This window comes from Henckelia pumila, chromosome 2 (genome assembly GCF_033568475.1).
Source record: "Henckelia pumila isolate YLH828 chromosome 2, ASM3356847v2, whole genome shotgun sequence".
In the NCBI taxonomy this organism is placed as follows: Eukaryota; Viridiplantae; Streptophyta; class Magnoliopsida; order Lamiales; family Gesneriaceae; genus Henckelia; species Henckelia pumila.
In genome coordinates this window covers 180,441,554-180,508,571 of record NC_133121.1, presented here as the reverse complement: position 1 = coordinate 180,508,571, position 67,018 = coordinate 180,441,554, and the positions used below count along the sequence as shown (strand labels likewise).

Sequence of the window (67,018 nt, the reverse complement as noted above, 5' to 3'; positions counted from 1 at the left end):
ATCGAAACTATTTTTTCTTCAAATTCCCACAGACGGCGCCAATTGATGATGTCGGAATTTTACCTCGGGTTCGGTCTTCATTTCCTGGCACCATGCTCGAACTTTGGATCCACGGAACTGTCTCCCATTATCTGATGCCAACCTGCGAGGGATTCCGAAGCGGCACACTATATTTTTCCATAGAAAATTGAGCACTTCGTTTTCTGTAATTTTAGTTAGGGGGCTCGGCCTCCACCCATTTATAAAAATAGTCGACCGCGACCAACAAGAATTTTCTCTGCCCTGTGCTAACAGGGAATGGTCCTACAATGTCCATTCCCCACCAATCAAAAGGACAAGCGGCCACCACTGCCTTCATGTATTCTGCAGGTCTCCGCTGTAGGTTAGCATGTCTCTGGCAATTATAGCACGAATGAACCAGATCTGAGGAGTCTTTCCGCATAGTAGGCCAAAAGAAACCAGCAAGAAGGGCTTTCCAAGATAGGGCAAGACTGCCTAGATGACTTTCGCAAGATCCTTCATGAATTTCCCGTAATACGTAATTTGATTCATCGGGGCCCAAACACTTTAATAAAGGTTGAGAAAAAGATCTTTTGAACAGGATTTGATCTATTATGACGAAACGAAGTGCTCTTCGTTTTGTCTCCTTAGCTTTATTATTATCACTTGGCAGTTCTTTTCAAAGTCCAAGCAGGTTTGGCACTCAAATTCCACTGCTTTTGAACAGGATTTGATCTATTATGACGAAACGAAGTGCTCTTCGTTTTGTCTCCTTAGCTTTCTTATTATCACTTGGCAGTTCTTTTCAAAGTCCAAGCAGGTTTGGCACTCAAATTCCACCTCAGTGGCCCAGATCAGTGGAATTCAAAGCCCAGGCAGGTCTGGCACTCAAAGTCCACCTCAGTGGCCCACATGTAGTGACCCTTACCCGGATCACCTACTAAACAGAACTTAGGCATGCAATTAACTTAATAAACATATATCAGAATAAATTGCGGAAAACATTACTAAAATTACAATCCCAAGGCAAGAAATTTGTAAATACCCAAATATAATACAACCAAATCGAATAGTTGTATCAATCCAATGACAACAGAAATAAAACCTAGGCGAAGCTCCAGCTGACCAACCACTGTCTAGCCCCTCTTGGATCCACCCGCCTCATCCAATCGCAAACCTGCCCCATGGAATAGGGTGTCCAGAAACACAGAGTATGAGACGTAAGCATAAAACGCTCAGTACGAGAGTATGAGTATACATGCATGCTAAGTGAACTCCCTATAAACTCGAGGTCAAGGATCAGATAACAGAGACAGACCGGGCCCTAGTATGTAGCACGTTGTGCCGTCGCTTCAGGAGGTGGCTCCCATACCATAATACCAGTGGATATGCCGGACCCAAATCGATGGAAGTCCAACCACTAACAGGATAGGAAAAAACCCTACTAACAGACATTTCGAAGGAGATAGCTCAGTATGCAAATGAATGCAGCATAAATCAATTACATATAAACAACGCAGTCACATAATACATGCATACTCAGTCAGGATATCTCGAACAGTACTTTCGTACCTCAAATCAGTGCAAGCTCTACCAACTCTAGGTCCACGCCTATAGTCTGCTCTACGCTGTCAGATAATACTACTATCATTATAGTGCTCTAAAAGCCTTAACTAAGCTATTGCATACTCCTAAATATTTATAGGAAGCAAAAGATATATCTTCGTCCGTCGTTAGCCCTTTGATGTCGATGCCACCAGAACTTGGGTACAACTCTGCTATGACTTCCGAACGCCTCGACGACTCCCGGGTCAAGCCTAGGAAGACTAGAACAACTCGAATACGATTAGAGTAGAGAGGAAATCCGAAATTGGCAATTGAAAGTGAATTCTCGGCCTTCTATTTATAGACAACGATCGGAGTCTCCGATCCTCGATCGGAACTTCCGAACCTCGATCGGATCTTCCGAAGATCCTGATCCGCCACGTGTCAAAATATCACTTGTTGTCTTCGGATAGGGGTGATTGGAGCTTTCGATCCAACCACACGTCATGGATGACGTAATATCATCGGTGCCTCCAATCGCTCATCGGAGCTTCCGATCCTGATCGGAGCTTCCGATCGTGCCTTCGGAGCTTTCGATCCGTCCGATACCCAATTTATTTAATTAGAATTAACCCTTTAATTACTCAATTAGGGTACGGGCTACTACATTCTCCCCCACTTAAGATATTTCATCCTCGAAATCAGATCTTAAGTACTGAATGTAATACAGAAATCAGAAACATTCTTTATTCAAATCAAACGTTTACAGAGTTTGCCACTGAATACAACTTAAGAATGAAATCAAAACAACTCAGGATGGTCTTCACGCATCCTATCCTCAAGCTCCCAAGCAGCTTACTCAGTGCCTCGGCACTGCCACTGAACTAAAATCAAAGGAATGAATTTGTTCCGCAAAACCTTATCCTTATAATCCAGGATACGAATAGGTTTCTCAACATAGGTCAAATCCTTGCTCACCTGAACCTCAGACCGCTGTAAAATATGAGACTCATCCGCCACATATCGTCGCAACAGAGATACGTACGTCGTGAATACTGGAAAGATGCGGTGGCAAAGCTAGTCGATAAGCCAAATCGTCAATGCTCTCCAAGATCTCAAACGGACCGATAAATCTGGGAGACAACTTGCCCTTAAGGCCAAATCTGAGAATTTTGCGAAAAGGTGACACTCTCAAAAACACTTTCTCCCCGACATCGAACTGCAAAGGCCTACGCTTGGTGTTAGCATAGCTGGCCTGACGATCCTGTGCAGTCTTAATCCGTTTCTTGATCTGATCAACAATGTCTACCGCCTGCTGGATAAACTCTGGTCCCTCAGCCTGTCTCTCCCCCACTTCTTCCCAGAAGAGTGGAGTACGACAACGTCGCCCGTACAATGCCTCAAAAGGTGTCATCCCAATACTAGTATGATAGCTGTTGTTGTACGCGAACTCGATCAATGGCAAATGATCCTGCCAGGCTGAACCAAAATCCATGACGCACGCTCTAAGCATATCCTCCAAAGTACGGATAGTGCGCTCTGACTGACCATCAGTCTCCGGATGATAGGCAGTACTCAAACTGAGAGTAGTACCCATCGCACGCTGAACACTCCCCCAGAATCTAGAAGTAAACCTGGGGTCCCGATCGCTGACAATGCTCACAGGCACTCCATGAAGTCGAACGATCTCCTGAATGTACAACCAAGCCATACGATCCACATTGTACTCCCGGCTATAGGCAATGAAATGCGTTGACTTGGTGAGTCGGTCCACCACAACCCAGATAGCATCACAGTTCCTCGGGGATACCGGCAAATGGGTCATAAAGTCCATTGTGATAAACTCCAATTTCCATTCAGGAATAGGCAGACTGTGAAGCAATCCTCCAGGTCGTCGGTGCTCTGCCTTGACCTGTTGACACACCAAACATCTCGAAACAAACTGATAAACACTGCGTTTCATTCTTTTTCACCAGAAATGAGTACGTAGATCCTTGTACATCTTGTTGCTCCCAGGATGAATACTCAACTTAGTGCGATGCGCCTGAGACAAAATCTCCTCTCGCAACTCTACATCCTGCGGAATCACAAGCCTACCAGACAAACACAGAAAGCCATCTGACTGATAGTAAAATCCAGACGAGCTACCCTCGTTATCTAGACGAGATAAACGCTGGGTCTTCGAATCAGACATCTGAGCATCTCGAATCCGCGAATACAATGCTGGCTTAGATAATATCGCAAACATCTGGATACCCTGCATACCTTTCTTATGCTTGAAAGTATATCCTGAAGTACAACAGTCACTGATCGCACTAGACATCGAACAAGTCTGAAGTGCGGATAGTCGCACCTTGCGACTCAAAGCATCAGCGGTGAGATTAGCAGCTCCCAGATGGTACTTAATCTTGCAATCATAGTCCTTAAGCAAGTCCATCCAACGTCTCTGCCTCATGTTCAATTCCGCCTGAGTGAACAAATATTTGAGACTCTTGTGGTCGGTGAAGATCTCAAATTTCTCTCCATACAGATAATGACGCCAGATCTTCAAAGCGAACACAATGGCTGCCAATTCCAAATCATGGACTGGGTAGTTGTCCTCGTGAAGCTTCAGTTGTCTAGAAGCGTATGCGATCACATGCCCATTCTAAGTCAGGACACAACCTAACCCCTGCAGAGAAGTATCAGTGTACACCACATACCCTCCAGATCCTGACGGTAATGCCAACACGGCGCAGAAGTCAACCGCCGTCGAAGCTCACAGAAGTTCTCCTCACACTCGGAGGACCACTTGAAATCAACACCCTTGCGGATAAGTTGCGTCAAAGGTCGAGATAACTGAGAGAAGTTCAGAATGAAGCGACGATAATACCCTGCTAGACCCAGAAAACTACGGATCTCAGCAACTGTCGTCGAACGCGACCAATTAAGCACCGCCTCAATCTTGCTTGAATCAACAGAAATCCCCTCCCTGGATATGATATGGCCAATAAAGACCACTCGATCCATCCAGAACTCACACTTGCTCAGCTTGGCGTATAACTGCTCATCCCGAAGAGTCTGCAGTACCAATCGCAAGTGAGAAACGTGCTCTTCCATATTACGCGAATACACCAAGATGTCGTCAATGAAGACCACGACAAACTTGTCCAAATACTCCCTAAAGACACGGTTCATCAGATCCATGAATAAAGCCGGCGCATTAGTCAAGCCAAATGGCATCACTAGAAACTCGTAATGCCCATAGCGAGTACGGAATGCAGTCTTGGCTACGTCCTGATCTCGGACTCTCAACTGATGATACCTAGATCTCAAGTCAATCTTGGAGTAAACTGAAGTGCCCTGCAGCTGATCAAACAAGTCATCAATACGAGGCAAAGGATACTTGTTCTTCACAGTAACTCGATTCAGCTGCCGATAGTCAATGCACAACCGCATAGACCCATCCTTCTTCTTTACAAAAAGAACAGGAGCTCCCCAAGGAGATACACTAGGACGAATGTACCCCTTGTCCAAAAGATCATGTAGCTGATTCTTCAACTCACGCATCTCTGATGGAGCCAGACGATACGGTGCTCGAGAAATAGGTGAAGTACCCGGCATCAACTCTATGCCAAACTCGACTTCCCTAACAGGAGGAAAACCCGGAATCTCATCGGGAAATACATCGGAAAATTCATCCACAACAGGAATACTCTCTATCCCAATACTCTCAGCGAACAAATCAACTGCATAGATAAGGTAGCCTTCCCCGCCAAACTCTAGAGCTTGACAGGCTCGCAAAGCTGATACCAAAGGCATCGGGGGTCGCGCTCCCTCTCCATAGAAAAACTAGCTCTCACTCCCTTCCGGATGAAAGCGTATTAATCTCTGATAGCAGTCCACTGAAGCTCGATAGGTAGTCAACATATCTATTCCCAGAATGCAATCAAAGTCATCCATCGCAAGAACCATGAGATTCGCTAACAGAATGTTCCACTCGAACTCTAAAGAGCAACCCATCACTAGATGCTTAGCCAAAGCAGATTGGCCCGTCGGAGTAGAAACAGACATCACTACATCTAGTGCAATGCATGGTAACTTATGCCTCTTAACAAAACGTGCAAAAATGAAGGAATGAGATGCACCAGTGTCAATAAGTACAAGAGCAGGTATACCATAAAGCAGAAATGTACATGCGATGACTTTCTCATTCTCCTCCACTGCCTGATCATGCCTCAAGGCAAACACCTGGCCAGAAGCTCATGGCCTCAAATGAGAACTCCCAGCAGGCTGTCCCTGCGACCTCTGCTGAACAGTGGCCTGAGAACCAGATCCTGAACCAGAACCAAAACCGCCTCCCCCAGATAGTGGACAATCCCTCCGGATATGACCCACCTCGCCGCTATGAAAACAAGCTCCAGAAGCTCTACGGCACTTGTCGGATGGATGGATCTTCCCACAGTGATCACACTTGTCCTTCTTTCCGAAACGGACAACACCTCCAGAACCAGAGGAAGAAGTAGATCCAGACTTCTTAAAAGATTGGGCACGGGGACCCAAAGAACTAGTAGGTCTCGACTGAGAGAAAGACCTGTTCCGTCGAATGCTGTCCTCCGCCTGGTGACAACGGCTCACCAAACCCTCGTAGGACATGTCGTCACCAACCGCCACACGGTCATGGATCTCAGGGTTAAGGCCCTGAAGGAACAGATTATACTTCATCTCGGAGCTGTCGGCAATCTCGGGGCAATAGGATAGCAGATCAAAGAACTTCTGCTGATACTCATCAATAGACATGGCTCCCTGTCGCAGACTCAGTAGCTTGCCCGCCTTCGACTGACGGAGTGCAGGAGGAAAATACAGTTTCTGAAAAGCTGTGCGGAACTCAGCCCAGGTGGCCACTCCTCTCGCCGCAACAAAAGGTGCAGAAGTAAACCTCAACCACCTGCGCGCACGTCCATCCAGAAGATAACCCAGTGTCTCCATCTTCTGCTCCTCGGTGCATTGGAAAGTCTGAAAAGTCGTCTCCATGCGGTCTAACCAGTTCTCCGCATCCTCCGGAGACTCACCTCCAACCAAGGGCTTAGGTGCCATCTGTAAGAATCGACGAACACTGAAACGGTCATCATCTCGATGATGATGGCGGCGTTCCCGACGAGGCTCCCGGTCGGCATCACCCCAACGCCCACCAATACTGCCATGAGAACTCTGGTCGTCACGATCTGCCATCTACAAAATTAACCTAACGGTTATCTTTATGTAGAATCTAAATCCTAAGAATACTTTGCATGCTCTGATACCATAAATGTAGTGACCCTTACCCGGATCACCTACTAAACAGAACTTAGACATGCAATTAACTTAATAAACAGATATCAGAATAAATTGCGAAAAACATTACTAAAATTACAATCCCAAGGCAAGGAATCTGTAAATACCCAAATATAATACAACCAAATCGAATAGCTGTATCAATCCAATGACAACATAAATAAAACCTAGGCGAAGCTCCAGCTGACCAACCACTGCCTAGCCCCTCTTGGATCCACCCGCCTCATCCAATCGCAAACCTGCCCCATGGAATAGGGTGTCCAGAAACACAGAGTATGAGACGTGAGCATAAAACGCTCAGTACGAGAGTATGAGTATACATGCATGCTAAGTGAACTCCTTATAAACTCGAGGTCAAGGATCAGATAACAGAGATAGACCGGGCCCTGGTATGTAGCACGTTGTGTCGTCGCTTCAGGAGGTGGCTCCCATACTATAATACCAGTGGATATGCCGGACCCAAATCGATGGAAGTCCAACCACTAACAGGATAGGGAAAAATCCTACTAACAGACATCTCAAAGGAGATGGCTCAGTATGCAAATGAATGCAGCATAAATCAATGACATATAAACCACGTAGTCACATAATACATGCATACTCAGTCAGGATATCTCGAACAGTATCAATGCAAGCTCTACCAACTCTAGGTCCACGCTTATAGTCTGCTCTACACTGTCAGATGATACTATTATCATTATAGTGCTCTAAAAGCCTTAACTAAGCTATTGCATACTCCTAAATATTTATAGGAAGCAAAAACTATACCTTCGTCCGTCGTTAGCCCTTTGATGTCGATGCCACCAAAACTTGGGCACAACTCTGCTATGACTTCCGAACGCCTCGACGACTCCCGGGTCAAGCCTAGGAAGGCTAGAACAACTCGAATACGACTAGAGTAGAGAGAAAATCCGGAATTGGCAATTGAAAGTGAATTCTCGGCCTTCTATTTATAGACAACGATCGGAGCCTCCGATCCTCGATCGAAACTTCCAAACCTCGATCGGAATGTCCGATCCTGCCATCGGAGCTTTCGAAGATCCTGATCTGCCACATGTCAAAATATCACTTGTTGTCTTCGGATAGGGGTGATCGGAGCTTCCGATCCTGATCGGACCTTCCGATCCAACCACACGTCATGGATGACGTAATATCATCGGTGCCTCCGATCGCTCATCGGAGCTTCCGATCCTGATCGGAGCTTCCGATCCGTTCGATACCCAATTTATTTAATTAGCATTAACCCTTTAATTACTCAATTAGGGTACGGGCTACTACACCACATCAGTGGAATTCAAAGTCCAGACAGGTCTGGCACTCAAAGTCCAACTCTGTGGCCCATATCAGTGGAATTCAAAGTCCAGGCAGGTCTGACACTCAAAGTCCACATCAGTGGCCCACATCAGTGGAATTCAAAAACCAAGCAGGTCTGTCATATCAAATTCATCAGTTTTATTAAATGATCAGGCAGGACTGGTTAAACAACCCACGGATGGTAAAAAATCCAAAGGGGGTTCGATCTCCAGGACTGCACCCGGACCCTTACAAATTTACAACAATTTTGTGGCCTTTTGTTATTTGGCCAGTCCGGGTGTATCTAGGTCGGGACCTTACAAATTTACAATGAATTTTATGGCCTTTTGTTATTTGACCAATCCGGGTGTATCTAGGTCGGGACCTTACAAATTTACAATGAATTTTATGGCCTTTTGTTATTCGGCCAGTCCGGGTGTATATAGGTCGGGCCTTTAATGAGTGGCACTTAATGAATTCCTGTCTAAGCTGGTCCGGGCACAGGTAGGTCAGGTCTTCAAATAATTAAACTTGATAAGTTATGGTGACTCACCTGGCCATTCTGGGCACATATAAAAAACCCGAGCTGGGCAAAAACATTCACAAAACAACAAAGCAATGTATCAGCCCGACCTGGGCAACAAAAAAAATTAAATGACCTCGCAGGGTCTCATACGGATCATGTTTTTTAAACACTATTCATAACATAAACAGAGAATAACTAAGGGGCATAGGCATCTTGGGGCCTGGAGTTCGGGTCGGCATCAGATGTTTTCTCTGGCTCGGCCTCCTCCGAATCTTCATCAGGCATGTCATCAAGAGCCTTGGTACAGTCCAGGAAAGTGGCGGGGTACTCGGCCTCGGAGTATCCATTAGCCCGGAACTGGGCTAAACACCCTTTAAAGCCCTTATCAAAGAAGGTAGCCGCCTTCTCCGCCACCGAGTTAGCAAAGTCCGCGGAATTCAGGAACTCTTGCTTCCCGACCTCCTTGGCAGCCTCAAGCTCTGTGGTCAGGGCCCGCACTTTGCTCTCCAACTCGATCTTCTCCACCTCTAGCTCAGCAATTTTGGTGTTGGCAGTCTCTAGAGCAGTACGGCTTGACTCAACTTTTGCCTTCATCCCGACCCGCTCTTCCTCATAATCTTTCTTCATTTCACAAGATTTCCGTGTGAGTTCAGAAATCCGAGCTACGAAGGCCTCCTGGTTCATGGTGTGTTCCTCCTGGGCTTTAAAAGCTCGGCTGGTGATCTCCCCTCCCCAAGCTAGAGCCTACAAAAATATACAAGGGTAAATGCTAGCTCGGTATGCAAGAAAAAATTGAAAAATAGCAACATTCCTGCAGGGATGCCAGAGCAAAGTTCTGTCCAGCTTCCAAGTTTGGCACCGCTTGTAGGATTTTCAAGTCAGATCGGGAAATCAAGTTCTGCATTATGCCCAGGCACCCTTGGGGGTCGGGCTGTGAGAAAAAAGACATATCTGGTGTCCCGGACTGGAAGGCCATACCACGAGGCACGCGTCCGATAGAGACTCAAACTTCTCTATCGGGCCTTTTCCATGAGCTCGGGGGGGGGGGGGGGGGGGGGGCAAAGTTGATGGCTGGGGCGACAGCTCGGGAGGTACAAGAGGTCCTTGTTCTTTGGACTTAGAAGATTTTTTCTTGGATTGCGCAGTGGTTTCGGGCTCGGGTTTCGAGCTAGCCTCCGCATCCTCGGGTTTCTTCCTCTTCAAATTCTTCAAAGCAGCTCTGAAGTTTGCAGGCATAGCGGCAGATATGATCCTGTCGTCTAAACAAATAAAAAATACAGTAAATAAAAGGCACAGGTTAAATCAGTCTAATATAAGGATAGCACGGGTACATGGGTACTACCTACATCCCCTTGGATCTCTACTCCCTTCCCACTGAAGCCGTAATGACGGAGCAGATCATCCTCAATCAGGCTTTCAATATTAAAGGTTTTGCGCGGACATGGTGTTGACAAAGTTGGTGAAGTCATGAGAGGGTAGAGCTGGGGGTTCAGGAGTTGTGAAATTCATAGCCCAATTGGACCGGCATTCCCAGGACTGGTTAGGTTTAACAAAAAAAAATACATGTTTGTCCAACCCTTGTGTGAGGTAGGCTTACCATTCAAAAAGGGGTATTCGGGTCGCATGGAAATATATAAACGTCCCAGGGCGGTTTCTTAATTTGTAGGAAATAGATGAAATTTCCCAAGTCTAAAGGAATTCTAAAAAAACAGAATAGGACAGCTAATGATAAGATCGAACTAAAGGAGTTCGGGGACAACTGACTCGGACAGATGCAAAAATATTGACAGAGTTGTGACACACAGCTCGGGAGAGGAAATCTCAAGCCCATTTTTACCTGATCTAGGCTAAAACTTAGAAAGTCAAGGGGAGGCTTGTGAGCCAGTCCTTTCGACCTGGGATTAAAAGCTCATAACCCGCTGGCATACCCGATCTCTCTCTAATACTAGGACCCGAGTCAGGACTTAGGTGGGAGGCTAATATTTCAAACCATTGTTTACCCTTAGCAGTTAATCGGGCCTCATCCGACCTAAGTCTATGTAATCGCTTCAATTTTTCCTCTCGGGTTTCAGATAAATCCAATTCTGAGCTTGGGTTATCAGAGTCAGATGGATCGGGGTTGTTTTGAGGGGAACTGGGTGCTTCCATAAAATCTACTATTTACCTAAGGGAAGTTTCATCTGGGGAAGACATTAAGCTAACCTACACGAAAGAGATAAAACTTACAGATGGAAGGGCTGCAGTGGTGTAGCTCGGTACGAAAGCACACAGGTCGGGAGCAAGTAGTTCGGGTCGGGCGAGCTCTCAAAATCTTGGCAGCGTAACAGTACAAGAGTAAAAGGTAAAAAACAAAATTTTTTACTGACCTATTTATAGGAGTAATGAATTGATCTCGGCCGTTGATTTGTTATCTCGATCTACGGCTCGGGACGGGACAAGTCAGGGCCTTCTCAGCTTTGGAAGGTGAACCATCCTAAGACATCTGGGCCGTTCGTAGAAAGCACATCACGCGGATCCTGATCTGAACCGTTCAAAATAAACACAACGTGGATTCCATTCTGGGTTTTCCAAATGAAACATGTGTAGTTCGGGATCAGGACTGCATTATTGGTCTAAACTCATTCTTCTTTTAAACCAGTTAGGGAGGTACTATTGATATTCCGTGAAATTATTTTAACCCGAACTCGTTCATTATGGGTTTATGAGGGTTGGCCCAATTATTAAATTATTATTATTAGGAAAGATCCAGCCCAGTTTTATACCTGTTAGGGCTTGACCTGACCTGGGCTCTTATTTAATGGGCTGACCTGAGCTGGGCCCAATGGGCTGGACAGGCTTTTCTAAGTCTGGGAGTTATATGCATTGAGGATAAGTTTGACCATCTCCAGATATTAACGAGGTAGGGATAAACTTGAAGGTGGTCCAATGAGTGAAGAGTCCTACTCCAGGACATGTTATAATTCGACTAGGTAACTTACTCTACTTTTTCCTATAAATACAGGTACTGTTATGGTTGTGTTCATTCATTACTAACTATTCACTATTCATCACACATTCACTCTCATTATTCACGCACCCATACTCTCGTTTTCGCATTAATCATACCCTCTGCCTTCAAGACACTGACTTAGTCATCGGAGGGGTCACGCCAAAAACACTTTCGGCGCCCCTTGACCTAGTTGTTGCTTGCGCAGAACTTGGTGGTACCCGACCCGACCTGCTTCATAAAGGAGTTGGAGGATCCATTCTACCAGACCGAACCCGAGGTAAAATTCCGACATCATCAAAAACGAATGTCAAAAACAAAAGGTGTAAAGAATGTGCATGTGAATGTAAATTACCAAATGTCAAACACTACGTAAAATTGATATTATATATATATAATCTTTTTTTACCGTATACACGAGCTGTCGCCCAACTTTATTATTTTTTTAAATATTTGTTTGATATGTTCACACGAACATCTCGTGCAATATTACATCATCATTAAATATTTTTCAAATATTCTACGAATATCTTTTGAAATGCCACATTAACATTAAATACATTTCAAGACTTTCGTGCGAACATCTCAAAAAAACTTTTTAAAAAATAAATTTGGCTAGCGCCCATGTATCATCTGTATACCAGTGTACGACGAATAATTTGTTTGTGTGTGTGTATTTGATGAATCACACTTTGGTGAGAGAATTACTAGTAGGACTGATGACCTTGTAGGCATGTTTAAAGGTTCCTCATGAACTGGTCCAATATCGGCTTCCAAATTAATGATTCCAGTTCCAAGGTTTTACCACGGTCCAATTGAATCGGATTCTTCAGAATTACCGGCCCGGTTCTAGGGTGGTGAATTGGACCGATTTCTGTTCCGGATTGGATGCTTGTTGACCTTTTTAAAAATAATTATTTGTTTTCAGCATAATTGAGTTTACATGCACGTCATATATTTATTTTTGAAAAGCCCTCATCTAGTCCGGAGAAAAAAAAATTAATAATTTTATTGTCTTCAGAGTTGATATTCAAAATTTTAGATTCGATTCAAATCTTGAAGATTCCAATTACAACATCACAGTTGTAGCTTAGAATGAGACTTTGCAATCAAAAGTATAAGGAAATAAAGTTGTATTTGCTTATAATTACTGAAGTTTTTTTTGGTGATAATAGTTTGATCATAACATTTATATATGATGTTATATATCCTACTCCATATTATATTACATATATATGTTCTATTTTCTATGAAAATTTTATCAAATAAGTGGAGTATATGTGTTATCGGATGGGGTACAAATAGTATATATATGTGTAGTAGAAAAAGAAAACTTTACTCCGAACATCTTAAATTGATAAAAGAAAAAATATTTTTAGTAACTATTTTAGCAAAAATGATTGAATGATACTTTAAATAATTAATAAAATTATACACGACATAAAATTTGCAACCTAAAATTTAATTAATATGGTCCCGTTAGAGTTTATAAAGTAAACCAATGATATTTTAATGATAATTAAAATGCTACATTCTTAGATACACTCGTTTTTACAGAAATACTTAAAACTTTAATTTAAATAGTCGATATAAAACATCAACCAAAATTTCTGACATTGAGAATAATGAAAGCATGCATTCTTCAGTACACTATCATACATAAAAGTTTTATAAATTTTATCTATTAAGGAAACATTACAGTTGTATTGTATTTATATGTAAAATCTAAAGACCAAATGTTTGTTATATATTTATATCATTATATAATAGAGTTATTTTATGGTGCCCAACACTATATGCCCACTTCATGCCCACCATTAGAGCTGTCAAACAGGCCAACCCATGGCGGGGCGGGCCGGCCCACCAAAAACCCACCTTTTGGCGGGTCAATGGCGGGCCGAAAATCCTCAACCCAACCCAACCCAAGATGGGTTGTGGGTTAGGCAGGCCGGCCCGTGGGTTGGCTCACGACAAATAAAAATAAATAATAAAATTATAATTAATTATAAATATCATTTCATAAATAAATATTAATAGAAATATATTAATAAAAATTTAAATTATTGATTTTATGTGTGTAAATTTTATATAAAGTAATTAATACAAAAAAAAATTCATAATTTTTATTAAAAAAATACATATATCATAATAAAAATAAAAATAAATTATTAATCCTCAAGGCCCGCGACGGGCCTTGGCGGGTTGGCCCATCTAGGCCCACCTTTTGTTGGGTTGAAAAAATGTCAACCCAACCCACTTAAATTGTGTGGCGGGCCGGGCCGATCCGGCGGGCCTAACCCAAATTGACGGCTTTACCCACCATGTACAATAGATGAGTTGACTTGTACATGATGGACATTAAGTGGGCATATAGTGTTGGGCACCATAAAAAAACTCTTATATATATATATATATATATATATATATATATATATATATATATATATATATATATAGAGTTTCTTTCAAGTACCCACATATCATGCCCACTACCATGCCCACCAATGATGTGACACTATTCTATTGGATGTGATAAAGATGTGATAAATTGTAGGTCCAATAGAATAGTGTCACATCATTGATGGGCATGGTAGTGGGCATGATAGGTAGGCACTTGAAAGAAACTATATATATATATATATATATATATATATATATATATATAGTTTTGATATTATGGGCAACCATCATGGGCACCTACATGGGCAACAGCTGACGGTGGCAATCACTGATTGGATGTACAAGGTGCCACGTCAGCTGTTGCCCATGTAGATGCCCATGATGGTTGCCCATAATATCAAAACTATATATATATATATTGGATTCGAACTTACGTTTCTCTTAAATCACTCTATTAATTTGACATTAACAGGGCATTGAAACATGCCTAACTAGATTGTATCATTATAATAAATAACTCAAATAAGAATATCAAGATTTATGTTAACGACAAATAACACTAACTACAATTTGTGATTGTTTACATGTTAATTAACTACAATTTGTGACTGTACATAACATGTAAATGCCATAGTTTTTTCTACAAGTCTCTTAGTGGCATCCGGTTCAATCCTAGATATTTGGCTTCTTAGTTTGGTTCAAAATATTTCGATTTTCCTGATTTAACTCTAAAAGTTTACAAATTTTGACCGATATGATCTTTACAAAACCACAAATTAGTCCTTACTCATAGTAGAGTGTAAGGCAGGTTTGGGTATAGCAGGACGCATCCTACCATAGGTCCACTACAGCTGACAAAAGCTTCAATCTTTTAACAAAAATTTTACTGTGAAAATGACGTTTAATAGTTACAATTAACAGTAAAAATAATATGTGTTAGTCATGTTCCTAAAATTGGTCAATATTTGTAAATTGTTTAGGACTAAATGGAGAACACCGAAACATTTGAAATCAAATCGAAAAATTAATGTGTCAAACATTCGAAACTAAACATGTTCTCTCCCTTATTAAATTTTAACAATGAAATTGACGAAATGATCAACTCGAACAAATTTGGAAACGTTTAGATATAATCGAAAACCTCAAAATATTTGAGGAGATAAAAAAATATCAAATATACGGATCTGAATTGGGCCTTCCCCAACGACAAGGAGCATGAATCGGGAAATAGTTTCCTCAACAAAGTACTAAATCGCTGGATTTTTCATTAACCACCATTGGTCCTGTGCCCCCACGAAATCCGACATCCATTCACGAGATACGAGGAAACAGTGTCCAAATGTTCCACAGGAATCACAGCATGTGGGCATGATGGTTGTTGCACAAATGGAAAAACTTGATACCATAAATTATATCCCTCTTATCTAAAATAAATAAATTATATCTCTATTCATCTTATACGGTAGGTATCGTTTGTTCAATAGATGAAAATAGGATTAGTCACGAATTTGTATTCATTTCAAGTTGATCTCATTTTTTCATTAATTTAATTTCATCTCATGACTCGTGATGACAATGTATATGGATTGAATGAGGCGTCACACTTAGCTCATGTGATAAAGGTATGATTTACTTGATGTGAATGAAATTTTACAAATATAGTCATTTTTCTTACAATTGTTTGCAATTAATTAACTATCTCGTATAAGATTTATAAAATTTGAGTTACGCACTCACAGATAGTTGTGATATTTAGTAAAATATCAAACATTTGAATTTTGATCTTATACTATCCATGTTATTGTATTAGGTCTCACAAAACCGCAACAAATATTTAAAAGATCATCTCCAAATACATAATTCTCATGTTTTAAGTGGAAACGATCCATACATTTGATGATGGTATCTTTTGTGATGGATTGAAAACTACTTAAGTGATTTATATACGATTATGGTCCTCGAAGCACGACGAATAATACATAAAATACCATAAACATATTTTAGATTTCTCTCTTGTACACGTTTCAAGCAAGAATAAGGTGGTCGATTTTTCAGAAGATCCATAGCTTTTCAATTTGATTACTGTTATATATGTGTATGTATATATACTTTAAAAAAATAAATGATAAGGAATCTGCATGCTTTATTTTTATTTTTTTAATAAAAAATTATAAAGTACCGCCAATCCCTACAAAATATTTTCGGCCCTAAACAATTTTATAACATTCATTTCCATCATAATTTTTTAAGTGGGGTCGGACCATTATGGCCCCTAGTCTTATTCCAATTTTAAAAGTTATTTTCTGTAAAATTTATGGAATATTATGTCAACATCACGTTCAAATTTTTACAACTTTAATTTAAAAATAATACAACAAAAATCCATTCATGTCCTCCTTATTTTGAAATTACCTTGATGTTATAATAAACATGTGAGATCTAAAATCCATCGTTTTCCAAAAATTATAACTTATGATAATAATATAACTCAAATATTTTAAATTACAGAAAAAACCACATACTACATGTTGATGACTCTTAATTTGCACTACAAATTTAAAGTAGATAATAGATTCTATCTATATATATTATTATATAAAATAAATTAAAATTTCATTGTTTATGGTCGTTTTCCGCGTTGTTTGGTAGATGATAAAACTCAGCAAAACGACAAATCAACAAATAGAATGGGGTCCTTTCCAAACATAGGCCCAATTTCATTTGGGCCCTGAGGAAAGTAGAGCTTCATCACTCAATTCCGCTAAAAATTGTTCTTATCTCTGACAAAGTAAGCGACGGGTGGGCCCGGCCCATTGTATTCTAACTCCGTAGGATGCCAGACACGTCGAAGGCCCAGTCGGTGTCGATGGGCCCTGAGTGGGCCCAAGACGAGCGGTGTAAGCTTCTGCCGAGTTGCGTGCGATAATTTGGCGAAGGCCGAATCTTAGGCCGACACGTGTACGGTGGATCCCGAGCCATATGCAGGTCCGACACGTGGCGCAGATCGAACTCATCACATCTTTAACTTTTTATGTCGTTTTAACATTTTATGGAATTTGATTTGGTGTCACTGATTCGATGGAGGACGGAAAGCAATTCCATTGCCCCAATTTTTTTTGTTTTTATTATTTAATTTGTTGAAGCACCATTTTGTTTTCACGTGCCTTATATTTAGATTATAATATTTTTAAATATGTATAGGCATAAGATGGATTCGACCGTCGACACACGTGATACATGTCGTTCGTATAAAAAAATATAAAATATTTTGATTACAGAGTAATTTTTGAATTTGAAAAGAAAAACTTTGTCGACATACCAAAAGTTGGTTATTCGGATGTAATCAAAAAAATTTCCTTAACGATTTCGCGTGCTCGGGTATCTTCCAACGTGGTGTCAGTTTACATTACAACCATCATCACTAAACAAGACAAGAGTTCCATCTACTACATTCAATAAGTCGGATATGTACCCACGGTAGATAATCAATTATACATTGGTTATTATTGTATGTATTAGTTTTTCTATTAATGATATTTATGCCACAGAATATCTTCTATTTTGTTCGTTGACTCTGCAGCTGATCGTGACTTTCGGGATATATTTATAGCCTAGCTTTCACCTTCTAGTCCAGATCAGGATGTTGAAAGCGCTACATTCGCGTCTCAGTGTCTGTTTGGATTTTTCCTAGCTAGAGTCGTGAATTTTGCTGTCCTTTTGCTGCGCAGGATGACTTCTGCTTATGATTTGTTAGTTGTCACTGATATTTTGTTTATTTTCACTCAGTTCCTAGGGTTGTCTTGGTTTGATACCCTAGTTGTTTGGATGTGACTTTTATATTGTGTGACCTTTTAAGAAGGTCTTGGCCTAATCCCCTCATCCTTTATGATTTCCTTGTATTGCTTATTTATGTTTATATACAGGTAGGGGTCTGCATAACCCCAGCTTTCAACGGTGTTTTCTTTTTTTTAAAAAAAACATTTGATCTTTTGAGATATCTCGAATAATGATAACATAAATCGATTTATTAGTCATACCAAACCGTCAATATATCTAGGTACGTGCTTCAGATGAGGTCGAAGAGACTATCTCCTCAAGTCCCATCTCAAATGGCCACATGGATCCCTATACTTGGCTCATGTACTTGCATTGCTTCCATCTCCTTTAATTTTCAACGTAAATGATATTCTTATCAATTTTTTTTATTAAATATTAAATGATGAGAACCTTAAAATGTACCATAAATTAAGTTTATCTACTCGTGTCTTGAGATATAATTAATTAACCATTTAAAATCTATTTTAAATACTAAAATATTTTGCATGTGTCCCTACTTAATTGGAAATATTTTCATGTTAGAAAATGACTCCTTTGAAAATATTAAAAATCAATAAAGCATAACATAAATTTGACTATAGTATTAATTTTAAAATATAATATACAAGCCGACAATTTATCAAAAGGGCTTATTAAGACAAGAAGAAAATAACAGATTGTAATTATCATCACAGTGAAATATTCATGAAATAAAAACCATGTGCTAAATTAAAGAGTTGCATGTTTTTACCAAAACCCTGTGAATATTGAAAATGTGTGTGTTCACTTTTATGAAAATTAAATAGGATTTAAGTTCTCGATATTTTATAAGAATTGCACTATTTACTCAGGTTAACGTGATTTTTTGAATATATGTTCGTGTTGCGGCTAAAAAATCAACGTTAAACACAATGGCGAACAATGAGTTGAGAATTCCCAAGCAAGAAATTGTAGAATCTTACTCGAAGTTCCATACTTTCTTACTCAACCTTGTTGTTTGAATTTGGAAAATGATATTTCAATGGTGTATGAATTTAGAAAAGATGATCGAGAATAGAAAAAATTGCTTTTTTGGTCCGGTATGTTTGTCACTTTGCGATTTCAGTCCTTTATATTTTCAAATTTCAATTTTAGTCCGCTATATTTTTTTTTTTGCAATTTTAGTCCTTTTTCCGACGTGGCGCTGACGTGGCACCGATTCAGTGCTAATGTGGAGCTGACATCTACAGTGTCACGTAAGCATTTTCGAATAAAAATAACCAAAATTGCTAAAAATCAGAACATGTAGGACTAAAACTGAAATATGAAAACATAGAGGACCAAAATCGCAAAGTGACAAACATACATGACCAAATTTGCAGTTTTCCCTCGAGAATAAAATATTATTTCTATACATTCAGCTTAATATTATTTGAGTTTCTAGCCGCAACATGTGCGTATGTCCAAAAAATTCGTAATAATAAGGGAAAGTCGTGAATTTTTTTATAAAATTAAAATTTGACACTATTTAAGTTTCATATGATGAAGTGTGTTTTTCAATATTTTACGACGACTTTGAATACAAATAAATCCTTAAATTAAAGGTAATTTACAATGCTATATTTTTTTAAAATCCATTTGTACATTTGACACTGATTTTACGCTGGATTATTTTAAAATATAAAGTTCTAAAAGATCGTTAATTTCATACAAAACGTTATATATCTTTTCGGTTTTTCACACGAGTCTCAAAACAAATAATTTATTGAAAAATACTGTATCCTTCTCAATTATATGAGTTTTTTTCTCAAATATATATTTTAATTTTTTACATTTAATTGGTAATTTTTTTAACTAATATATCATTCTTAATCTTAAAAAACTGTAATAAATTTTTAAATGAATTACATAAGGATAAATAACACATTTGTACAATAAATTTTTAAATGAATTACATAAGGATAAATAACACATTTGTTTGTTAAATTTGTTTTTTAACAATTGTTTTAATTTATGTGAGAAATTTATAAATTTGAGATGGAAGGAGTGGTTTAATCGCTGAGAAGCAAAAGTCATCATCTGATTGAGCCAAAAAGTCTTTGAATATGGCACAAAGTTGAAGTAACCCCATGAATAAAAAATTAATTTGGCGAATAACCTCCACCCTCCCCCTATTTTTATTATATTATTTGTAGGATTTTGAATTGTACCACGTCATTGTATTATTTTTTAATTAATTTATTATTTATTTATTATAGCTGTTGTATATTATCCACCACATCTTTTTCAATCTTCTAGAAGCCATCAAAGAAGCATGATTTGAATATAACCATTTATAATCCTAAAAAATAAAGAATTTAAGTAAATTCTTGACATATAAATGATTATCCCCCAAAAAATCCTTGATATTTGATATTTGATATTTCCAGATTTTATAAGCTTATATATATATATATATATATATATATATATATATTTAAAATTGGGAAATATGAAATATCAATATTTTTGGGGGGATAATCATTTATATATCAACAATTTACTTAATTACTAAATTTTATATATACACACACTAAGAATATCATTAAAACATCAATCATACAAATAAATTATTAAAAGTGTTAATGTATTTCGATTTAGTCTGATCAGTGTAGAATTTGAGTTTTGAAAGGCTAGCCGATGGAGGCGAGCACAATGAATTGATGCACTTAAAGCTTAATATTGATATATTTATTTATTGATACTAGCGATAGAAGTACACACAATTATAATGTGTGTACAATATAATATATGATATTTTATGATTTTTTATTTATGAAATAATATATTATTTAATAGTTAAAAATTATTTATTGGGAATATAATATATTCAAAAAGGTAGAAGGAAAAAATGGAGAAAATTGTGGATTAAAAAAATAAAATTGTAAGATATTTTTGGTATGTCAAAAAACAGTTATTTAAAGGTTCTCAACCTTTATATAATAGTATAGTATAGATAAATGATAGATTAACACGGATTCTAAAAATAAGAGAGAGACATAATATATAATCTAAAATAATGTCATAAACAAATATTAATAAATCTAAGGCTATCCAAATAAAATATAAAATTCATGTTTTGAATCAATACATAATCAATTGAATATTTCTCAACTCGCAGTTTTGGAAGCGAAAATATTGATTGCAAAATCAGTGTTCTCAACCAATTTTTTCTTAATCAATATCATAGCCAAATTATTTAATCTTTTTTATAACATATTGACCGGATATAAATTTCGAGCAACTTCAACTTGAAAAAACTATTTTCGGCAATTACAACTTTTGATGGATCACAAAAATTATTCAGCTAACTATCGAAAAATATCCTGGAACAGACAATAGATATAAATCGAGTGATAGCGAGTTTGATTTTCTTAGAATAGTGGAGGTTTTTTTTTTTTTTTTTTTTGCAAAAACTTTTGATCTCTCTTCGAAATTGATTATTTTGTTGAATGTATATGATTGTTATAAAAGATAATGGATAGTGAGACTTCAAATTTTTATCTTTGGCTGCTGCTTATTAATTATTATTTATGGAATAAGTTCATGAATAATTAACTATTAGCAATTGAGGCACATCCAATGTGTGTGCGACGTAATACATGAATATAATTGAAAAGGGGTGAAAAATAAAAAAAAAGTGTAAATTGAAAATAATATAAATAACATGGGTGAGTGAAGTGGTATTTTTGAATTAAAAAAATCCAAACCAAGACACCAAAATAGTTTTTTTAAAGCTCTCAGTCTTAATAAGATAGTAAAACTATATGCAATATAGTTTGGACATAAAACTATAATATGTTTTTCCACTCAACTCAACATGTTACACAATATTTTTGCATAAAATACTACAAAAACGGATACTTTTGAAGTAAATAAAAATAGTTTTGATATAAAAAAAATATTTTTTTATTTATCAAATCGAATCGAAGATCTATCATACGAAATTATACAAACTGTTTCATATGAATTTTTGTGACGTAATCAATGACAGAAATATAGTACTAAAGTATATATATACTACTTGATTGTATACCCTCTGGATGAATGAAAAACAAATATAATCTATATACCAGAGACAAAGGATATATACTTGAATAATAACGCGGGGTCGTAAAGCTTTTGTTTACATTCTCCGAGGCGAGGGAGCTAAAATGGGAACCATCATAGAAATAATTTCGATTTTTTAAAGTAATTTAATATTTAATTCTTGCGGAAGTTTTTTCTTTCACTATAATAATTTTATTTTATCACTACAAAAAAAAAAATGTATTCAATTTCGACTTTCGTGCACCACTGACACTACCGTATTTTGATCCTATTTTACGCAAATCAATTCTATTTGGTTCAACATTATCATCTATATTAATCACATGCAATTATAAAAAAACACAAAGATGAATTGAATTTTCCAAGAAAAACGATATTAAGTATATAAAAACTCTGGCAAAACAGTCTAACAATTTAATTCGGTGAAAATATCCTATCTAATATATCCATAAAAAAATTATTTTTTATTATAAAAATAAATAAAATTGATCCGTCTTACGGATAAAAATTCATGAGACCGACTTACAAAAACATCCTCTGTTAAGCATAGGGAAATTGTGGAGATTAAGTTTCACGAACAAGTTCTTTAAAATGATGTTGGTTTTTTTAAGTAATTTTTTTTTTCTAAATAGAGGTGTTTTTTTTATGTTTTAGAAATTAAAACTTCATAGAAACACATTTTTGTTCTTGAAACACACTTTAAAATCTTTTATATAAATAAAAAAAGACTTTTACCAAAATATTTTATAAAGTACTAATCTAAATAAAACTAATATTTTTTTGTTAAATATACATATTATAATCTATACATATTGATTTATACCTCGTCATACATCTTTTACCGTCAAATCCACGTCCAAAACCACAAAACCGTACCCCACAAATATATATTGATCGCGAATTGAATGGATATTTTTTTTTACTTTTTTTTGGCTATGCATAACATTCTACCAGAGAAAACATTGATTTCTTCCATCAAAAGTGGGCAAAAGACATAAGCTCTATAGGCTCCAAATACCCCATATGGTCTTGGAGAGTACCTAAAATATTTATTATTGATTCTACACATATTTTACAAAAACATCCACAGAACACACTAACATATGGTTTTTGCCTAAATCCCATTCAAAATGTACCAAATTTGAGCTCAATATGACCAGAACCAAGTCCCTTGATCTTGAATAGGGAACCCCAAATTGCAAGAATTTGGCTGCAAATCATCACACCATTCGGTTTCAAGTTTTGGGAAGCATGAAGCAGACGGCATCCCTCTGCCCAGGCTGTCATCTTCGTCTTGAGAGAAATCGGAATGTTCCGTCTCGAAAAAGACGTGGGAAGAATCCGCTGGCTCCAACATTGCCGCCGAATGGTTTCCATCGGGGCTGTCCGAATCGAAAACGTCGCTCTTCGCGGAGCTAGCGGCTTCCGGGGTTACGTTTGATGCAGCAGCATTTGTAGTGAGGATCAGCGGCTTCTTTGGTTCGGCATTTGATGGAACAGTGGGATGATCATATGGTTCTTTCTTGGGCTTCTTCCTAGACTTCTCACTCAGCAATCGAACCTGTGGTAACCAAAAGGAAATCTTGTGAGAAACAATTGAGTCATAACAATCGAGTCACCATTTAGTTCGATAAACGAGGTAACGATTATACATAATGATGCATAGCCAATATGAATCAAGAACGTGCTTGAATGTTATTACGATACCTCGTTTCTTAAGTTCTCGTTTTCTTGGTAAAGGGAGTCACAATCTGCCTTCAATCTGTCATAGCTTGCTTTCAAAATGTCGAATTCCTTCTCGAGATGCTTGGTTTTGCACCGGGCTCGTCGATTTTGGTACCATATAGCGACTTGTCTTGGCTGCAGACCAAGATCTTTAGCCAGCTGAACCTTCCTCTCTGGTTCAAGCTTGTTTTCAACCTCGAAACTCTGCTCAAGAAGCCGGACTTGTTCCGGCGAAAGCCGCCTCTTTTTCTCCGGTTGGCGGAAGCATTCGTCAGAATCTTGATTCTCATCCTCGGTAACAATGTTTTCAGCTCTTATATCTTCGAAGTTCATCATTGAAGTAGATCCTAAAACAAGCAAAACCGAAATCTTATCACAATAGTTTTTACTTGGAATTTAGAAGATGGGTCGGTCAATCTCCTAAATTCATTGGATTCTACATACGCAGAGTTGAGGGGAAATTTTCAAATCAAAAGTCACTTTACCACAACACCAACACAAGAAATCAAAGGGTTAAAGGCATCAAATAAAGCAAGAGACTGACTGGTTTCCAAAAAGTCCCCTTTTTCCACTGCAAGGGACACCACCAAAAGCATCCAAGATTTTGAAATTTGGGACACTCAACACGGCAGAGAAAAAAAAAAGATTCACGAATAGAGTGAACAAAAACAAATCCAAATCCAAATCACGAAAAATGGGATCTCTTTAGATCGTTAATCAAAGAAAATCAGGTCCAATAAACAAACATTTACACACCATTTTAGCCAAGCATTGGGGCGAACACCAGCAAATTACAGAGTATACATAAGAGGGAAAAAAATCCGTACGAACATAGCAAAAGATCAAAGCAAGAAACCAAGAAAACCCCATGAAGAACGAACACAAAAAAAAATCCAAAGTTGTCTCTTTTTTCACTTGAAAATCAAATTACCATGAAAAGGGTGGGAAGAATTCGGAACCCAGAGAGAATCAAGAACATCAGAAGTGCAAGGGATCATTTCATTCCTCAGCAAAACATTAGCCACGCGGGAATCATCATAAACCCCGCCACTCTCCATGTTTTTTTCTTACTAAAAAGATGGGATTTTTTAGCTGTAAAATTCAAAGAAACACTGAATTTCTTGCTCGGAGAAAGAAGTGCGAATTCCGAAAAACAAATTTAAGACTTGTGACGAAAGTAAGTGGTGTTGAGGATAATGGTGATGTGGGAAGAGTAAGAGTAACGAGGGCTCAAACCCATTACTGTGCCGAATCAGAGCTGAAATTTACAGAAAACTATGCGCAAGAAAAAGAGAGAGGAGAGAGAGAGAGATCAGAGATGTATGGGAAGAAGAGCTTCGAGGGGGAATATAACAAGTCGATTCTTTCCAATTATGTATGTGAAGTTACTAATTTACCCTTTCTTTTCTTTTTTTTGAATTTTTTTTTTTATAGATTTTCGTTTATTATCGATAATGTATACAATCCTTTTTTATCCAAAAACTTGAAAAAAAAATAATAATACAAAATTGGTCCGCAAATAGGTCTGATTTTTTTTTTGGAAATAAAACTAAGAACTTTTCATTAAACTGATTCGGAAACAATAACTTCATAAATGACATAAGGCAAAGAAGAAACTCGGTATTTTAAACCAGACATAGAACCAACTGTTCGAGCGAGCGCATGAGTAGTATGATTAGTTGATTGACTAGCAAAAACAAAAGAACATGACAAAATATCAAAAGCGTGTTTTTACAATCATCTATAATCAATTTTAAACAAGAATAGTCTTTAACATGATTGTTTAAAAGCAATTATGACCAAACGCGCATCGGATTCAATAATGATATATGAGACATAAAACTCTTTGATCCAATTGAGAGCATCTCGAATGCATAAAACCTTTGTTGTAGTTGTAGAGGGATAAAATTCATCTGGAAAGCTGCCAGGAGAAGCTGCTACAACAGAGCCAAAGAGAATCTCTAATAATGCATCCAAAGCCGGTGTGAAAAAGGATTATTAAAAATTGCAGCATCAACGTTGCATTTCTGAAAATTATCAAGGGGTGCACTCCATCTTGGGGTGGCTTGTTGTTGATGACTTAAAATAGGATTGATAGAAACAATATGAACATCTTGCCATGGCTGTCGAAGATCCATGTCCGATTGAATTATGAAAGCTGCCGCATCCAAATTTCTAATATTTTTTTCAGAAAATTTTTTATGAGATTGTCTCATGAATCAATCTTGTGAAATATATATCATATCTGATCCGATTCATAAAAATTATTATTTTTTATATTAAAAATATTACTTTTTAATCCAAAGTATGAGCCGAATAAAAGTTAATGACGGATAATAAAAAAAATCCCTCGAACTTCTCGATGGGCTTATCAAACATATTGGTAGTTTGTTAATGACATATTTGCAATTTATAGAACGAACGATCAATTGAAAGATCTAAAGTTGTGACGAATGAATTATGATTAATTCTACTTGTCAAAATGTTAATGAATGAAATAAAATAAATATAGTATAGAATACTATGAACGGTGCAATCAACGATTTCAACTAGGACACGAATTTAATAATGTTTTTTGTCGACACAATGAAATTAATTTGCTATATTTTACCCCCGAAAATTTAATTTAATCTTAAGAAGTAAGTACATAGAAGTTGACTTTGGCCTATGATTTTAATTATCTCCCTGTGTTTACATAAATTAAAACGCACGTTTTTAGCCCTAGGATTATTATATTATTATATATCAACTTTAGACATTGACCATAAATACCATACATTATAACAAATTCAAGTGAGAAAATTTCATCAATATTCGGTCTATAGCTCATGTGATATCAAATTTATGATGACACATTAAGTTTGAATTTCAATTGTAATAAATCCCCCTCTAAACTTAAAAAAAAAAAAAAAAACCGAGGATGATGAAAAAATAGACATCAATAATTAAATTTGAAGGATCAAATGTTCGCAAGCTTTATCAGAAGATATAGTCTGTGTAACTCAAATCTTTTAAATTATAAAAGAATTTTAACAACACGTTTTCATCGCTATTAGCTAGCAAGTGCAATTATTGTATCTCAACTATTTATATATATAATTTTTATAATTCCTAAAATTTAAATTTTATAAGAAAATTCAAAAATCTTGAGTTCGACCCTATATTTCATTATTTCTCACCTATCCAAAATGTCGTACAATATTAAATGGTTATTTAATTCTAACTAAAAATAATGAATTTGAGGGGTGCAATAAGTAAATTCATAGGTAGGAGGAATTAAAAATGAGAAGGATGATGTGCGAAAACTACAAACACAACGTTCCAATCAATCACTATCCTTAGGTGTCTCTCCAATTTTAAATAGCATCAAAATTCAATGGATGTATAGAGATATATTGTGCTATCAACCGTACACCAAAAATAAATATATAATAATATACTCAAAAAATAAAATAAAATAAACATATCATTATTTTTTAAATGTTTTTTGCCTTTAAATTTTGTATTATATACTGAAAATTTATCTTTCTGAATATATCCTACAAATTTTATGGACCCACGTCCCACTACTAAATTAATAGATCCAAAATATATATAGTAGTAGTCTATTAAAAAAAATAATATCGTAGCATGATAGGAAATGTCGACATCTTTTTATTAAACTCAAAAAAATTAAATGTGTATTTTTGATGAAATGCTCTCATATATATTTATTATTGTTGACGAGTTGATTCTATCTATATAAAATAAAAATTAATTTTTTTGACATAAAAGATAATAGTTTTTCGTGGGTCGGGTTGATAAAAGACTATTTCATAAAATTTATATGTTAAACTATTTAGTTTGTGTGAAAAATTGATTGCATGATTTGTTTTCTTGAAATTATAGTTAATTTGCATCCAAAGACAACTCTCACTAGTTTTAAATTAATTATTTGGCACACACGTTAAACATATATTTTTTTTTACTTTACATATACGTTTTTATTATGAAATTACACATTTAATAATGAGCAACGTAATCAAATCGAGAGGCGTACATGTCAAGATAATATGTGATTCAAATATTTAATGTAATATGAATGCTACGAAAGGGTGAGAGTAAGAGGGGACTTGTGAATAGATGTTGTGGAATCTATTAGTAAATAAATAAATTTTATTTATTTATATCATATACTTTTTTTGAAAAAAAAAAAACTCATTTGTTGTTTTAAGAGCAAGAGAGTAGCTTTTTCGTACAAGTATGTTGTACAGTGTTTTTCCAGTATGATTAATTGTCTAACATAATTTATAAATTATTGTCATAATATAGAATTTATTTGGTTTACACAGTATATCAAATGATAATGACCACAAATTTTCATGTTATCCAAAAAAATTTCTACAATAAAAGTGTAAAACATTCATAAAATATGGGTAAAATTATAATCTTCTTTTAAAACTTACTGAGTTACTATTACAATAACTTCTTTGATACGTACGAAAAACACACATAAAATTAAATACATGAAATGTAAGGAGTATTAAATATGAAAATTAAATTACATATATGAGATGAAAAAGTGATATATACACATATTTGAGGGGTAAAAAAGCACTGACCACGGAAATAGTATTTTTTTTTCAAATCGTGTAAGCTCCCAATATTTTTGACAAAATCAAAGTTGTGCTTTCTAAAATTGGGTACACTTTATATTCATGTTTCCCAATGCGAGGGGAGACTCGGAATAAAAATAAAATAAAATAAAATGGAATCCCTGTCTTATTTTCAGTGAAGACGTGTTTTCATTGGCCAATATTTATTTTATTTTGCTTCTCAAAAATAAATATTAGGAACTGACTGCAAAATTGATTCTCTGATGTTTGCAGATTTTTTAGGTAAAAACAACAGCACGCATGTCTCCTAGGTAATTGAAATGCCTTCCCCCAACAAATAAATAAAATTAAATAAAAAATACCAAAAATTGGTCGTCTCAATCCCCAGGGCTGAAATAGCCTTTTCGTGGAATAAAAATTATTTATATTAACATAAAAAATAGTATTTTACATTAATAATTGAATTTGTTTAGAAATCCGTGCAATAAAATCGATATTTAAGATAGTCTTAACATTGTTTTGTGCTATGTTATAAAGATGAATTTTTTCGACCCTCCAAATTTAGAAACCCTTGACTTGTATCCTTTACAGGGGTTTTATCATTTTTATGAATAAAAAGTTGTATGAAATTGTTAATTTAATGTACGAGGTCAAGTACTTTTTCAACCTTGTTAGAGTAATTAATTTTATTTTTAATAGATTCACATAATATTTTAATAATTTTTTATTATTATATATTACTTATAATTATCATATAATGTAAAAAATAAATATCTCATTCTTTTCGAAAAATGGTGCTATAATCACATGCGATTATATGACTATGGATGACAATACGTTGGATCTAAATCCGACACCACATTAAAACTGACCCGACGGGACGGGTCTAAACTCGATCAAACGGATCCACATGCGGGTCCGAGGTGGGTCTGGGATTTGGCCGGATCCGCCCCACAAAAAATATGTATATTAATATATAAATATAAAATATATATGTATATATATTAATAATATATAATTAAATTTTTTTATATTAATAATCAATACTTTATTCATAATTTGAATTTATAATATTTTTGGATTGAAATGATTTTAATATATCATGATATTTTAATATAGAAATATATTATTATAATTTTTTTGTTATTAATTATTAATTAAATAAAAAATGATACATTTTAACTTATGAGAATATTTTTTGTCATAAATATTATTAATATAAATTTTAAAAATAAATTTAATGATGATTTGTTAATTTTTTAACTTATTTAATAAAATTTAAATTATACAAAATTTGACGGATCCAACGGATCCAACCCGAATTAGACCCGCTGAGTTCACGGAACGGGGCAGGACGTGTCCAAGGAAAGGCGGAGCAGGTCCCGGGTTTATCCAAACCCGCCCTGAACCCACCCAGTTGCCATCTTATATATGACAACCTCTAGTCTCTGTCGTGTAGGTAGCTAGAGTTCCTCATGGTTGTGTTCTTAGGGCATTTACAATGTCATTCTTTATTTTAGAGTATTCTATTATCCAAAATAAAGTATTAAATTTTTTATTTCAAAAATCTTCTCCAACTCATATTTTCTATTTTTAATAAAATTTTCTATTTTATTATTTTTAATTCTAAATTATTTAACATAAGAAAAATAATAATTATATAAATAAAATAAAATTAAAGATGACTCGATTATTTTTAAAAACAATACATGTGATTGCATATTTATTTCAAGTTAATTAATTCGATTTCAATTCGTGATCAAATATGTAATGTATTTTTTAGTCACGATCTTATTTAATTATTATTTATATTTTTTGACTTCAATATAATTTAATTATAATAAATAAATAAGAATAAAAAATTGAATACATTTAAAAAACACCAAAAAATTTAAATTAAATAAAAGGATTGAAATGAACAAAAATATATATATATATATATATATATATATATATATATATATATATGATTGAATCAAAAAATAATTCAAAAAATACAAAAGGATAAAATTGCAATATTTGAGAATGACATTTTCGTAATAAAAATCATTCTCCAAATTAACACTCCAAATCTACAGTTGGAGAATCACTGTAGCCATCTCTATTTTGGATCTCCAAAATAAAATGGGTTGGAGTGAATTGGGTTCTCCATTTTGGAGATGTTCTCCAAAATGGAGAACGGATGGAGATGCCCTTAGCGGTTTACTTCGTTTACATTTCATATTTATTTTTTCAATTTAAAAATAATTTATTTTTGTCATAACTTAAATTATCTATGCAAACGAATTTTCACTTGAGTATATTACTTATTAATTATTATATAGTAAGTGTTAATATTCTCTAACAAATTAAAATACTATCTGTTTACATAAATGAAATTATAACATACGAAATTTCAAAAAATATAATACGTAGATAGTAAATTACAAATAATGTATGACGGTTATTTCTTACTCTAAGCATAGTAAAACTCGAGCTTATAAATTCTGATGAAATAATAATACGAAGTCTTCTCATTTGTTGATTCGCAACCAGTGTCTTATTGATGAATACCTTTTAACAAAATACAACATTGAATACTTTTTAAATAAACATGGCATTGAAAAATATGATCCTCTTGTTTTTCGATTAGACCTTTTGTGAGACGATCTTTATCTATAATTAAGATATATTAATTCTATCCATATTTAAAATAACAAGTCCTATCTATATTTAAAATAACAAGTGATATTTTTGAAATAAAAAATAGTACATTTTCTTGGATGACCCAAATAAGATATTCGTCTCACAATATTGATCTGTGAAACAATCTTACAGGAATTTTTGTGTTACCCTTCCTGCTTTCAAGAGTCGATTACTTTATCTAGTAGATTCTAACTTGAAAGTGGTCAGACTCATTTACCATCGCGGGTGTTCGGAATGAAAGCCTTGTTAGCAAGTTTTTCTTATACATTAAGTTGTTGTCATTTTGGATATTCCATTGAATCGACAGAGTGTGTGATTCTAGATATTCGCATGAAAGTCCGAATGACGTATACTCAGTTAAATATAGATACCTTTTGGAGACAAATAACTTAATTCCTTTGCCTTTTCAATCATCTCATACTTTGGGATCGTGGTGAAAGCTCACATGGCACCTTCAAGTTCCTCCCAAAATTTGGATCTTCATGCGGAGAGCCTCTAGATATATTATTTATATTATCGCAAATTTGTTCATGCACCACGTTTCGATTAATGATATTTCATCTTTATGCAAGTTTAATTTTGCTATTACCAGTCATTGTATCTTATTTTGTTCCTTTTGTAAAGAATATTTGGAAGCATTCTATATTTTGGAAATATCTGTTTCGTCTTCGTAAGGCACCGTTTGTTGATGTGGATCTGTGTTTTGGAGGCAATGAAACAAGATGAGTTAGATTGTTCACGATAATGGCTTGAGCAGTGTGGTATGAAATTTAAAAGAGAATGCACGAACCAACCCGAAAAATGGTAGAGATCAAAGTTGATTGGGCCATTGTCTTTCTGAAAGTTTTCGAAATGTAAAAACTATGTCTTTTGTCTCTTGTGAGACTGTTTCACGGATTCACTACAACAAATATGCTAATTAACAACACTAAAAAGACAACGGTTTTATACACAAACTGTTGTCTTTTGGCCTTCAACAACGGTTTTTACAAAAACCGTTGTCGTTGACCGTATTTTTAATAAAAACGACAACGGTGTTTAAAAATCCGTTGTCTTATATTTGTCAAAGACAACGGTAACCGTTGTCAATGAGCGCATTTTTTATGATCTACGACAATGGTTTTAATTAACCGTTGTCAATGAGATTTTTTTGAAGGTATAAGACAACAGATTGTAATCTGTTGTCGTTTTTATTTATTTATTTATTTATTTTTTTTAATATTTTAAAAAATATAATACTATTTTTAAAAATATAATATTAACCCATATAGTACTACACTACACGTCTGCCTTAAGAAGATCGAACCAGAGAAACCCAATCCCTAGCCAAACCCTTCGCCCCCTTCAACCCAGCTCACCTCCGGCGCCGATGGATCGCCGAAAAATGATCGTCCGACCTCTTTGCATCTAGCCCAAGCCTTGGCAACGCCAATCGTGACTTCAATCGTGAGTTTAAAGCTTGGATCGGAGCTTCAGTGTCGCGACTTTCACTGTGTACATTTCGTTGCTTTCTTCTCTTGCTTCGGGCTCATGTTTCTTGGTATTTTTAGTAGATGTTGAGGGTCTAGATTTATTGTTGTTTGGGTTTTCGGTGAATGTCGAGAAAAGGGTGAAAAACGAGACTCTATTTTGTGTTTTTTTTTTCGGGTTCTTTCATTAGCTCATCTGTTTGGGTTTTTTTTTTTTTTTTTGGGTTCCTTCTTGTTTGGGCACCTCCGAATGTCGAAATGTTCATAGCATAGACGAAGCACATAATATTTGTGCTTTACTCTCATTCAAATTAAGCCAAAAAACTCAGATAAAGAAGCGACACTGAGAAGCAGATGTAGTTGTCGTTTATGATTCTCTAGGGTTTCCGAATATTTCCCCGAGGCAGTCACGATTTCAATCTACCATGAGCATTTTCTGAATTTTGTGTGATGAAATGAAATAATTTTAATACGGATTTCTTGCATAACTATTTTTGATTTGTTTTGTTTGCAGGAATTTACAGCGAATTGAGCTACCCCGTTGAGTATATCTACGATAAAGCTGAATCTTTATGTAAGTATGAATAATCAGCTTTGGCATTCTGCTTATCATGTTTTTTTTTATATTAGTTTAGCGATGGTATTATCTTATTCCTCTTTTGTGCATCTGAAATTCGGCGATGGTTTTACTGCCTAAAATTATGGCTGTTTGTTTATTAGTTTAATCTGCATATGGATTTGCAATGTATTCGACAGAGGCTTTTGCATGGACCTTTTTTTCCTTGTATAGTTGATTGGATACTGTACGAAATAAAGGTGGCTTATTGGTTTTTATTTTGGTATATTAAATTTAGAAAGTTTTTGCTGTCAAATTTAATTTATACTTGAGAAACGACTTTGTAAGTACGTCGCCTTTGAGCTATCAATCTCCGTTGGTCTGTCTCGAATGGGGTCGTTGAGGCATGAATGGTTAAGATGAAATATCTGTAAATAGGTATACCTTGTGAAGTGAATGAATATAAGATGTGTATTAGTGAAAGAAGATGAAATGTTAGGCTGCTGACATTAGAAATTGTTGGCTATATGAAAAACCATGAAGGGGTTATTATAACGAAGACATTAGAAGCTAGTATTTTGAAAGTAATCTCATGTTCAAATTATATATATAAATTATAATTATGAGACATTAGTATTTGGTCATGGCATTCGTAGGGTTATCCTCTGTTTTGATGTTTTTCCAGTTTCACTTCTCGTTGGATATTATATGGATCTCTCACAAAGTAAGATTTGACGCATTCATTTTACTGCATTCAATCTAAAAACAAATGTGTGTGTCACATTGAATGCAAAAATAGTTGCTAGAGAACTTAAATAGAAGAAAGGTAATGTAAAAGGATTTTAGTGTAAACAAATGCTTGGAAAACAAATGCTAAGAATCATATAAACAAATGTTTGGAAAAGATAATAATACTTGTGTGTATATCTATATCTTTACTATTTATTAAATTTAAGTACTATATAAAAACCGTGGTGTCTTGGATTGTTTTTTCCAAAATTGTCCACTAACCTACCTGCTTTTTGCTAGTATATATATAATTATCTATATTGATCCTTAAAGAAAAATATTATCCATAAGCTTATCTATAAATAGAAGAAAACTTAATGTGAGAGAATTTTAGTGCAAGAACCCCCCATAAACAAATGCTTAGAAAAGTTTACGTTTTTGTCTACACATATATATATATACATATAATTATATCTATATTGATCCTTTCGAAAAAAAAATTATATATAACTTTTTTTATTTATTATTATATTTATTCAAGCCATAAAATTATGTAGTAATATGTTTCCACATATCCACACTGTAGACTGCCGTCTCTGTGTTTCCAAATTGGGTGCAGTCGTATCCAATCAATTATACAAAGTCTAGACTGCTTAATTTATACTTGAGAAATAAAGGTGGCTTATTGGTTTTTATTTTGATTCCTGCCAAAGTCTAGAAAGAATCCAGACTGCTTAATGGAGAACCTGTTTGGAAAATTTCCTTTTCTTCTTTTGGTATTACCCTGAAATTTATACGTGTTTAGGTTATGGTCATGGACATAGACATTTTCTGCTGTTTTTATTGATGACTATCGGGTTTCAACTGATCTGGTTTGACCCTATTTATTTTCCTTTATCTTGTTTGGATACTTTTTTTTTTTAACATAATATCGAGAATTTGTAAATTAGCTGACACTGTTTAGGGGGTATCTTATGACATTGCCATTCCTTTATGGAGGAGACAGTTTGGTCTAGATTTATCAGTGCCTAGATTTTAATACTGTTGTGACTTCTTTGGCCTGAGCCTGATATCATTGCACATGGTTCAAGTGTCAAACAGGTTAGCTTTTACGATGATGATGTTCGCTATTGGCAACATTCGCGTAATCGTTCTGCTGCTGCTGAAGCTCCATCAGCTGTCAATAATCTAACTTCAGCTTTCAATTCCCTTGCACCATCCACAAAAGGACGTCATTTTCTTGTCATATGCTGTGAGAACAAAGCTATTTTTCTAGATTTGGTGACAATGCGTGGCCGTGATGTGCCAAAGCAAGATTTAGATAACAGATCTCTTATATGGTATGTGTTGAATCTTTATGTTTCTAAGATATGTTCTGATTTTTACATTTGATGGTTTGCTAGCTGTCATTAACAAATCATTTATATTTCGAATGCAACAGTACTCAAGGTATCCATGAAAGAAAAAGGTGGAAATATTTGCATAAAATAGCGATTATTTCCAGTTGTGTTAGATAACTTCTCTGTGTGTTTTCTTGGCCATAATGGTGCGTGTTCTAAATTGATACAGGATTATTTCCAGCTGTGTTAGATAACTTCAGTGCCAATGTCTCTGTGGATGGGAACTGATCTGTGAATCTTGCCTGTGGTATACTGCTGGTAAGACAATCCTCTTCTTCATTTCTTATTTTTGATTTTTGAAATATGACCATCAAAAAGTGGTTCTTACTTGGTAAATTCATTTTGTTTGTCGAAAAATATAAATATTTAATTTTTTGTTCTTACTTTGCCATTGAATTTTTTTCACAATTTTTCATTATGTTTCTGGTTGAATATCAAATCATAAAATTTATTTTTCTGAGAAATTCGCTCCTTTTCACTCAAATATTGCAGCTTAGTAGAATCAGTTCTTTCCTTATTTTTCCAGAGTCCGTTGATTGGTGGATTAGATCAATATTTAAGGATTTTATTATAAAGATTAGAAAATTAGTGTTAACTGGGATATTTCTTCAACAAACTAGAATGATAAAACATTGATTAATTTTTTTTAAGTTTTGAAGGATTAGACTCAGTGCTGGTTGCTTATTTGTATGAGTAATGGACAAAGCTTGGATGTCAAAGAACAGATTATCACATGAATATGAGGTTGGGGTAGAATCTTTTCTACAATTTGCAATGCAAAATGCCAACGATCCAAATGAAATATCTTGCCCCTGTACAAGATGTGGTAATCTACAGATGAAAGATGTTCGCACTATAAGGGCACATTTGTGTTGTAATGGCATGGATTTAACATATCATACATGGATTTGGCACGGGGAAAGATCTACGGTCAAGAACCCAATGAATGATAGTGATCAAGTAGGACCAGATGAACACAAATATTTTGCAGAGGAAACTATAGATATGGTACATGATGCATATGATAGCTATGCTGAGAATCCAAGCCAATTTCATAAGATACTTGAAGATGCCGAGAAACCTTTATACTCTGGATGCACAAAATTTACAAAGTTAACAGCACTTGTGAAATTATTTAATTTGAAAGCAAAATATAGTTGGAGCGATAAAAGTTTCACTGACTTGCTTAGTTTGTTAGGAGAAATGCTTCCTGATCACAATGAATTGCATTTATCCTACTATGATGCAAAGAAAAGCTTCAGTGCATTAGGAATGAATTATGTGAAAATACATGCTTGCCCTAATGATTATATCTTGTACCGGAAAGAGTTTGAGGACTTGTCCAATTGTCCTATTTGCGGTATGTCTAGGTGGAATTTGGGTAATAATTCTGAGGTAAATGAAGGTATTCCTGCAAAGGTTCTTTGGTACTTCCCACCTATTCCAAGATTTCAAAGATTATTTCGAAACAAAGAGGTGTCTAAAGAGTTAACTTGGCATGCTGATAAAAAAATTTGTGATGGATACTTGCGTCATCCAGCTGATTCGCCGGCTTGAAAAGTAGTGGATCACAAATGGCCGGATTTTGCATCGGAGTCAAGAAATCTTAGATTGGCCATATCAGCAGATGGGATCAATCCCCATAGTTTGATGAGTTCTGCATATAGCTGTTGGCCAGTTGTGATGATCACTTACAACCTTCCTCCATGGTTGTGTATGAAGAGAAAATTTATGATGCTGACTTTATTGATTTCTGGACCCAAACAACCTGGAAATGATATTGACGTTTATTTAGCACCTCTAGTTGATGACTTAAAATGCTTATGGGAGATAGGTGTTGATGCGTATGATGCATATCGGAAAGAATATTTCTCGCTCAGAGCTGTCTTACTATGGACAATCAATGATTTTCCTGCTTATGGGAACATGTCAGGTTGTGTTGTGAAAGGATATCAAGCATGCCCTATCTGTGGGGAAGAAACATATTCGACCAGGTTGAAGCATAGTAGAAAAATATCATATACAGGTCATCGAAGGTTTCTTCCTAGAAATCATCCTTATCGAAGGCAAAAAAAAGCTTTTAATGGGAAACAAGAGTTTAACCCCGCACCAAAACCATTAACTGGGCTTGAAGTGTTGGAAAGAGTTGATAAGATTAACTATCGTTCGGGAAAAATGAGTGGGAAGCTTAAGCGCAAGGAGTTGGAAACAAAATCATGTTGGAAAAAAAATCTATATTCTTTGAACTAGAGTATTGGAAACATCTACATGTTCGACATGTGCTTGATGTGATGCACATTGAAAAAAATGTTTGTGAAAGTCTTATTGGTACGCTACTTAATGTTCCAGGAAAAACAAAGGATGGGGTAGCCGCTAGACTAGACCTTGTGGAGATGAATGTGAGAACTGATTTGGCACCAAAGATGGAGGAGAATAGAACTTTTTTGCCAGCAGCTTGTTATACACTAAGTAGGGCTGAGAAAAGAAAACTTTGCAATTCTTTGTTTGGAATGAAAGTCCCGACAGGTTACTCCTCTAATGTTAAAAATCTGGTGTCAATGAACGACTTGAAACTTGTTGGCCTCAAGTCACATGACTACCACACTTTGATGCAACAATTGTTTTCAATCGCCATCCGCGATGTCTTGCCGAAACATGTTAGAGATACTATCATCCTGTTGTGTGGCTTCTTCAATGTTTTATGCAATAAAGTGATAGATGTCTCAAAGTTGGATGGTCTGCAAAGAGAGATTGTTACCCTATTGTGTATGCTTGAAAAATATTTTCCACCATCGTTTTTCGATATAATGGTTCATTTAACTGTCCATCTTGTGCGGGAGGTAAAATTGTGTGGACCTGTTTGGTATAGGCAGATGTACCCATTTGAAAGATTCATGAAGATCTTGAAAGGCTATGTGCGAAATCGCAATCGGCCTGAAGGGTGTATAGCCGAATGTTACGTTGCTGAAGAGGCTGTGGAATTTTGCTCCGACTACATGTCTAATGTTCATACAATTGGGATCCCAACAAGGCATCGCCAATTACAATTTACTAGGCCTTTATCAGGTGCCGTAGTGCACTCCACTAGCCTTGATGAGTTGCATCAAGCGCATCGCTATGTGTTGGAAAATGATGTTGACGTTGATCCATATATCGAGTAATTTCTCTAACTTATTAGTAATTTCTTTCAACTTTTTTGATCTATTGGTTAACATAAACACATTTATTTTTTTTATTAGGGAACACATGACATTTCTGAATGAAAAATTTCCCAATAAAGCTAAGTCCAAAAAGTGGTTATAAGATGAGCACAACCGCGCATTTTCTAACTGGTTACGTGACCGTGTAAGTGTCATAAGCATTGAAATATAAGTTTTGAAGTTCGTGATAAAATTTATCACATTGTGAAATGTAGGTTGGAAGTGTTGTTGGTCATTCCACCTGTCAAATATCATAAAGATTGAAGTGGATAGCCCGTGGACCTAGCAATCAAGTGTTAAAGTACTCTAGCTATCTGATTGATGGGGTAACTAATCATACAAAAGAGTGTGATGATACACGAGTTGTTCAAAACTCTGGAGTAAGCTTAATTGCAAAAACAATGCAAGTTGCCAGTGCAAAGGACAAACATCCAGTTGTGTCAGACATGATTTTTTTTGGAGTCATTCAAGAGATATGGATACTCGATTACCACAAATATCAAGTTCCAATGTTTAAATGTAATTGGGTTGAGAATAATAACGACATTAAAGTTGATGATCTTGGTTTTACATTGGTGAACTTGAAAAGAGTTGGATTCAAATCTGACTCTTTTATCTTAGCCAGTCAAGCAAAGCAGGTGTTTTATATTGAAGATCCTCAAGATCCTACATGGCATGTTGTACTTACTACTCCTACCAAGGAGTACATTGAATTCATATCTGAGGATGTGTTGGAAAACTCTGTAATTCATTATCAATCTTTTACTAGAGGATTTCTACCAATGGAACCATTGGATGTTGATGAAAAAGATGAAAATGAACCACCATGCATTCGTGAAGATTGTGATGGAACTTGGGTTGACAATGCATAATGTAACCCACTGAAATCCTTTTTTTACTGTTTAGTATATAAATCTCGTTAATCTATTTTCTTTGTATTTTATCTTGAAATTTATAGTTCATTTTCATTATCACTCTTTTTTTCGTTTGCAGGAACTGTCATTGGGGAAACTTGAGGTCTGATTTGGCATTGAATAATCTTCTAATTTCTGGCACTATGGAAGCTCGTGAACAGTTTCGTAAGGGTTATCACAATGGTAAAGCTGCTGAAAACAATGAGGCAGAACCGGTGGAATCTACTGAGACCGAGATGACAAGAAGTTCTAGAGGACGTACACGTTTGGATAAGGTCATTAGGCAAAGGGTTCAGGGAGTTAGAAAGGATGTAATGTTCAATAAAATTGGACAGCCAATAGGAGAGTTTGCGGCTGAAATGCAGAGTTATATAGGAGTTCTCGCTCGAGAAAAGATTAAGATCAGTTACAAGACTTGGAAGCAAGTTCCAAGTGATGTTAAAGAATTAATATGGGAATCAGTTAATGTAAGTAAGAAGTATTTCACAGTTTAAATAAATTAAATGTTATGTATGGGTTGATATATATTTTTCTTTACAACTGACATACAATATTAGCCCAAGCTGGAGGAAGGGCTGTTTGCATTCAGCGAATAGTAAGTGGCGACAATACAAGGTGCATCTAACTGAGAAGTTCATTTTCTCGAAGCTTGATAAACCAGAGGAGTTGAAAGAACCGCCAAGTGGCTACGGTATTCCACGGGATGATTGGAGTTCCTTTGTAATCACTCGCATGTCCGTTGACTTCATTGTAAGATCGATTATTAATTAGTTCTTAAATACAATTTAACATGTCATTATTATATATACCGATACATTAACACATGTGGAGAATTATCTAGAACTTAAGTGCTGAGCAAAAGAAGAGAAGAATGCAGAACATATACCCACATCGGCTATCCCGTAAAGGTTATGCACAATTTGCTGATGAAATAGTAAGTATTTTTTTCATAACCTATCTTCTATAACAATGGCAATCATTTGATATTTTTTATCTTGTTTGAAGGCAAGTGAATTATGTGATGATGATGATGTCAATCGGGCTCTTATTTGGAAGAAAGGACGGGTGAATAAGGAGGGTGAAGTTGAAGGAGATGATCTGAAAATGAAAATAGAAAAGATTGTATGTAATAAGTACATGATTCCAATAGTATCTATTCAACTAAACTGGTTTTTGGTAAAAAAAAATTTCTTGTGCTTGACAGGATGAATATGTGCAAAAAAAAACGGGATGGTAAGTTGCACTTTGAAGGGTCAAAAAAGGATATCCTTTCAAATGTACTTGATTCAGAATACATGGTGGACGTGTCAGGGGTGTTGGAGGTCATATAACTCCAACTGTCTACTTTAATGTTGGTACATTATGGAAGAGTCCTACTGGTGATGGCCACTTATTGATGCAGCATAAAAAGGAGTTGTCAGAGGCAAAACTATTGATTTCAGAACAATCTACTCGCCTTGCAGATCAAGACGAACGCATAAAAAAGTTGGAAGAAATATTCAAAAATGGTGCATGCGCCTCTGACATTGAAGAGAAAGGTAGTTGCTTCGTAAAGTTACATCTCAGGAATGAAGACAAAATCAAAACAGAAAAGAGTGCCCCATATTATGAAACTTTCATTGATGATGACATGCAAATTCTGAGCAAAGACGATTTCTTGCAGGTATTGCCTACGCTACTGTTATTATGTAATTGAATGAATGTCACCCGGGAGTTGAATCAATTTATAACATGATGAAACTTTGTTTTATAGGGCAAGTTGGTTACGTTGACACTGGAATCTAATATTATAGTTGCATACGGTACAATTGTTCATGTCAATGGAGGTGGTAACTTACTTCATGGAGTTCCATTGCCCGTAAATTGTATGTGCATTGCCATTGATGAGGCTGTGAAGAAATCAGCACAGCTGCCATTTCGAATTCCAAATGAATGTGATACTATTGGTGATGCTGTAGGTTCTCACGTGGCTTGGCCTGTGCACTTGGTATTGATGCGGGATGAGGTAAATATGATATTATAGTTGGATTTAACTTGTCCAAAAAAATTTAGTGCACTGTACCTAACATATACATCTACATTTGCAATTTTTAGAAGCATGGAAAGAAGAAAAATGTGAAGAAAACAAGTAGTTCTGTTTTGGCATCGCATATACCGAAGTCCTTGAATATGTTGCATTTTTTCTGCAAACATGCTCTTGATGAGGAAAAGAATATATCAATCAATTTAGATCATGATTTGTTTGACGAAGAATACGAACTACTTGTGCACCTTGAAGACATCATTCCCTTTTATGAGTTGGAGCCAGTATCTGCCAATTGTATGGTTGTTTACATTTGGTAGGTGTTCAATTAACATGAACTTTTATACCTTAATTTTTTTAGCATATAAGTTGTACATACTTTAATTAATTCAGCATAATAACATTTTTCTGTTGATAATGGCAGGCATCTTTACAGAAAGATGAAAAGTGATAATAAGGTTGAGAAATATAGGTTCATGAATCCACACACCATCCAATTCATTCCATTTGTGACCAACCTTGACAGAAATGGTAAAATTGAACACTTTAATGAAAGAGCGACTGTTTTGGCAGATAGGTTGAATGGTTCATCGAGAAATCAACTAGTTTTGGTGCCAGTTAATGTTGGGTAAGCAAATGTTATAATATCATATGAAATTGATTTTTGGAAACTGTTTAGGGAAATGTATGCACTAATAATATATTGTTACGCATAGGTTTCATTGGATTCTCACTGTTATTGATCCTTACATAGAGATGGTTTATTTTTTGGATCCACTGAGTCATCGTAATCGTTATGAATACTGGAAATATGTAGTGAATATGTGAGTACATATTTTTGTCTTTATCGAGGAGTTAATTATGTGATTCAACATTGATGTGTTAATATTATGTGTAGTAGCCCGTACCCTAATTGAGTAATTAAAGGATTAATGCTAATTAATTGAATTAGGTATCGGACGGATCGGAAGCTCCGAAGGCACGATCGGAAGCTCCGAACAGGATCGGAAGCTCCGATGAGCGATCGGAGGCACCGATCGATATTACGTCAGGCATGACGTGTGGTTGGATCGGAAGCTCCGATCAGGACCGGAAGCTCCGATCACCCCTATCCGGAGTCAACAAGTGATATTTTGACACGTGGCAGATCAGGATCTTCGGAAGCTCCGATGGCAGGATCGGACGTTCCGATCGAGGTTCGGACGTTCCGATCAAGGATCGGAAGTTCCGATCGTTGTCTATAAATAGAAGGCCGAGACTTCACTTTCATTTGCCAATTCCAAGTTCTCCTTTCCTTTCTAGTCCTTTTGGAGCTGTTCTGGTCTTCTTAGGCTTGGTCCGGAGGTCGGAGAGGCGTTCGGTAGTCGTAGCGGAGTTGTGCCCAAGTTCTGGAGGCATCGACATCAAAGGGCTAACGGACGAAGGTATAGCTTTTGCTCCCTATAAATATTTAGGAGTATGCAATAGCTTAGTTAAGGCTTTTAGAGCACTTTAATGATAGTAGTATCATTTGGCAGTGTAGAGCAGACTATAGGCGTGGACCTAGAGTTGGTAGAGCTTTCACTATTTTGAGGTACGAAAGTACTGTTCGAGATATCCTGACTGAGTATGCATGTATTATATGACTGCATGATTTATATGCCATGATATTATGCTGCATTCATTTGCATCTTGCTGTATCTCCTTCGAGATGTCTGTAGTAGGGTTGTACCCTATCCTGTTAGTGGATGGACTTCCATCGATTTGGGTCCGGCGTATTCACGATTATCTCGGTATGGGAGCCACCTCCTGAAGCGACGGCACAGCGTGCTACATACCAGGGCCCGGTCTGTCTCTGTTATCTGATCCTTGATCTCGAGTCTATAGGGAGTTCACTTTGCATGCATGTATACTCATACTCTCGTACTGAGCGTTGTATGCTCACGTCTCGTACTCTGTATTTTCTGGACACCCTATTCCATGGGGCAGGTTTGCGATTGGACGAGGAGGGTGGATCCAGGAGGGGCTAGTCAGTGGTTGGCCAGCTGGAGCTTCGTCTAGGTTTTATTACTGTTGTTTGGGTTTATACAGCTATTCGATTTGGTTGTATATTATTGGATAATTACAGATTCCTTTACTTGGGATTGTATAATGTTAATGGTTTCCGCAGTTTTATTCTGATATCTGTTTTATTAAGTTAATTGCATGCCTAAGTTCTGTTTAGTAGGTGATCCGGGTAATGGTCACTACATTTATGGTATCAGAGCATGCAAAAGATTTCTTGGGATTTAGTCTCATCTTGAGGTATTTTTGTAGATGTCAAATCGTGACGACCAGAGTTCTCATGGCAGTGTTGGTGGGCGTTGGGGTGATGCCGACCGGGAGCCTCGTCGAGAACGGCGTCATCGTCACCATGACGACGAGCGTTTCACTGTGCGTCGATTCTTAGCTATGGGTCCCAAGCCCTTAGTTGGAGGTGAGTCTCTGGAGGATGCGGAGAACTGGTTAGACCGCATGGAGACGACTTTTCAGACTTTCCAATGCACCGATGAACAGAAGGTGGAGACCCTTGGCTATCTTCTGGATGGGCGTGCGCGCAGGTGGTGGAGGTTTACTTCTACACCTTTTGTTGCGGCAAGAGGAGTGGCCACCTGGGCCGAGTTCCGCACAGCTTTCCAAAAGCGGTATTTTCCTCCTGCACTCCGACAGTCGAAGGCAGGCGAGCTACTGAGTCTGCGACAGGGAGCCATGTCTATCGATGAGTATCAGCAGAGGTTCTTTGATCTGTTATCCTATTGCCCCGAGATTGCTGATAGCTCAGAGATGAAGTATAATCTGTTTCTTCAGGGCCTTAACCCTGAGATCCATGACCGTGTGGCGGTTGGTGACGACATGTCCTACGAGGGTTTGGTGAGCCGTTGTCATCAGGCAGAGGACAGCATTCGGCGGAACTGGTCTTTCCCTCAGTCGAGGCCTGCTAGTTCTTTGGGTCCCCGTGCCCAAACTTTCAAGAAGTCTGGATCTTCTTCTTCCTCTGGTTCTGGAGGTGTTGTCCGTTTCGGTAAGAAGGACAAGTGTGATCACTGTGGGAAGAACCATCCATCCGACAAGTGCCGTAGAGCTTCTGGAGCTTGTTTCCGTTGTGGAGAGACTGGTCATATCCGGAGAGATTGTCCACTATCTGGGGGAGGCGGTTCTGGATCTGGTTCAGGATCTGGTTCTCAGGCCACCGTACAGCAAAGGTCGCAGGGACAGTCTGCTGGGAGTTCTCATTTGAGGCCACGAGCTTCTGGCCAGGTGTTTGCCCTGAGACATGATCAGGCTGTGGAGGAAAATGAGAAAGTCATCGCAGGTACATTTCTGCTTTATGGTATACCTGCTCTTGTACTTATTGACACTGGTGCATCTCATTCCTTCATTTCTGCACGTTTTGTTAAGAGGCATAAGTTACCATGCATTGCACTAGACGTAGTGATATCTGTTTCTACTCCGACGGGCCAATCTGCTTTGGCTAAGCGTCTAGTGATGGGTTGCCCTTTAGAGTTCGAAGGGAACGTTCTGTTGATGAATCTCATGGTCCTGGCGATGGACGACTTTGATTGCATTCTGGGGATAGATATGTTGACTACCTATCGAGCTTCAGTGGACTGCTATCAGAGATTAGTGCGCTTTCATCCGGAAGGGAGTGAGAGTTGGTTTTTCTATGGTGAGGGAGCGCGACCCCCGATGCCTTTGGTATCCGCTTTGAGAGCCTGTCGAGCTCTAGAGTCTGGCGGGGAAGGCTTCCTTATCTATGCAGTTGATTTGTCCGCTGAGAGTATTGGGATAGAGAGCATTCCTATTGTGGATGAATTTCCAGATGTGTTTCCTGATGAGATTCCGGGTTTTCCTCCTGCTAGGGAAGTCGAGTTTGGCATAGAGTTGATGCCGGGTACTTCGCCTATTTCTAGAGCACCGTATCGTCTGGCTCCGTCAGAGATGCGTGAGTTAAAGAATCAGCTACAGGATCTTTTGGACAAGGGGTACATTCGTCCTAGTGTATCTCCTTGGGGAGCTCCTGTTCTCTTCGTGAAGAAGAAGGATGGGTCGATGCGGCTGTGCATTGACTATCGGCAGCTGAATCGAGTGACTGTGAAGAACAAGTATCCGTTGCCTCGTGTTGATGACTTGTTTGACCAGCTGCAGGGCACATCAATTTACTCCAAGATTGACTTGAGATCTGGGTATCATCAGTTGAGAGTCCGTGATCAGGACGTAGCCAAGACTGCATTCCGTACTCGCTATGGGCATTACGAGTTCCTAGTGATGCCATTTGGTTTGACTAATGCGCCTGCTATATTCATGGATCTGATGAACCGTGTCTTCAGGGAGTATTTGGACAAGTTTGTCGTGGTCTTCATTGACGACATCCTGGTTTATTCGCGTAATACGGAAGAGCATGTTTCTCACTTGCGGTTGGTACTGCAGACTCTTCGAGATGAGCAATTGTACGCCAAGCTGAGCAAGTGTGAGTTCTGGATGGATAGAGTGGTCTTTCTTGGCCATATCATATCCAGGGAGGGGATTTCCGTTGATCCAAGCAAGATTGAAGCGGTACTTAATTGGTCGCGTCCGACGACAGTTGCTGAGATCCGTAGTTTTCTGGGTCTAGCAGGGTATTATCGTCGCTTCATTCTGAACTTCTCTCAGTTAGCTCGACCGTTGACGCAGCTTACCCGCAAGGGTGTGGATTTTGAGTGGTCCTCCGAGTGTGAGGAGAATTTCCGTGAGCTTCGACGACGGTTGACTTCTGCGCCGGTGTTAGCATTACCGTCAGGATCTGGAGGGTATGTAGTTTACACGGATGCTTCTCTTCAGGGGTTAGGTTGTGTCCTGACTCAGAATGGGCATGTGATCGCATACGCTTCTAGACAGCTGAAGCTTCACGAGGACAACTACCCAGTCCATGATTTGGAATTGGCAGCCATTGTGTTCGCTTTGAAGATCTGGCGTCATTATCTGTATGGCGAGAAATTTGAGATCTTCACCGACCATAAGAGTCTCAAGTATTTGTTCACTCAGGCGGAGTTGAACATGAGGCAGAGACGTTGGATGGACTTGCTTAAGGACTATGATTGCGAGATTAAGTACCATCCGGGAGCTGCTAATCTCACCGCTGATGCTTTGAGTCGCAAGGTGCGACTATCCGCACTTCAGACTTGTTCGATGTCTAGTGCGATCAGTGACTGTTGTACTTCAGGTTTTACCTTCAAGCATAAGAAAGGTATGCAGAGTATCCAGATGTTTGCGATATTATCTGAGCCAGCCTTGTATTCGCGGATCCGAGATGCTCAGATGTCTGATTCAAAGACCCAGCATTTAGCTCGTCTAGCTAACGAGGGTAGCTCGTCTGGATTTCATTATCAGTCAGATGACTTTCTGTGTTTGTCTGGTAGGCTTGTGATTCCACAGGATGAAGAGTTGCGAGAGGAGATTTTATCTCAGGCACATCGCACTAAGTTGAGTATTCATCCTGGGAACAACAAGATGTACAAGGATCTACGTACTCGTTTCTGGTGGAAGGGAATGAAACGCAGTGTTTATCAGTTTGTTTCGAGATGTTTGGTGTGTCAACATGTCAAGGCAGAGCACCGACGACCTGGAGGATTGCTTCACAGTCTGCCTATTCCTGAATGGAAATGGGAGTTTATCACTATGGACTTTGTGACCCATTTGCCGGTATCCCCGAGGAACTGTGATGCTATCTGGGTGGTGGTGGACCGACTCACCAAGTCAGCGCATTTCATTGCCTATAGCCAAGAGTACTCTGTGGATCGCATGGCACGGATGTACATACAGGAGATCGTTTGACTTCATGGAGTGCCTGTGAGCATTGTCAGCGATCGGGACCCCAGGTTTACTTCTAGATTCTGGGGGAGTGTTCAGCGTGCGATGGGTACTACTCTCAGTTTGAGTACAGCCTATCATCCAGAGACTGATGGTCAGTCAGAGCGCACTATCCGTACGTTAGAGGATATGCTTAGAGCGTGCGTCTTGGATTTTGGTTTAGCCTGGCAGGATCATTTGCCGTTGATCGAGTTCTCTTACAACAACAGCTATCACACTAGTATTGGGATGTCACCTTTTGAAGCGTTGTATGGGCGACGTTGTCGTACTCCACTCTTCTGGGAAGAAGTGGGGGAGAGACAGGCTGAAGGACCGGAGTTTATCCAGCAGGCGATAGACATTGTTGATCAGATCAAGAAACGGATTAAGACTGCCCAGGATCGTCAAGCCAGTTATGCTAATATCAAGCGTAGGCCTTTGCAGTTCGAGGTCGGGGAGAAAGTGTTTCTGAGAGTGTCACCTTTCCGCAAGATTCTCAGATTTGGCCTTAAGGGCAAGTTGTCTCCCAGATTTATCGGTCCGTTTGAGATCTTGGAGAGTATTGGCGATTTGGCTTATCGACTAGCATTGCCACCGCATCTATCAAGCATTCACAACGTGTTCCACGTATCTCTGTTGCGACGGTATGTGGCGGATGAATCTCATATTCTGCAGTGGTCTGAGGTTCAGGTAGACAAGGATTTGACTTATGTTGAGAAACCTCTTCGCATCCTTGATTATAAGGATAAGGTTTTACGGAACAAAGTCATTCCTTTGGTTTTAGTTCAGTGGCAGCGCCGAGGCACTGAGGAAGCTACTTGGGAGCTTGAGGACAGGATGCGTAAAGACCATCCTGAGTTGTTTTGATTTCATTCTTTAAGTTGTATTCAGTTGCAAACTCTGTAAACGTTTGATTTGAATAAAGAATGTTTCTGATTTCTGTATTTGCGTTCGGTACTTAAGATCTGATTTCGAGGACGAAATATCTTAAGTGGGGGAGAATGTAGTAGCCCGTACCCTAATTGAGTAATTAAAGGATTAATGCTAATTAATTGAATTAGGTATCGGACGGATCGGAAGCTCCGAAGGCACGATCGGAAGCTCCGAACAGGATCAAAAGCTCCGATGAGCGATCGGAGGCACCGATCGATATTACGTCAGGCATGACGTGTGGTTGGATCGGAAGCTCCGATCAGGACCGGAAGCTTCGATCACCCCTATCCGGAGTCAACAAGTGATATTTTGACACGTGGCAGATCAGGATCTTCGGAAGCTCCGATGGCAGGATCGGACGTTCCGATCGAGGTTCGGACGTTCCGATCAAGGATCGGAAGTTCCGATCGTTGTCTATAAATAGAAGGCCGAGACTTCACTTTCATTTGCCAATTCCAAGTTCTCCTTTCCTTTCTAGTCCTTTTGGAGCTGTTCTGGTCTTCTTAGGCTTGGTCCGGAGGTCGGAGAGGCGTTCGGTAGCCGTAGCGGAGTTGTGCCCAAGTTCTGGAGGCATCGACATCAAAGGGCTAACGACGGACGAAGGTATAGCTTTTGCTCCCTATAAATATTTAGGAGTATGCAATAGCTTAGTTAAGGCTTTTAGAGCACTTTAATGATAGTAGTATCATTTGGCAGTGTAGAGCAGACTATAGGCGTGGACCTAGAGTTGGTAGAGCTTTCACTGTTTTGAGGTACGAAAGTACTGTTCGAGATATCCTGACTGAGTATGCATGTATTATATGACTGCATGATTTATATGCCATGATATTATGCTGCATTCATTTGCATCTTGCTGTATCTCCTTCGAGATGTCTGTAGTAGGGTTGTACCTTATCCTGTTAGTGGATGGACTTCCATCGATTTGGGTCCGGCGTATTCACGATTATCTCGGTATGGGAGCCACCTCCTGAAGCGACGGCACAGCGTGCTACATACCAGGGCCCGGTCTGTCTCTGTTATCTGATCCTTGATCTCGAGTCTATAGGGAGTTCACTTTGCATGCATGTATAGTCATACTCTCGTACTGAGCGTTGTATGCTCACGTCTCGTACTCTGTATTTTCTGGACACCCTATTCCATGGGGCAGGTTTGCGATTGGACGAGGAGGGTGGATCCAGGAGGGGCTAGTCAGTGGTTGGCCAGCTGGAGCTTCGTCTAGGTTTTATTACTGTTGTTTGGGTTTATACAGCTATTCGATTTGGTTGTATATTATTGGATAATTACAGATTCCTTTACTTGGGATTGTATAATGTTAATGGTTTCCGCAGTTTTATTCTGATATCTGTTTTATTAAGTTAATTGCATGCCTAAGTTCTGTTTAGTAGGTGATCCGGGTAATGGTCACTACATTATGTATGAAGGAGCTTGAAATTGTTTAATTCAAACAAAGAGAGAAAAGGCAGAAAACAGGCAATATGGGAAACAGTAAAGGTATGTATGCATGTCTACTTGTGATTCATCTAAAAATATTATTTGTAGATGAGACATTCTGCTTTTTTCTACACAGGGTCCTCGACAACCAGATACAAAATAATGTGGTTATTATGTGATGAGATTTATGAAAGATATTATTGAAGGAAACGTTAACAGTGAAAAGCATTCACTGTCCGCTATAGTAAATCTTCTCAAATAATTGTCTTGTTATTTTTTTTCCAAAGTCATTTACATTTATTTGGGTAATAATATAATTTATTTGTGGTTTGAAGTTCGTGAAAACAGAGTACTCAATAGAAGAAATTAATGAAGTTCGTTCCGAATGGGCGGAATGCATACAAGATTATATACATTACTAGGTACATATATTTATGGACGAACAACGGAAATTTTACAGATAAGGTACTCTACCTATGACTGTCAGTGTGAATTAAGTATTCTTTTATGCTTATCAGATTTAAATCTCCAGCTGCATGTTTATGCCAAGACCTACAGGACCTGATGATTTTGTCGTTTGCATGTAGAATATTGGTGAGTCCACTTAGTTGCTATTTCTACTGGACACTTAGTTGCTATTAGTCGTTTGTTCTCACATAATAAATATTGGTGAGTCCACTTAGTTGCTATTTCTACTGGCCAAGTCAAGGCTCCTTGTAGAAAATTTTCCATTTGCATGCTGGGCATTATAGGTTTGTTGAATTATGAAGTGGTATAACAAGACGGTTGGCAGAGTATTCTTGTTTGTATGTCCAAGATTTCTTGGTTTAATATTTAAGTGTTTTGTTTAATTTGGTTATATGCAAGATTAATTTGGTTCAAATCTTGCATTTTTAAACAAAGTTTTGTTCAAATCTGGCCCTCTCAATGGAGGCCAGAGCTGTGGCTCTCTAACTGACAGTCCCCCTGTCTCCCCCTCTGAAATTGATGAATCCAAGGTCTTAAAAATTCTTTAATATTTTTTTTATCTGTTTGTTCATTATAAAGTCATGGTTTGCATTTATTTACTCATCCCGTTGTAGTTTCTCTCTGTTTTCTGTGGGAGTTGAGATTCTTTTCCTGTTTGGTAATTTGTGATCTCCTTGGATTTTTTGTTTCGTGTATTGTAAAAATATTGTTGAATTAACTGCAGATTAAATGGTATTTCGGGAAAAAAAATCTTCATTTGGAAAATATTTTTAGCTACCATGTTACACAACTTAATTTTTTACCGTCTATTTGATTATCATGATAAGAAAAATAAAGTGTGTATGTTCTTCTTAAATGGTTCTCCAAATGATGATGTCGGAATGAGGATATCATCGTATTTGGTTTGTGATATATAATTCCTTGTGCTTGATCGTAACCGAAAATGTTTTGTTAGATAATAGTTGAGATAGGTTAAACTGAAACGCCTACTACTAATAAAATGCGGAAAAACTTTTTTTAAAAAAAAATAATACTATACATGTACGCCCATACATATATGTATATAAAAATAACATATATTTCTTAAATAACCTGAAAAATATTAAATAAATAAATAAATCCTTAAAATGTTTCATGCATCAATTTAAAATGATAAACAATGCTGCTGAAAAATCTCATATGCGGAATAATAATAAAATAAAACATGTTTCAAAATTCCATCATAATAGACTAAATAACTGCGACGGTCACGGGGTCCACTGCTCCGTGAGCTCATACGTCCTCACCACCGGTAGGAGCTACATAAATGTCATCATGCTCACCTGCACCATATAAGCGTAGTGAGCCTAGGGGCTCAACATGTCTAATCCTTTATAACAAGGTTAAAAATAATGCATCACGTAGATACTAATACATATACATGTACATGAGCATGCATGGAAACATTTTTCATAACATAAATGCTGAATCATAAATCACAAACATAACATAAATTTCTTCATCATACATAACATAATTGAGCATGTCATAAACATAAAAACTGAGTATGGTCATATCCATGAATGTGACTAATAACTGTGCCGACTGATCAGTCTAAAGAACCATCGTACGTGGCGGTGGATAAATCCACCTCTATGCTGGTAGTAAACTACCTCTGTGCCAGTGATAAAACCACTTCTATGCCGATAGTAGAACTACCTCTGTGTCAGTGGTAAAACCACTTCTATGCTGTCACATCACTTCAATTTCCATAAAAATATTTTTCATGCTCAATTCTTAATCATAAACACATCATAAAATATTTCATGTATGCATGCACTTAAAATATGTCCGTAATATATATTTAATTAATTTTAATAATAAATATACTTTTACTTAAAATAGACTTCATGCATAAAAATAATTAAATATATATTCCGGACTTAATTTATTTTCATGGGTTGGTCCAGACTGCTGATCACTAACTCTAAGCCCATTAAACTTAAATAAAATCCAATAATCATATTTTAGCCCAAATAACTTAATTAAACTTAACTTGACCTAAATAAAATATTTAATCCCAATTACTTAACTTAAGCCCAATAAAACTCTAGACTGGCCCAAAATCCACTGACTTGCCCAAAAATTCTCATGGACTCCCAAGCCCATAAAAATCATTGTGCTAACTTAAATAAATTATTTAAGTCCCAAATAAAATTATTTGGAGGTCCAAATAATTTTATTTCTATTTAATTTGCCCAAAAACCAATTAAAACATTAAACATTTAAAAATTTAAAATACCCGAGCCCGGCCCACCTAACCCGGACCCCGACCCTACTGACCCGATCCATGACAACCCAAACCCGACCCGGACCACCCAGCCCAAGCCCAGCCCGAAATAAAACCCAGAAGTTCAAAACTTAACCCAAGCATATTTCTGCACAGAACCAACTCCGTGCAGCTGTACTAATTCCTTTCTTTCTCTCTGATCAGACAATATTTGACCATGAAACCACTTCTAGCACTTAGCTAACATCAAGACGTTTCCATCAAGCTAAAAATCAGCCCAAACGGTGGTTCGAGGAAGGAGAACGAAGCCCTGCAACAGGCTGTTCTCCCAGCTCGCGTCCAGCCCTGAGCGGCTGCCGTAAATCCGATCGTTCTCCCTACTCCGGCCATATTTTTCCGTGAAACCACTTCTCAATCCTAGCCAACATCTATGGGGTTCAAACTCAGACCTCATCCAAAACCATTGCCTGAGGAGTGAGAACGAAGCTCTGCACCAGACGCCTTCCTCCTCCTCGCGCGCAGACTGTGCAGTCGCCAAACTTTCGTTCGTGCGGCTTCCTCCGACAACCAAAGACCGTGAAACCACTTTCAAAACTTATAAAAAATCTAGGAAGTTCTAACCCAACAAGCTTTACCCCAAGTCGTGGTCTGAGGAAGGAGGACGAAGCTCTCTTCCCCGAAACCCTAATCTGCGATGCTGGGCAGAAAACTCCATCTTTGATTTTAGCCTACCCCAGCTTAAAATCCCGACTTAGCTCTACCCTAGGGACCCTTACTCACCCTCTGAACCATGGACCAGCAGTTGGTTCGAACCCATACCATAAAAACGTTATGAACATGCATCAAACAAAAGCAAACTCATGATTCAAAGGAAAAACCATTAAATTCTTGCATGAACTCATAAAAATCAGTGTCAAACTCATACATTCTTATAAAAACGTGAGTAGTAGCTTATATGGTGGTAAAGGAAAGGAATTAAACATGCCTTTTTAATTGATTGACGAAAGTGGATGCGTATACGGGTCCCCGGGACGACGAACGAACCAAAATCTTCAAAACTAGAGCTTGATCGGCTATGGGGGATGAGTTTTCTGCTAAGAGGCGTGAAAAGGGGTTGAAGAAAAGGGTGGAGGCGTCTGATGGGGTTTGGAATAGATTAGGGAGTGTTTTAGGTTTAAATTTTGGGTAGATAATATATTAATAATAGATATTACTCAAAATAAAGATATTATACCTTAAGCAAAATCTTTAAAACTCTTAAAAATAATAATAATCTGATACTAAAAACCATTATCCCGAAATTAAGACTTAAGAGATTTTTAAATATTAATAAAAGTCAATAAAATGACTTATTTTGGCCAAAAATAAATTATTAAATAAATATATAACTAAATATTAAAATTTTCTTGACAAAATACCTTAAAATAATATTTTAAGGCTCATAAAACTCATAAAATATTTTTGGCTCAAAAGTTGGTATATCGTCCGTCCACGGTCCCGTCTACGCGATCAAATAACTTATTTACTCAAAAATCTAAAAATACAATAATTACGGATTAAATGCTAAAATAAAATTTAAATCATGCATATAATTCACATAATAACACATAAATGTCATTTAAACCAAATATAAATTTTTAAATAATTATTTTCCCTAATTATGCATGTGAATTTACGTATTAAAATTTCCGGGTGTTACATAAACTCTGCTATGAACGGCTTAAGAGCACAATAAAACCAGCTGATTGAGAAAGGTTGCAGGGGATGGTAATGGTGGTTTTTTTTGTTCATTCGGGCCTGTGAGCTAAGCTAGTTTGTTGTTTTTTTTGCATTTACTGATTGGAAAGAAAATCTTGAGGTGGGCTGTGGAATTTTGGCCTGTTTCTTTGAGCTGTTTACTATTCAGAAAGATTCAGTCTTTTTTAAGCTGTTTTTGGGAATTGTAATGGGGAGTTGCTTGAGTAGCCAAGTTAAATCTGAGAGCCTTTTTCATTCTGACACAGGTAAATTGTTCTTCTAACCCTTCTTTGTTTGGGGATCTTATGTAATTTTTGTTTTCGACATTATTGATAATTTAAGAAATTGAGAAATTAGAAGCTTTACCCATAGGGAGTCGCCTCAAATTGATGTTTTACCCGAGTCTGGATCTTTTGGAGCCAGAACGGGGTTGTGTTGCCAAGATGCTCAAATTCTGTAGGGAACTCTAAGATATTTTATGCAGTGTTGACGTCTGAAAATGTATGCAAATGAATTGAATATGACAATACGTAAAGTATTAAAATGTGCCTGTTATAGGACACTAATGTGCCCTAATTTTGTAATTGGCTTGTAACACTATTTGGTATTTGTTGTTACTTGTAGTTTTGGCTGTCGGGTGACTGGAAATCATGTCGGGCATGGGCATGAATCCGTGGAATGAACTAGCTATTTTGGGAATGTGGAATGAACTAGCTGTTTTGGGAAATTGAGGAGAAGCGCTTTGTTTCAAGATCGAACTCTTAACAATTGAGGAGAAGCTGTTTTTGAAAATCGTGATCGAAAATACTTGTAAATTCGGTCAGATAAGTAGATCTATATTTTTTGTACAACTTCCATGACATGTTGGGTTCGAAATTACTAGTGCTACAATTTCTTCAAAAGTATTTAGATGTATGTCACAGCTTTTGAGACTTGAAGATATATATTATTTCACATATTTTATGTATGTAGTAAATATTTTATTTTGCATGGGTATATACCACTAATTAAAATAGACAATGGTTTTTGAATTCATTGTGAATAATAACTGTTGTGAAAAGGCAATTTAAGACAATGGTTATAAATTGTTGTTAAAAATAACATACGACAACGGTTTTAAAACGTGGTTGAATAATAAGCAAACGACAACGGATATAAGAAGTTGCATATGTGTTGTCGTACACGTAGATAAGACATCATTTTTAAAACGTGGTTATTTCTAAACATACGACAACGGATATAAAGGGTTTCAAATTTATTGTCGCATGCCAACATAGACAACGGTTTATAACTGTCGTAAAAGACAACGTACGACAACGGATATTTAATGTTGCATATCCGTTGTCATATGTTGGAATCCACAACGAATATAAACCATTGTCGTATGTTATACTTACGACAACACATAAAAGTACAACGGTTTTTCGACCCCTACGACAACGGATAATATCCGTTGTCGTTTCCGGTTTTTCTTGTAGTGATTTTTATCTGTGAGACGAGACAACTCAACTCATAGTAATAAAAAGTAATATTTTCACTACAACAAATACGCTAATTAACCACACTAAAAAGACAACGGTTTTATACACAATCTGTTGTATTTTGACTTTTAACAACGGTTTTTACAAAAACCATTGTCGTTGACCGTATTTTAATGAAAAATGACAACGGTTTGTTTTTAAAACCGTTGTCTTATATATGTCAAAGACAACGGTTTTTAAAACCATTGTCTAAGAGCTGGTTTTTTATGACCTACGACAACGGTTAATTAAAACCGTTGTCTTTGATTTTTCAATTTTTTTTTATGATAAACGCATATACTATACCCCTTTTAAGAAAAATAAGCCAAGTCCTAAGCAAATCATTTGCCCCTTTTATCTCCGTCCGCTCCTTTCCTTACGCCGCCGCTCTCATTCTCACATCCCCTTTCTTTCCTTGCTTTGTCTAGGCAAGCTTGGCGGAGGGCCACCCTACATACATCCTCCGGCGCTTTGAGATGATATATTTTGTACGCTCTCGTGGTTTGGGAGAAGAAAAGGAGGTAGAGGCTATATCAAGCAGCTTTCGTACGCTCTCGTGACATAAGAATCCCTTCTCCTAATCTTAAAATCTCTAACCTAATCTTTCGTCACTTTAAATTTTCTCTTATCCTACCAGTTTAAGGTATTTTTATGTCTCTAATCTTTCGTTTTGTTGTTTATTTTGCTTTATTTTTGGATCTATGTGTTTGAATTTGAGTTTTTTTATCAATAATTTTTATTTTCTCGATCCAGTTTTTTATATCACTGTTTTTGCATGATTGATTCATGGATATGTATTCTTATACGATTTATTTCATTTTGTTTGATTCAGATTATGGTGTCGGTGGTTTAAATGATTTGGGATTTGAGATTATTCTGGATTTTCTATAGATTGATTTTAGTTTTGGATTTGTCGGTGGTCGTTTGGATCTGAAAAATAGATATTTTAATGGGATTTGAGCTTGTTTTTAAATATTGACTTCGAACTTTTAATTATATCTTAATTATTAAAAAATATGATGTTGAAATCTTGAAGGATTGTTTAATTTTCTTATTATTACCCTTCTGCCGTGGGCCTTGAACATGACTCATCTTTATAAGATGAGAGTACTCCAATTATACCCCCAAAATATTTCAGCAAGCCTAAGGGAATCCCGAGATCTGTTAGTTTTTTTTTGTTTATTACTATTGACATGAAATGTATTTGGATCTTTCTTGTCACTTGTTCGATGTGCAGCTAAGTATCCGTTTTTAGAATGCTACATCTGTGGAGAATCTAATTTTTGATTAATGATGAAAAAAATCGTAATGTTGTTTGATTTACAAAGTATTGAGCTGTCACTAATTACTGGTTATTCAATATTCACTACTCACTTTCAGCACTTTTTTGGCTTCTGAAGAGAAAATGGGATCCCAAATCAAGCATGCCATAGTGGTGAAGGTGATTGGAAGAACCGGCTCCCATGGGCATGTGACTAAAGTGAGAGTCAAGTTTATTGATGACCAGAACCGATTTATCATGAGAAATGTCAAGGGACCTGTTAGATAGGGTGATGTTCTCACTCTCTTCGAGTCTGAAAGAGAAGGTCGCCGGTTGCGTTGAGCACTTTGATTTTTTTTCCTGGCCAGGAAATGCATTCTAATTTCAGTGCTTTATAATTGTTTTTCATAGTTTTCTAGTATGAATTTCATAAACTTATCTTTTTGTGGTTTTGTTTAGATACTGAGACCGAAACCTGTGAGGATGACAGATAGATATTGAAAAGGAGGCTTGCTGCTTCTGCTGTTGAAATTGAAAAACAGGTAAAACCGTCCAGGCTTTCTGAAATTAGCAATATAAAACATTGAATAAATTTATGCATAAACATATATCATTTTGTGGACCATGCAGAGAATGAAATGTTTTCAATGAGCTGGAAAGAATCATAAGGCTGGGAGGAACTGTTTGATTTTGAATAAGTATTCCATATCCTTTACTGAACAAACATTGTGTGCATTCAATCTCTTAGAAATTTCTTAGCAATACCTTAATGTTCTGATTCGACCATCATAAAGAGAAAATATCTTAGAAATTGAGGTCGCGCAAAAGGTTCTATTCAAAAACATCCTCATAATGATGGACTTCTCTAATTACACGCTTCTCGCTCTGAACTACGGAGCTGTCGATTTCATGGTTAGCCCATTTTTTCACTCGTAGACCTTGACCAGTGTGATCTAAATAGTACTAAACAATAGTTGAACTGTAAAAAGGTAAAAAGCCTAGTATGTAGGAAGGTCCAAAGCTTAGAAATATGAGTGAGATTTGAGTTACGTGAGCACATTTGTTCCGCGATATTTGCCGAGTGTATTGAAAGACAAAACTCTTAGGTTTGCATCGTTTATTTTAGTTTCTTGTAGCTTGCCACATTGTGAGTACAATTTTGTTCAGGAAAGTGTCTAATTTAAGCAACAACTTGGTTCACGTCTAAGCTAGTGTCTTGTAATGTAATTATACAGTATAAGCCTGTGAGACCTCGATTCTAATCATCTAATCTCGGGATAAATAATTATTAAGCAAACAAGAACAAAGATTAAAAGCAAAGGATTTTTTTTTTTTTTTTGTGAATAGTGCTCCGCTCGATCGGTAAGATCTTACCGATCGAGCGGGCAAGTTTATAGAAAAACAAAAACTTGGCTAAAACTCACTCGCTCGATCGGTAACATCTTACCGATCGATCGGTGACAGTTCTGAACTAAAAATACAGCAGAAAACTTGTCCAAACTCAATCCAAATCATGCATACACCAATACATAATTCATCCAAACATCATACATAGATCCAAACAATATAGTTCCAAAGTTATCGTCCATTCTAAACTATTAGAACATGCTTTCAATCTAAGTTTACAATCCAAAATACAAATCGGGTTCGAATTACAATTCGACTTCTAAAAACACCAAGGCCTCATTCTATCAACTCGACCACCTAGCCATGCGATCTCTGACTCGGTCCTGCCACACCTGTTGCCAAGCACACGTACAAAGACAAGACAACAGCCGGATAATCCGATGAGAATACAATTTCCAGTAAAAGAGACTAGCATGCAATATCAGATAATCATCTCAAAACGAAATATATCAACTTCCAGATATTCAATATCAATCATGCAATTCCAAGAGAAATCAAAATGAAATGCATGTCTTTAAAACTCTGGGATTATCAAGTCCGGATAATCAAGAAATTGCTTTTGGGATCCCGAAGATGAGATCACGTAAACAACTCACCGACTCTCCCGATCGAGGTGGTGCTACGTATCTCCATCCTCTAGACTTTGGTGCGACTATAAGGAGTATGCTAGCACTAGGCGAACCTCTACGCCTAGGCCACTCGCTTAAAAGTCCCCAAAACGTCTAACATCAAAGGGCCGTCCTGCCCGCTAAAATCAAGAATTCTTGGCTCAAGATGAATGAATGCAAAACATAACTCATTCAATAAATTCAAGTAAATCAATTAACATGCAAGTATGTGATTTATCCGGAACACTCGAATCAAGTCGGATTCGAGTTACTCGTTCTATTCCAATCTAAGTCGTCTTATACCTATTTCAAACGTCGATGCTCCAACCTGGAAACAACAACAATACTCATTCAAGATTCAATCAAACTTCCTAGTCGATAGTAAGAAAATCGATACTATACCGGCTACAATCTTCAAAGCGATTCAACTCTTGAAATCTCACAACTCAACGGCCTTCGAAAGAATATGTACGGAGGTAAGAGAAGATCAACAACAACGATCAAACTCAATAGCCAAATATCATCAATTCAAAATGGTTCAAAATCCCAATTTCAAACCGGCGACATAACGGCTATATTCTAATCAAACCGAAAATGCAGACAACATAATATCAATCCAATAAACTCAAAACAACCAACCTTCAACCATAACAATCCAATTCCAACAAATCATAAAAACTCAACTTTCGAATAATCTTCCAAAAATTATAACAAATCCGAACGACGCTCTATTTCGAAACCGATAGAGAATAAACGATTAGAACTCTGCCAAGAACAACATGCTAGCAACTCAATCGATTCTAACGACATCCGAAAAATAGAATGTATCTGATCGGAGAAAAACTTACGATAGAACGAATCTCTCGCAGCCGTGATCGCTAATCTGCCTTCAGAAATAATTTCCAACGGACGGATCGAGCTCGGGGTGAAATATAAAAGCTTGAAACTCACGTTTGAGTTCTTCAATGGAGGAGGCGGCTTGGAGGAAGGAGATGGGATGAAAGAATGAGTCAAATTCCTCTTAAATATCTAAAAAACCTATATTTGCATTTTAGTCCCTGAAAATTCCAAAATTTGCAAAATAGACCTTGATCAAAATCAAGTCGGCTCTTGAACTCTGTAATCTCCGATTATCTCAAATAAAGTCGATTAAGATAATTTGGGGCGTTACAAAGCCATTGAGTGAGGGAACTCTTAGAGCAACCATCCTGATATGTATGTCGAATTTTGTATTGTTATAACATAGAGAAACAGAGGTGAACTGTGATTTTTGTTTGTTGCTGTATCTATGTTGGCTGCTAGGCTTTGTGTAACTATGCAAGCACATATATACTTTGTTCCTCCATGCTAGTATTAACTATTATGCAACAAAAAGAGCACTGAAAAGTATTATCCACTTCAATTTACTTTGAATCAGTATAACATTTCAAAAATTTGTAAACAAAAGAGAGAGAGGAGATAGGTACATATGAAACAGACACAAATTATTTAAATTTTCTAGCAAATACGAAATAATTTTTCCAACGATAATGGTTGCTGGTGCAATCCTCCTAGGACACATTCGATCTCGCCATGCCCAAGTTCCTTAAAATTGCCCAGTATCGAGCTGGAATCGTCCCCGTCAACTTTCACCGGTAAACAATAATTAAAATCATATATACCAAAAAGTAGTTACTTTTAGCTTTTACATGAACAAGTGTATTATATACATGATCTGTTTCACTGCAGAGTGCCTTGCAGAAAGCAAGGAGGGATCCGATTCACCATCAACGACTTCCGTTCCTTCAACAAGTCAGTGTAGCTTTTTTCATTCTTGAAAAGAAAATGAGGCTTCAAGTCACAGAGTTTTGTGTGTTGATGGCGATCAGGTTGTTTTCTTTTTAGCTTTTGCTTAAGTAGATTGATGTTGCTGAATTTTCCATCAAATCTTTTCTCGTGTTTCTGTTACATATAATTAATGTTCTTATTTGTTAAAGCTGAGTGATGACCTGTTCACATTGCTGAATGCTGATGGTCTTCAAAGTGTAATTTTAATAGGACATGTTATCATTTCCTCTCATATGTCCAGAATGGAATGCTGATGAAGAAATGCTACTTCTGGAGGTGATCTGTTACTTCTTTTGTGTGTTTATCAGACCCTTGATCTTTAAAGCCTCACCCTTTTTCTCTTGAAAATCTTAGCTTTGTTTTTTGCCTCATTAAATGTTTGTTTAGCAGGGGATTGAAATGTAAGGCATGTGTAACTGGGCAGAAGTTGCGGAGCATGTTGGGACAAAGACAAAGGAAGCTTGTATAGAACATTATAGGAATGCTTATCTAAACTCTCCTCACTTTCCTATACCGGTACGATTTCTTAAATAATTAAGTTTCTTCTAAGAACTGTTTTCTCTTCAAGCAGTGCTAAAAGATATACATTTGTTTCCTCAGTACATGACACATGTAGAGGGTAAAAATAGAAATGAACTACTTGCTATGGCTAAAGGGCATCTTGATGACAAAAGAGGTTGGTGTTATGGGTAGTTCTCTACTTCTCTTCGCCTTTTATTCTTGTAGTTCTTTCTAGCATTGATTAGTCAAGTTTTGAGTCCATTACTCGTATATTTAGCTATTAGGAAATTTTGTAACACTGAAATACTACGTAATTTTCTTCTGTCCTAGCAATATAGGTCATGGTTCATGGACAGGAATTTTTTTCTTTTAATAATTCATATAGCCTAAGGGGTGACATTTTGAATACTTTCTTCGGTAAAGCATGCATGAAATTGCCCTCAAATGGATTTGGAAACCTACATAGTTCATTTGTTTGAATGCAATTTGATAAAAGCTTTAAAAATTTTTATGACAGGGGAAGGTTAAGCAGACCGTTGTGTAAATTACATTATTGATTAACTTTTGCATGAAGTTTTTAAATGATGGAAAGAGTATGCTAATTAGCAGCGTAATGTTTGAAGGAAGTGTCAAACTTGAGTTAGGAAGTCTAATCACACTATACGTAGGAGAATTCAACAATTTCTTTCATTCCATCTCATTGTGGTGTGCTCCAAGGATAAAATTTTTGCATGCGATACACTTTACGCATTTGCTGACGGAGTTTAATTTGCTTCAGAATAGTGGAAGAATAATGATTAGTAAAAATGTTTTTCAATGGTAGAGTATGATAATCACTTGCATAGTTACTTAAGTTGAAACACTGTAATCTTAATGGAACTTAGGATTTAGAGAATATATTACATATGCTAATGCCTGTGTGTATTCTAAATTTTCAATAATTATGTATTTTCATTAATTGTTCTTATAAACTATTATAAATAATGTAACAGCTTACAAGTTAATGAACAAAAACAAAAATCTTTAGCTTAGTTTGACATTTATTAATAGTTGAGACAATTTGGGTGAGTTTGGCAAGTCCAAAGCAGATGGGTGTGTATCATATTTGTCACTACGAGAGTTAACTACTAGGATTTGCATATTTCTTTATGATAAGACTTTTATGTGTTTATCACATATTGTAAATTATTCGGTTATTCATGGTTCTTTTGTTTAAGCTATATAACTTGTTGAATTTATAACTATGTATTCATCTGTGATGACCTTAATTGATTCCATCGAATGGGGGGGGGGGGGGGTTCGTACAATCGATGATGATTGGGAGTTCACTTCACAGTCAAGTGAAGTTCGAATCTTCTTTAAGAGGGAAATTCATATTTTTCATCTTTCCAAAAGATGGAAGATCAAATCTTCTTTCATATTTATTAATTGATTTCATGAATTTGTTGTTCGTATATAATGTATCTTGGTTAAGTAAATTTAGAGAAAATGGAAAGTTTTATTTTATAATGCTTTGGTTAGATGTAATTTTGATGGGATGCATTGACATTATCATGTTGTTTTGCTAAATTTGTATTGTTCTTATAATTGAGATTGTTTATAATTTATATTGAATCATTCGAAAAATATAACCTTATAACTGAGATTGCTACATTTGAATTGTCCAGCAAGGTAGCAGGATTGAAGATTGAAGATTGTGAAAGGCGGGTTCCAAGTTTATCAAGATCATTAGTTCATAGCTCTATTTTCTAGTATGCATTGATTTAGAATTCGAATTTTGAGTGATTTGTAATACTGAAAAATGTATATTAAATTTTATTTTTGAAATATTAAATTTTGATTGATTTATAATATTGAAAATTTGTATATTAATTTTTTTTGTTTTTTAGAAACGACAACGGATTTAACCTATTACAAAACCGTTTTCGTATGTCTCCAAAGACAACGGATTTAAACTGTTGCAAAACCGTTGTCATAAGCCTCAAAAGACAACGAATTTAAACTGTTGTAGAACCGTTGTCGTATGCCTCCAAAGAGGGAAATTCATAATTTTCATCTTTCCAAAAGATGGAAGATCGAATCTTCTTTCATATTTATTAATTGATTTCATGAATTTGTTGTTCGTATATAATGTATCTTGGTTAAGTAAATTTAGAGAAAATGGAAAGTTTTATTTTATAATGCTTTGGTTAGATGTAATTTTGATGGGATGCATTGACATTATCATGTTGTTTTGCTAAATTTGTATTGTTCTTATAATTGAGATTGTTTATGATTTATATTGAATCATTCGAAAAATATAACCTTATAACTGAGATTGCTACATTTGAATTGTCCAGCAAGGTAGCAGGATTGAAGATTGAAGATTGTGAAAGGCGGGTTCCAAGTTTATCAAGATCATTAGTTCATAGCTCTATTTTCTAGTATGCATTGATTTAGAATTCGAATTTTGAGTGATTTGTAATACTGAAAAATGTATATTAAATTTTATTTTTGAAATATTAAATTTTGATTGATTTATAATATTGAAAATTTGTATATTAATTTTTTTTGTTTTTTAGAAACGACAACGGATTTAACCTGTTACAAAACCGTTGTCGTATGTCTCCAAAGACAACGGATTTAAACTGTTGCAAAACCGTTGTCATAAGCCTCAAAAGACAACGAATTTAAACTGTTGTAGAACCGTTGTCATATGCCTCCAAAGACAACGGATATAAACTGTTGCAAAACCGTTGTGGTATGTCTCCAAAGACAACGTATATAAACTGTTGTAGTTGGGCATGCTTTTTACAACACCAACAGTTACAACGATTTTAACCCTCCCTACGACAATGGATTTTATCCGCTATCGTTTTCAATTTTTCTTGTAGTGTTTTGACATAAAAAATAATATTTGTAAGGAATATGCGGGTACATAAAAAAATTATCAGATTCAGATATTGTCTCTAAATTTTGGCAACATCTGACACATGATGCAACGGAAATATTTAAAGCGTCTGGCTCAAAAAAAAAAAATTAAAGCGTAAAAAATAACAACAAACCAATATTAAATATACTCAAGAATAATTATGCACAAGTATTAAGTCCTTGTACGGTGCCTCAGGGCAAAAATCTTCACTAGAAAAATTGTAAAGTGTTTTACAAAAACCTAATGCTAGTGAATGATATGAAAAACCAATTTTTTCAAAACATGTGAGAAAATAAAAACATAAGAAAAAACAACTCCCTAAAAATCAACCGGAGAAAAATCGTAGACCATCGGGAGTCGAACTTGACCTTAGTTGCCAAAACTCGAAAGACACAATATGTACTCCCAACACTCCGAGGCAACAAAGGAATTCAGCATCCACGGCTGTAAAAACTCTTCAACTTAGAACTCTCAATAATACTGACTTCACGTTTCTGAAGTCTGTGGCTCTAGAATTCTCTCTTTTTTCTGTGTGATCTTCTCAATCACCACTTCTCTTTTTGAGGGTGATATTCATATCTCCAAATCTCTTAATCTTGTTTCTTTTTTTAATAGATCCCTGTAAAGATAAAGGAAATATAACTAATTTAAGAGATAAATAAATAATATCACCTATCAATATTAGTCCACTAAACAAGGTTATGAAATATATGAGGATGTCATTCTAACAACACAATATCAAATAATTCCTAAAAAGATAATCTTTCAAAACAGGGACGGACCAACAGTAGCCTTAGCCCATATATTAATATATATGTGTATATTTTTAAGGTCCAATATAATGTAGTTTTTTTCCTTTTTGGGCTCTTTCAAAAAAAGTTTTATTTTGGGCTCTTTCAATATTTGATATAGACTAAAAATATTTTTTTGTTTTGGGTTCTATCAAACATATACTTTGATTTGGACTAACTAAATTTTTAAATGGAGTTTGAGAAATTTAATTATATTATACTAATAGTAAATTATATTATAAAGATAACTAATTAAAAATTAAACAAGTATCCATCCGTTTATTAGATTTCAAATGGAAAATGCTTTATTTTTTTCAAAAAAAAATTGTGTAATGATATAATATAATATTGTCTTTAAGGGAGCTAATATAATAAAATTTAGATTTTTATATCATTTTTATGATATTGATATTTAATAAAATTAAAAACTTATGAAAAACTAAATGATATATAAATTTAGAGAGTTAATTAGATTATATAAACATATATATATATATGATAGATTAGAATATCCAATGTCTATAATTTTTTTGTACCTAAAATTTAGCCCCCCTTGAAGAAAAATCATAATTACGTTCCTGTTTCAAAACATGAAAAATATATCAAGGAAATAATTTCTTTCAATATTTTTTTATGGGTGACCCAAATACAGGATTTGTCTCACGCAATTGACAGACCGTCTCACAAGAGTTTTTTTTTTTTTTTTTTTTTTCTTGGTGAAATTCAAATATGAAGTGCAACACAATGTATTCCCAAAGAACGAGTAGTTCAGACTCGGTTTGGAAGCCTCCATCATCAAATATCAAATAATCTTTAGATTGAATGTTGATGCGGGTTAGGTCAATTCGAGGAATCTGTACAATGTGGGATTAGTGGTCCGAGATTTTTCAAAGCTTGGTGAGGAGGAGAGGGATGAAATTATAAAGAACCCAATCTTTGTGAAAGGAGCGAGGCTGATAGCTCTTTGATATGGTATGGATCTTTGTTTGCACCATGTTTTTAATAATGCTTGCATTTTTTCAGATTATCTTAAAGCAATTCGAGTAGTAACTCAACCGGAAGAGGATCTTGGATCGACCTGTGCTTTAATGCTGGAAATTCGAGCACTTCTTCGTAATCTAATTTTTATCTCTTTGCAACACACGAGAAGATCAACAAATACCGTGGCTTGTAGCCTAGCACATATGTCACTTTCTTCGTCTTCAAATTTCGAATGGTTAACCGGCTTTTTACCTTGTTGGCTATCAAATATTGTAGACGCTGCTTTGAGGTCATCTTCCTAATGGATCGTTGTTTTCCTCTAAAAAAAATTAAATAAATATAATATCCCTGTGATTTACTGATTTTTAATTTTGCAAATAATAAATAAAAGATAAAAGTAGAAAGAACAATAAAATAGTTTAGAACATAATGGGCCTCTTCTCGTTTTTCACTGCTGAAGAGTGGATAGATCCAAATAATTATGGGCTTTCATATTTTGGGCATATCGGGCTAATATAACCAAGCAAATTTTGGGTCTCTTTTCTCTTTATAACTTCCTTTTCTCTTTCCAATTTTCAGAAAACTCGTGGCATGAAATACTAAAACATGATTTTCTGTAAAAAAAAAAATTTTTTACTAAAACAATGATTTGTGTTTGAACGAAATTCAATTTTTTTAAAAATAAATCTCGAATCAATACATTTGAAATGTTTTATTATTTTTATTATTATCACATTGATAGAATTCAAATTCTTGCTCCACGGAGGGATTTGGAGAGTTAATTTCAATTCATGATTCAAAATTGAAATCGATCGACCTAAGTTCGTTAAAAAATATTATTTTTATGTCAAAAAATATTATTTTTATTATAATTATGAGTAGAGTTATCATTGATAAAGATCCATAAAACCGTCTCATAATATGCCTACTAATGGATTATTCTATGCCACACCTGGAGTACTTCTCCCCCCATGATGTGGTCAAATATTAGTCATTGGATTATCCACGCACAATTAATTTTCATAAAAATATAAGGGTCCCACATGATCTAATGATATTAAATTAGGGGGTGAAACACGCCCGATATAGCATAAACTAACCCCCTACTAATAACTTTTAAAGCAAACTGCTCCAAGTAATAGGAACAAATTATCATACTTCACCACTTCTATGGTTATCCTTACTAACTATTAAATTCATTCTAATTGATTATACCGGATCTTATAGCCCTCAATGAGATTATAATAAATCATCATAAAGTATTAAAACAAAATAAATTATCATAA

The 67,018-nt window shown here is 36.3% G+C and overlaps 2 protein-coding genes, 1 long non-coding RNA gene and 1 pseudogene across 3 annotated transcripts; 3 read left to right on the top strand and 1 right to left on the bottom strand.

The window, feature by feature from the left end:
• Positions 1–22,913: 22,913 nt before the first annotated feature.
• On the bottom strand, positions 22,914–24,984 carry LOC140883040 (uncharacterized). The gene is made up of 3 exons (XM_073289337.1): positions 24,604–24,984; positions 23,655–24,019; positions 22,914–23,508 (listed from the first exon to the last, which is right to left on the bottom strand). The coding sequence occupies exons 1-3, from the start codon at positions 24,728–24,730 to the stop codon at positions 23,095–23,097; spliced, it is 906 nt and encodes a 301-aa protein (XP_073145438.1). The 5' UTR covers positions 24,731–24,984; the 3' UTR covers positions 22,914–23,094.
• A 10,818-nt stretch (positions 24,985–35,802) lies between these two features.
• Positions 35,803–36,663, top strand: LOC140879089 (uncharacterized). The gene has a single exon (XM_073282735.1). The coding sequence runs from the start codon at positions 35,803–35,805 to the stop codon at positions 36,661–36,663; it is 861 nt and encodes a 286-aa protein (XP_073138836.1).
• Positions 36,664–39,853: 3,190 nt separating this feature from the next.
• On the top strand, positions 39,854–40,283 carry LOC140879913 (uncharacterized). Its single transcript, XR_012149552.1, has 3 exons — positions 39,854–39,970; positions 40,062–40,154; positions 40,226–40,283. It is a non-coding gene; the product is annotated as an uncharacterized lncRNA (long non-coding RNA).
• Positions 40,284–56,831: 16,548 nt separating this feature from the next.
• LOC140885406 (small ribosomal subunit protein eS28x-like) lies at positions 56,832–57,048 on the top strand (annotated as a pseudogene).
• The last annotated feature ends 9,970 nt before the right edge of the window (positions 57,049–67,018 follow it).

Excerpts from the sequence above, each read along its gene's own strand:
- LOC140883040 (XM_073289337.1), bottom strand. The coding sequence starts at position 24,730 with ATGGAGAGTGGCGGGGTTTATGATGATTCCCGCGTGGCTAATGTTTTG. Across the intron at positions 24,020-24,603 it reads TTCTTCCCACCCTTTTCATG|GATCTACTTCAATGATGAAC; the intron begins GTAATTTGATTT and ends TGCTTGTTTTAG. Across the intron at positions 23,509-23,654 it reads ACGAGAACTTAAGAAACGAG|GTTCGATTGCTGAGTGAGAA; the intron begins GTATCGTAATAA and ends TGGTTACCACAG.
- LOC140879089 (XM_073282735.1), top strand. The coding sequence starts at position 35,803 with ATGGACAAAGCTTGGATGTCAAAGAACAGATTATCACATGAATATGAG.